Source organism: Amblyraja radiata, chromosome 4 (genome assembly GCF_010909765.2).
Source record: "Amblyraja radiata isolate CabotCenter1 chromosome 4, sAmbRad1.1.pri, whole genome shotgun sequence".
In the NCBI taxonomy this organism is placed as follows: domain Eukaryota; kingdom Metazoa; phylum Chordata; class Chondrichthyes; order Rajiformes; family Rajidae; genus Amblyraja; species Amblyraja radiata.
The window spans coordinates 40,189-112,277 of NC_045959.1; the positions used below are offsets into that span (position 1 = coordinate 40,189).

General features: G+C 45.4%; 1 protein-coding gene across 3 annotated transcripts; it reads right to left on the bottom strand.

The window, feature by feature from the left end:
* Positions 1 to 15,598: 15,598 nt before the first annotated feature.
* LOC116971780 (gastrula zinc finger protein XlCGF8.2DB-like) lies at positions 15,599 to 40,876 on the bottom strand. Of its 3 annotated transcripts, none has more exons than XM_033018887.1 (3): positions 40,800 to 40,876; positions 16,445 to 16,894; positions 15,599 to 16,276 (listed from the first exon to the last, which is right to left on the bottom strand). In XM_033018887.1, exons 2-3 carry the CDS (start codon positions 16,758 to 16,760, stop codon positions 15,654 to 15,656), a joined length of 939 nt encoding a protein of 312 aa, XP_032874778.1. In that variant the 5' UTR covers positions 16,761 to 16,894; positions 40,800 to 40,876; the 3' UTR covers positions 15,599 to 15,653. The 3 variants fall into 3 exon arrangements, with proteins under 3 accessions (XP_032874778.1, XP_032874777.1, XP_032874776.1); XM_033018886.1 differs by having other exon boundaries at positions 15,639 to 16,276; positions 16,361 to 16,894; positions 40,800 to 40,870; XM_033018885.1 differs by having other exon boundaries at positions 15,639 to 16,894; positions 40,800 to 40,860.
* Between the last annotated feature and the right edge of the window lie 31,213 nt (positions 40,877 to 72,089).

The window sequence follows — 72,089 nt, forward strand, 5'->3', positions numbered from 1 at the left end:
ATAAAGTGGATAAGTCTCCAGGTCCTGACAGGATATTCCCTAGGACATTGAGGGAAGTTAGTGTAGAAATAGCAGGGGCTATGACAGAAATATGTCAAATGTCATTAGAAACGGGAATGGTGCCGGAGGATTGGCGTATTGCGCATGTTGTTCCATTGTTTAAAAAGGGTTCTAAGAGTAAACCTAGCAATTATAGACCTGTTAGTTTGACGTCAGTGGTGGACAAATTAATGGAAAGGATACTTAGATATAATATATATAATCATCTGGATAAACAGGGTCTGATTAGGAACAGTCAACATGGATTTGTGCCTGGAAGGTCATGTTTGACTAATCTTCTTGAATTTTTTGAAGAGGTTACTCGGGAAATTGATGAGGGTAAAGCAGTGGATGTTGTATATATGGACTTCAGTAAGGCCTTTGACAAGGTTCCTCATGGAAGGTTGGTTAAGAAGGTTAAATGGTTGGGTATTAATGGTGGAGTAGCAAGATGGATTCAACAGTGGCTGAATGGGAGATGCCAGAGAGTAATGGTGAATGGTTGTTTGTCAGGTTGGAGGCCAGTGACTAGTGGGGTGCCACAGGGATCTGTGTTGGGTCCACTGTTGTTTGTCATGTACATCAATGATCTGGATGATTGTGTGGTAAATTGGATTAGTAAGTATGCAGATGATACTAAGATAGGTGGGGTTGTGGATAATGAAGTAGATTTTCAAAGTCTACAGAGAGATTTATGCCAGTTGGAAGAGTGGACTGAAAGATGGCAGATGGAGTTTAATGCTGATAAGTGTGAGGTGCTACATCTTGGCAGGACAAATCAAAATAGGACGTACATGGTAAATGGTAGGGAATTGAAGAATGCAGGTGAACAGAGGGATCTGGGAATAACTGTGCACAGCTCCCTGAAAGTGGAATCTCATGTCGATAGGGTGGTAAAGAAAACTTTTGGTGTGCTGGCCTTTATAAATCAGAGCATTGAGTATAGAAGTTGGGATGTAATGTTAAAATTGTACAAGGCATTGGTGAGGCCAATTCTGGAGTATGGGGTACAATTTTGGTCGCCTAAATATAGGAAGGATGGGATAGACAGAGGGATAGACAGAGTTGACGTGGATAAGCTTTTCCCACTGAGAGTAGGGAAGCTTCAAACAAGGGGACATGACTTGAGAATTAAGGGACAGATGTTTAGGGGTAACATGAGGGGGAACTTCTTTACTCAGAGAGTGGTGGCTGTGTGGAATGAGCTTCCAGGGAAGGTGGTGGAGGCAGGTTCGTTTTTATCATTTAAAAATAAATTGGATAGTTATATGGACGGGAAAGGAATGGAGGGTTATGGTCTGAGCGCAGGTATATGGGACTAGGGGAGAATACGTGTTCGGCACGGACTAGAAGGGTCGAGATGGCCTGTTTCCGTGCTGTAATTGTTATATGGTTATATTGGGTATAATGTTTAATGCAAATACATGGATTGGTGAGGTTTTGGGTCGGGACCCTTCTTCAGCCTGATTGTAGTTGGGGAAGGAAGCTGGAAAGGAGGTGAAGGTGGGACAAAGCTTCACTTGCACCTCCTCCAACCTCATCCACTGTATGCATTGTTCAAGATGTGGACTCTTATACATCGGCGAGACTAAACACAGACTAGACGATCGTTGCGGGGAACAAACTTCACTCAGCCCACCTGAACCAACCTGATGTCCCGGTTGCTGCACACTTTAATTCTCCTTCCCATTCCCACACCTTTCTGTCCTCAGTCTCCTCCACTGTCAGAGTGAGGCTAAACGCAAATTGGAGGAACAGCATCTCATATTTCGCTTAGGCAACTTACAGGCCAGTGGTATGAATATTGATTTCTCTGTCACTTCAGGAGCCCCGGCATTGCCTCTCTCTCTATCCCTCCCCCACCCAAGTCGAACTAGCTTCTCGTTTTCACCCAACAAACAGCTAACTCGAGCCTGTTTCCTTTATCATTGTCACTTTTTAGAATTCATCTTCCATTCATTGCTCTTTATCTCTCCACTTCACTGTCTATTTCTCTCCTTTCCCTTATCCCTAACCAGTCTGAAGAAAGGTCTCAACCCGAAATGTCACACATTCCTTCTCTCCAGAGATGCTGCCTGCTGGTCCCGCTGAGTTACTCCAGCATTTGTGTCCATCTTTAAGTAATAGAGGGGGAGCGGGATGATTGGCAGATGGGTGGACAAAGGCCAGAGATGGGAAGAACAGGAAAGGTTGAGAGAGATGATGAGCAGAATGTGAAGGCAGAGAAAGGGATATTGGTGAAAGTGAAGGGGAAAAGGGGGAAACGGGTATCGTTCAGGCACAGGGAAGAGAGAGGGATAAAAAGGGGAGAGACACAAAAAGCTAGAATGTCAGCAAGTCAGACAGCATCTCTGGAGAAAAGGAATGGGTGATGTTTTGGGTCGAGGCCCTTCTGCAGATGTGGGTTCATACACAAAAAGTCACAAAGTGCAGGAGGCAGCATCTGTGGAGAATGTGGATAAGTGACGTTTCACAGTGCTGCAGTAACTCAGCGAGTCAGGCAGCATCTCTAGTCAACATGGATAGGCGATGTTTCAGGTCTGAAGAAGTCATGACCCAAAAAATGTTTCCCCCCCCCCCCCTTCTCTCCCCTCCCCCCCACCCTTCTATCCCCCTTGTCAGAACCAAGGAAAACCGACCGGTAATGTTAAATGCCTGGTAAACTTCACAGCTCTGTATCTCTGGCTTATTCAAAGTTGTTTGGCTTCATAAAAGGGTCCTCCAAAATATTCCAACTGGAATTTAAGATGGAGGTGGTGAAGGGAGGGAGCAAGCCAGAAAGGGTATAAAGAACACACACTATAGAATTTAACATAAAACATCCCCACACAGCAGAATCAAAGTTTCCCACTGTGTGGGAAGGCACCAAAGTCAGTCTCTTCCTCCACTGTTCCTCGTGGTCAGGGCCTCCCCAAGCCCTCCGCAATTGCAGCTACGGGCGGCCCGATGTCCAGGACCACTCGCCGGGGTGATACAAGTCAGACGTCGGGGCTGCGGGACGTCCTCAGAGGCGTGGACACCAGAGTCGGCCCCCTCCTACCGGAGTCGGCGGCTTCCAAAGTTCGCAGGCCGCGCCGGGTGGAGACTGCTGCTGGAGACCCTCTTCAAGGCGCCCCAGGACTCCACCCCCAATACCATGTGCTCTAATTTTAGTCACCAGTCTCCCATGCGGGACCTTGTCAAAGGCTTTCTGAAAGTCTAGATACACTACTTCCACTGGCACCCTTTAATCCATTTTACTTGTCACATCCTCAAAAAATTCCAGAAGATTAGTCAAGCATGATTTTTCTTTCTATGTTTCTATGTAAGTGATAGGAGCAGAGACGGACTTCCGGTGGCGCTATGGAGCGTTAGGACACGCGTGTAACACCTCCGCACCGTTTCGATGAAAACTACTGGAAAAAAGGAACAAAACGGATCGTTAAACATACTCACCGGTAGAGGCTCAGCAGACCGATCGGTAACCATATGTGGTCGCGTTGTTTCTAAAATCAGAGCACATTGCAAACAGGAAGTGGTCAAGATGAGACTATTAATTATATAGACAGTCAGAATTTTCAGCTCACACCTGGTAAGGTAGGCCAAGTCCAAGGTATTCCAGACTCAGAAAAAGATGATGCCAAAACATAGATCTACTGTAACAGACGTTAGTTTGTGGCCAGAATTATCACAAGAGAACGTATCCTATTGGGTACAAAGGGGCCCCTCTAAAGTTCAGCATCATTGTGGACCATTTTCAAATTCTAATCAGTCTACGTTTTGCACCAAAACTCTTTTTTATTCAACTAAGGTCAATGGAGAAACAATATAGCCGAGAGTGGCTTGTGTATTCTCCCTCAAAAGGCCGGATGTATTGCTTTGTTTGTAAACTCTTTCCAAACATTGCATCTTCTGCTACATATTTAGCTTCTGAAGGGTTTGATGATTGGAAAAACCCCTGTCTTATCCAAACTCATGAAAACTCAGAGAAGCACAGGAATGCCATGTTGACTTACTTAACAAGAAAGCGAGGGCAAACGTTAATGTCAAAGCTGCAGGAACAAATAAAAGCAGAACAGCAGTGCTGGCAGCATGTCATGGACAGAATTATTGCTGTAATATGCACTCTTGTAGAACGAGGCTTACCATTCAGAGAAGACAATGAACAATTTGGATCTCCAAATAACGACAATTATCTTTGCCTTTCAGAGCTAGTTGCAAAATTTGATCAATTTTTACTGGGTCTGATTAGGAACAGTCAACATGGATTTGTGCCTGGGAGGTCATGTTTGACTAATCTTCTTGAATTTTTTGAAGAGGTTACTAGGGAAATTGACGAGGGTAAAGCAGTGGATGTTGTCTATATGGACTTTAGTAAGGCCTTTGACAAGGTTCCTCATAGAAGGTTGGTTAAGAAGGTTTAACTGTTGGGTATAAATGCAGGAATAGCAAGATGGATTCAACAGTGGCTGAATGGGAGAAGCCAGAGGGTAATGGTGGATGGCTGTTTGTCGGGTTGGAGGCAGGTGACTAGTGGGGTGCCTCAGGGATCTGTGTTGGGTCCTTTGTTGTTTGTCATGTACATCAATGATCTGGATGAAGGGGTGGTAAATTGGATTAGTAAGTATGCAGATGATACCAAGATAGGGGGTGTTGTGGATAATGAAGAGGATTTCCAAAGTCTACAGAGTGATTTAGGCCATTTGGAAAAATGGGCTGAAAGATGGCAGATGGAGTTTAATGCTGATAAATGTGAGGTGCTACACCTTGGCAGGACAAATCAAAATAGGACGTACATGGTAAATGGTAGGGAATTGAAGAATACAGTTGAACAGAGGGATCTGGGAATAACCGTGCATAGTTCCTTGAAGGTGGAATTTCATATAGATAGGGTGGTAAAGAAAGCTTTTGGTATGCTAGCCTTTATAAATCAGAGCATTGAGTATAGAAGCTGGGATGTAATGTTAAAATTGTACAAGGCATTGGTGAGACCAAATCTGGAGTATGGTGTACAATTTTGGTCGCCTAATTATAGGAAGGATGCCAACAAAATAGAGAGAGTACAGAGGAGATTTACTAGAATGTTGCCTGGGTTTCAACAACTAAGTTACAGAGAAAGGTTGAATAAGTTAGGTCTTTATTCTCTGGAGCGCAGAAGGTTAAGGGGGGACTTGATAGAGGTCTTTAAAATGATGAGAGGGATAGACAGAGTTGATGTGGACAAGCTTTTCCCTTTGAGAATAGGGAAGATTCAAACAAGAGGACATGACTTCAGAATTAAGGGACAGAAGTTGAGGGGTAACATGAGGGGGAACTTCTTTACTCAGAGAGTGGTAGCGGTGTGGAATGAGCTTCCAGTGGAAGTGGTGGCGGCAGGTTCGTTGGTATCATTTAAAAATAAATTGGATAGGCATATGGATGAGAAGGGAATGGAGGGTTATGGTATGAGTGCAGGCAGGTGGGACTAAGGGAAAAAAGTTGTTCGGCACGGACTTGTAGGGCCGAGATGGCCTGTTTCCGTGCTGTAATAGTTATATGGTTATATGGTTATATGGTTATATGAGGAAATAATTCAACTCATGGCAAAAAAAGTTAAGGATGCAATTCTGGCTGACTTGAAAAAGGCTGGATATTTCAGCTTGTCAGTGGATTCCACCCAACATTTCACATAATGATCAGTTGACTTTAATTATCAGATATGTATCACCTGAAGACGGTTTACCAAGTGAGAGATTTTTAACATTCCTTGAGCTAAAAGACCACTCAGGAGAAAGCATGGCTGATTTTGTGTTTAACTATCTCACCACTGAGTTTGAAATTGACTAGAAAATGCCGAGGGCAGTCTTATGACAATGCTGCCAACATGGCTGGTAGGTACAAGGGTATGCAGCAAAAAATCATCGAAGAAAACCAATTTGCAAGATTTATTCCATGTGCTGCTCACTCATTAAATTTGGTGGGCCGTTCGGCTGTTGATTGCTGCCTTGATGCAGTGAAGTGTTTTGGAATTATCGATGAAATTTATACCTTCTTTTCATCCTCCACATAGTTCTAAAATCATTTTTGCAACCTCAGTCAAAAGTGCCTCAATATTTGTCAGACACTAGGTGGGAGGCACATGCAAAAGCCACAGAAGCTATTTTGGAAAGTTATAGCGCTATCATTGATGCCCTCGGTCACTTGTACTCTGATGTTAATGTGAAGGGTGATACCAGGCTTCAAGCTAACAATCTTTTGCAGAAAATGGAAGAATTAGAATTTGTGTTTATGCTGCATTTTTGGACCCGTCTGCTAGGTCATTTCCACAAGGTCAACAAAGCCATTCAGAAATCCAAACTGTTATTGAGTACTTGTGTAAGTTTGTACAGTTCACTTCAGGATTTTTTATGCAAAATTAGAAAAGATTTTGATGAGCTTGAGCACCAAGCAAAGGCCACCTTGCCAGATGTTAACTACAGAACTGTCACAGGGAGACAAAAGTAAAGAAACGGCATGGAAATGATGGAAGTGCACCTGGTCCTGATGCTTTAGATAAACTCTCTTCAAGAGATAAGTTTAGGATAAAATTCTTTATTCCTATACCAGATGCACTTGAAACCAATTTAAAAAGAAGAGCTGCTGTGTACAGTGAAGTTGCACAAATGTTTTCCTTTCTTGCTAATCTGACCGCATCTAAGCAAGAAATTCAGCAAGGTGTTGAACTGTTGATGGAAGCATACCCAGAAGATGTTGACCTGAAACTTACTGATGAACTTTTGCACTTTCACTCGTACGAGAGACAAAGCCGTAGGCATACAGATACTATAACTTTCCAAAATAGCTTCTGTGGCTTTTATACAGACCTTTATCAAATAATATACAAGGAAACAATTCAGATGGCCTTCCCTAATGTGGAAGCAATCTAGCGGCTCTTTCTTAGCTTAATGAGAGAGAGAGGTATTTTTCAAGTCAAAAAAATTAAAAATGAATTAAGGGCCACAATGTCTCAAGAGAGGTTGTCTGCACCGAGAATTCTGTGCATTATCTATCTATCTATCTATCTATCTATCTATCTATCTATCTATCTATCTATCTATCTATCTATCTATCTATCTATCTATCTATCTATCTTTATATAAAACTCTCGCCCCATCCGTCCGACATCCATCCGGCTGCCTTTCTGCCTTTCGATTCGTTCCCGCCGTGCGATGTCACAATGCCCGATGCTCGCAGATGTCCAATCGCAATGCCCGACGCTCGCAGACGTCCAATCGGAATGGATTCATTTACATGTACGGCTTCCGGCCGCATTTCTTCCTTTGATTCCCTGCAACTCCGAAACCAGACGCAGATTCGCCGACTTCTTTTCCATTTCGGTAGAGATTTCACTTTTCTTTCTAAGTATCCGCTCATCATTACATTTCGTCGTGTTTAAGTACACGTTTTAAATCAAATCCTTCCCCCCCCCCCAAAATTTCAAAACTAAACTGGCTTCTCACCCACAGAAGCTGCACCAGCCCCAGCCCCTGCTGAACGTTCCATCATGTGATGTCACAATGCCCAATGTTCACATATGTCCAATCGGAATGGAATCATTTACATATGCCTATGCAGGAGCACCAGCCAATGGTGAACGTTCCATTGTGTGATGTCACAATTCCCAATGTTCAAATACATCGTTGCCATAGAGGGAGTACAGAGAAGGTTCACCAGACGGATTCCTGGGATGTCAGGACTTTCATATGACGGAAGACTGGATAGACTCGGCTTGTACATGCTAGAATTTAGAAGATTGAGGGGGTATCTTATAGAAACGTACAAAATTCTTAAGGGGTTGGACAGGCTAGATGCAGGAACATTGTTCCAGATGTTGGAGAAGTCCAGAACAAGGGGTCACAGTTTAAGGATAAGGGGTAAATCTTTTAGGACCGAGATGAGAAAAACATTTTTCACACAGAGAGTGGTGAATCTCTGGAATTCACTGGCACAGAAGGTAGTTGAGGCCTGTTCATTGGCTGTATTTAAGAGGGAGTTAGATGTGGCCCTTGTGGCTAAAGGGATCAGGGGGTATGGAGAGAAGGCAGGTACAGGATACTGAGTTGGATGATCAGCCACGATCATATTGAATGGTGGTGCAGGCTCGAAGGGCCGAATGGCCTACTCCTGCACTTAATTTCAATGGTTCTATGTTTCCCTCTCCTCACCCCTCTCCCCCACCCCCCTTCCCTCTCTACACCACCCCCTTCCCTCTCTCCACCCGCCCCCTTCCTCCTACCCCTCTGTCCCTCTTCCATCACTCCCCCTACCCCTCTCCACCTCCCTCCCCACTCTTCCACCTCTCCCCCTTCCCCCTCCACTCTCCCTCTCCACTCTTTCCCATCTCTCCCCACCCCTCTCCCCCTCCGGCCCTCCTCCCCATCCTCCCCCTCCCCCACGTCTCTCTCCCCATCCCCCTCTCTCACCCCCTACCCCGCTCTCCTTTCCCTCCCAAATCTGTCCCATTTCCTCCACCTCCTCTCCCCTCCCTCCCCTCTTCACATCCCCCCACCTGTGTGTTTGGGGGGTGGTTAATGTGAGTTTGATGTCGCAGCCCCCCCCCCCCCCCCCCCCCCGCAAAACGCCATTGGGGAAACAGACCCAACGGGTCTACACTTGGTCTAGTTAATATATAAAACTCTCGCCCCATCCATCCGACATCCGTCCGGCTGCCTTTCTGCCTTTCGATTCGTTCCCGCCGTACGATGTCACAATGCCCGATGCTCGCAGACGTCCAATCGCAATGCCCGACGCTAGCAGACGTCCAATCGGAATGGATCCATTTACATGTACGGCTTCCGGCCGCATTTCTTCCTTTGATTCCCTGCAACTCCGAAACCAGACGCAGAATCGCCGACATCTTTTCCATTTCGGTAGAGATTTCACTTTTCTTTCTAAGTATCCGCACCTCATTACATTCCGTCGTGTTTAAGTACACGTTTTTAATCAAATCCTTCACCCCCCCCCCCCCCAATATTTCAAAACTAAACTGGCTTCTCACCCAAAGAATCAGCGCCAGCCCCAGCCCCTGCTGAACGTTCCATCGTGTGATGTCACAATGCCCAATGCTCAAATACATCGTTGCCATAGAGAGGGAGTACAGAGAAGGTTCACCAGACTGATTCCTGGGATGTCAGGACTTTCATATGAAGAAAGACTGGATAGACTCGGCTTGTACTCGCTAGATTTTAGAAGATTAAGGGGGTATCTTATAGAAACGTACAACATTCTTAAGGGGTTGGACGGGCTAGATGCAGGAAGATTGTTCCAGATGTTGGGGAAGTCCAGAACAAGGGATCACAGTTTAAGGATAAGGGGGAAATCTTTTAGAACCAAGATGAGAAAAACATTTTTCACACAGAGAGTGGTGAATCTCTGGAATTCACTGGCACAGAAGGTGGTTGAGGCCTGTTCATTGGCTGTATTTAAGAGGGAGTTAGATGTGGCCCTTGTGGCTAAAGGGATCAGGGGGTATGGAGAGAAGGCAGGTACAGGATACTGAGTTGGATGATCAGCCATGATCATATTGAATGGTGGTGCAGGCTAGAAGGGCCGAATGGCCTACTCCTGCACTTAATTTCTATGTTTCCCTCTTCTCACCCCTCTCCCTCTCCCACCCATTCCTCTCTCCCCCACCCCCTTCCCTCTCTACCACCACCCCCTTACCCCTCTGTCCCTCTTCCACCACTCCCGCTACCTCTACCCCTCCCTCCCTCCCCACTCTTCCACTTCTCTCCTCCCCCTCTCCTCACCCCTCTCCAATCCCTCTCTCCCCCACCCCCTTCCCTCTACCCCACCCCCTTACCTCTCTCCCCCGCCCCCCTCCCCTCTGTCCCTCTTCCACCACTCCCCCTACCCCTCCCTCTTCCACTTCTCTCCCCTTACCCCAACCCTCTCCCTCCGCCACCCATCTCCCCCTCCCTTCCTCTCTCTCCCCCATCCCTTCCCCTAACCCTCTGTCCCTCTTCCACCACTCCTGCTACCCCTCTCCCCGTTCCTCCCTCCCTCCCTCCCCACTCTTCCACTTCTCTCCCCCATTCCCCCCCCCCCCACACTCTTTCCCCTCTCTCCCACCACCCCTCTCCCCCTCCCATCCCACTCTCCCCCTCCCTCCACACCCTTCCCCCTCTCCCTCCTCATTCCCTTACCGTGCACAGTCTCTGTCTTTAAGAAGGAACTACAGATGCTGGAAAATCGAAGGTAGACATAAAAAAAGCTGGATAAACTCAGCGGGTGCGGCAGCATCTATGGAGCAAAGGGAAAGGTCAACGTTTTGGGCCGAAACCCGGAAGAAGGGTTTCGGCCAAAGACGTTGCCCTTTTCCTTCGGTCCACAGATGCTGCTGCACCCGCTGAGTTTATCCAGCTTTTTTGTTGTTGTACCAGCCTCTCTCTCTCTCTCTCTGCCCTTCTCTCTTCTCTCGACTCATGCACGCCCGCTCCAACCCCTCCCCCCCCCCTTAACCTCTCTCCCCTATCCTCTCCTCCACCCCCACCCCCCCCTCTCCCCCTCTATCCTCCTCCTCCCCTTCCTCACACAATATTTTTTGTGGGGGCGGGTCCACAGTGTGTGTGACTGTTTGTGGAGGCGGCCACGTGCTCTCCATTCAAGAAGATGCTCATCTGTTTGTGGAGGCGCGTGCTTAGTGTGTGACCAAAGATCTTATAGCGGAGCTCTCCGCCACAAGATCTTTGTGTGTGACGACACACGCTCCCCCCCCCCCCCTTTTGGTGCAGGATGCACGCGCAGCATCTGAACGCTCAGCCATTATTCGAATTCTTCACTAACCGTCATTCTGACTTTGCTTGTGAAGAGAAAAGTCCTGAATTGCATTTTCTGACGATAATAATCAGCTTTATTTTTATTGGATTGAATTTATTTGTTTCTCATTTACCTGATCATTATAAGATTATTTTTTTTAAATTAACATTTTATTGCATTTCATTGTTAATTTCTTTATTTTTAATACATTGAATTTTCTCATTTAACTGTTCATTATAAATCTTCAAGAGTGCATTTCATTTTTAACATTAACATTTTATTGTTAAATTCTTTATTTGTTTTTCATTGAATTGAATTATTTCTCACTTAACATTACTTTTTAACACTAATAATTTCAACTCCCCTCCCTCCCTCTCTCCCCCTTCCTCTCCCCATCTTCCTCCCCCCCCTCTCAAAAAACTTTTTTCTAACGCTAAATTTTCCCCGTTTGTTACATCTTTACCATTTTGACATTTCTAAATTCTAAACGATTGTCTTTGTTAACGAAAATCATTGTTATTTCACTTTGTCATCGTTGACTTTTTTTTTAAGGATAAATTGTGGGGTCGGGTGCTTAGTGTCTGTCACGGTTTGTGAAGACCCTCTGATCTGTTTGTGGGGGCGCGTGCTTAGTGAAGAGTGCATTTCATATAAAAGATTAATTTTTTAACATTAACATTTGATTGCATTTCATTTTTAAATTCTTTATTTGTTTTTCATTGAATGATTTATTACTCACTTAATATTACTACTTTTTAACACAAACTTTAAATTTCCAATACTGTTTAAAAAAAAAAAAATTTGCTGTCTTTTCATTGACAACTTAGATTCAAAATCATTGTTTTTTCACTTTGTCATCGTTGACTTTTTTAGTTTTTTAAAAAAAGGATAGATTAAAATAAACTTTTTTTAAACGTTTAATTTTCCCCATTTGTTAAATCTTAAACATTTTGAAATTTCTAAATTCTTATCTATTTTTGAAATGAAATGTTGTCTTTAAGAATTAAAGAAAACATTTCATTTCAAAAACAGCCTTTTTTTGATTTTTGATTGACGTTTAAATACCGTTTTTTAAAATAAATTTTCTGTCTTTTCATTGACAGCTTAAACTCTAAATCATTGCTTTTTCACTTTGTCAACGTTTAATTTTTTTTGATTTTTTAAATATATAGTTTTTAAAAAACTGTTCTCTAACATTAAATTCTCCCCATTTGTTACATCTTTACAATTTTGTGATTTCTAAATTCTTAACGATTGTCTTTAATTCTTAAAGACATTTCATTTCATAGACGGGGAGAGGGGGTGTAGGGGAAGGGGTCACAGGGCTGTAAGGTCGTCCCCTCCCACATCGCTCCATCGGACCATTCCAGAGAGGGGAGGAGGTCACCTCTCACGCAACTGACCCTCGAGGGTGAGGGGGAGATTCCATTCTCTCCCATTGCCAGCCCCTCCCACGCCCTCAGGTCCAGCCCCTCCAGACTTGAGTAATCGCTGAGCGAGTCTCCACCTCCCTCCTCTCCCCCTCCCTCCTTTCCCCCTCCATCTCCTCCCCCTCCTCCCACTCTCCGCCCCTCAGCCTGGTCCCTCCGTCCCCCCCCCTCAGGAACCCCCTCACACCGCGCCACCACCCCTCCACTCCCCTTCCGAGGGTCTAGAGTTCAGTCCAAGCTCCAGCCAAGAGGGGCGCCAAGGTCAGGAAGACTAAGAGGAGCAGGAATGGGGTCACGATGCGGTCGCCGACCCCTGATCCTGCGGTCGCCGACCCCTCGCGGCAGCCATCTTCCTCTGGGGTCATACTCCATCTTTGTCCGGGGTCGCATCCCCCCCGGTGGCTGGGGTCAGAGGGCGGGGCCTGGATTAGGCCGAAGCCCGAGGTGAGAATGAGGAAGGTGAGTGGCCACGAAACTCGGACAAACAACATTGTCCGCTACCTGGGGAGAACAGGGTCAGTGGAGGTACACCTCACGCTGCCTCAGCAAGGCCAACAGCATAATCGAGGACCAGTCTCACCCAGTCACTCCCTCTTCTCCCCTCTCCCAAGAGGCATAGAAGTGTGAAAACGAAGGCACACCTCCAGATTCAGGGACAGTTTCTTCCCCGCTGTTATCAGGCAACTGAACCGTCCTCTCACCAACTAGAGAGCGGTCCTGACCTCCCATCTACCTCATTGGAGACCCTCGCACTATCTTTAATTGGACTTTACCTTGTACTAAACGTTATTCCCTTTATCCTGTATCTGTACACTGTGGACGGGTCGATTGTATTAATGTAGTCTTTCTGCTGACTGGATAGCATGCAACAAAAACGTTTTACACTGTACCTCGGTACACGGGACAATAAACAAAACTCCCCCTCTCTCTGAAAGCAAGCTCAATGCTAGCATTTCTATCAAGAGGGCTTGCATACAAACACAGGGATGTAACACTGAGGCTTGATAAGGCGCTGGTCAGGCCGCATTTGGAATATTGTGAGCAGATTTGGGCCCCGTATCTGAGGAAGAATGTGCAGGCTCTGGAGAGGGTCCAGAGGAGGTGTACAAGAATGATCCCTGGAATGAGTAGGTTAATGTACAATGAGCGTTTGTCGGCACTGGGCCTGTACTCGCTGGAGTTTAGAAGGATGAGTGGGGACCTCATTGAAACTTCCCGAATAGTGAAAGGCTTGGATCGACTGGATGTGGAGAGGATGTTTCCACCAGTGGGAGAGTCTAGGACCAGAGGCCACAGCCTCCAGAATTAAAGGACGTTCCTTTCTGTTTCATTAGGAAGGAGATGAGGAGGAATTTTTTAGCCAGAGGGTGGTGAATCTGTGGGATTCATTGCCACAGACGGCGGTGGAGGCCAAGTCGGTGGATATATTTAAGGCAGAGATTGTTGATTAGTACGGGTGTCAGGGGTTATGGGGAGAAGGCAGGAGAATGGTGTTAGGAGGGAGAGATAGATCAGCCATGATAAAATGGTGGAGTAGACTCGATGGGCCGAATGGCCTAATTCTGTTCCTATCACTGATGGCCTTCTGGTGTGTCCGGAATTCACAATGCAGCTTTATAGGACTTCAGGCAGCATTTGAAGCATTACGGGCAGTTCTGGTCGCCCCCATTACAGGATGTGGAGGCTTTGGAGACGGTGCAAAGTAGCCTCGATGGGCGGAATGGCCTAGTTCTGCTCCTGTGTTTATTGAAGGTCTACATTCTACAACAAGGTGTTAAACGGCCAGACAGAGAGCGCAGCGCGGTCAATGAGAAATAACTTGTTCTGTATGAGTGTGAATGAGAGAGAGAGAGATGGAGAGAGAGAGAGAGATGGAGAGAGAGAGAGTGAGGGAGGGAGAGAGGGATAGAGATGGAGTGGGGGAGAAAGAGAGGGAGGGATAGGTCAGAGAGGGAGGGAGAGGGGAGACGGAGGAGGAGAGAGGGAGAGAGATACACAGAGACAGAGAAACTCGATGGGAATGAGTGTGTGTGAGCAGGGACAGGATGTGGTCAGTACAGATTAGAGGGGAGAGAGATTTTGTGAGAAGCTTTGCAACTGCAGAGGGAGAGAGAGAGGAGGGGAGAGAGTCAAAGTATCCTTTATTGTCATTCAGACCTTTCAGTCTGAACGAAATCTCGTGCCTTGCAGTCATAACATAGAATAAAATAACAAAACACACAATACAGATTTAACATCCACCACAGTGAGTCTACCAGGCACCTCCTCACTGTGATGGAAGGCAAAAGTCTTAAAGTCCTTGTCTCTCCCTCCTCTTTCTCCCTCTGCGTTGAGACGATCCAGGCTTTCGATGTTGAAGCTCCCGCCGGGTGATGGTAAGTCCCGCGGCCGAATCCAAGCTCCGCGAACGGGCCGGTTCAAACTCCGCGGCCCGGGGCGGACGAAGCTGCCACTCTCCAGTCCAGCGGACGAAGCTGTTGCCGCGGGAGCTCCGGAGCACCGGTCACCAACCTGGGACCTGCGAGCTCCCGATGTTGTCGTCCTCTGGGCCCGCGGCCGAGCCACCGAAGTCGGGTCACCGCCGCCGCAGCCCCGAAGTCGGCCAGCCCCGCATTGGGGGGGGGGGGGGGGGGAGACAGGGGGGGGGGGGGGGAGAAGACAGAGACAGAGAGAGACAGAGAGATAGAGAGAGAGACAGACAGACAGACAGACAGAAACAGAAACGCAGAGTGTGGAGTTTCTTCCCTGCTGTTATCAGGCAACTGAACCATCCTCTCACCAACTAGAGAGCAGTCCTGACCTCCCATTTACGAAACTGAATGAGTCAGTCACCCAGCATGGAAACAGGTCCTTCCTTCAACCCAACCTGCCCACACCGGCCAACATGCCCCATCTGCACTAGTCACCCGGCACAGAAACAGGCCCTTTAACCCAACTTACATCGAAGGAATGGGCATCGTGACTGAAGAGGGTCTCGACCCGAAACATTACCCATCCCATCCAACATTTTGTGTCTACCTAAACAGTGCCTATCTATCCATGTTGCGATGTGCCAACGGGCTGGAGGAGCGGGCAAAGGCCTTGCCACAGGGCGGGCAGGTGAAGGGGCACTGGCCGGTTTGGACTCGCCGGTGCTCCAGCAGGTGGTCAAGGTGGGTAATGCCCTTACCACAGGATGGGCAGAGGAAGGGACACTCACCGCTGTGGGTACGCGGGTGCTGCCACAGCCTTGCCACACTCAGCACACACTAAGGGTCTCTCTCCGGTGTGTATCCGCTGGTTCTCCCGCAGCCTCCATGCTCTCTTGAAACGCTTGCCGCAGTGGGAGTAGCTGCTCGCCGTCGTGGGCCCGCCAGTGCTGCAGCAACCCCCGCGTGCTGTCTCACCGCCGTACGGGCAGTCGTAGGGCTGGCCACTGGTGTGCACACGCTAGTGAGACAGGGCGTGGGAGACCATGGCAAAGCGCTCTCCACACACCGGGCTCGGGACGGGACTGTCGCCGGCGTGCACCCGCTGGTGGGACAGCAGCTTGGTGGAGCTGGTGAAGCCCTTACCGCACTGGGCACAGGTGTGTGGGCGTTCGGTGGTGTGGGTGCGTTTGTGCTGCAGCAGCCTGGTGGAGCGGGTGAAGCCCTTGCCGCAGTCGCTACAGGTGAAGGGCCGCTCCCCGGTGTGCACGTGCCTGTGTATCTTCAGGTACTTTAATGACTTGAAGCCTTTGCCGCAGTCGGAGCAGCCAAAGGGCTTCTCATCGGTGTGGGTGTGCTGGTGCATCAGCAGGGTGCTGCAGTGGGTGAAGCCTTTGCCGCACTGGGTGCAGATGAAGGGGCGCTCGCCGGTGTGGGTGCGCTGGTGGGACAGCAGGTTGCAGGACTGGGTGAAGCCCTTGCCGCAGTCGCTGCAGGTGAAGGGGCGCTCCCCGCTGTGGGTGCGCTGGTGCTGCAGCAGGTGGCTGGACTGGGTGTAGCTTTTACTGCACTGGGCGCAAGAGAAGGGGCGCTCGTCGGTGTGGGTGCGCTGGTGCTGCAGCAGGTGGCTGGACTGGGTGTAGCCTTTGCCGCAATGGGCGCAGGTGAAGGGGCGCTCGTCGGTGTGGCTGCGCTGGTGCAGCAGCAGGTGGTTGGAGTGGGTGAAGCCCTTGCCGCAGTCGCTGCAGGTGAAGGGGCGCTCCCCGGTGTGCAGGCGCCTGTGCCTCTTCAGGTCCGTGGACCACTTGTAGCCTTTGCCGCAGTCGGAGCAGGTGAAGGGCCGCTCACTGCTGTGCACCCGCCGGTGATACAGCAGCCCCGATAACCGTGCAAAGCTCTTGCCACAGGTGAAGCAGCCATAGGGCTTCTCGCCAGTGTGCACCTGCCGGTGCGACTTCAGGTCCTTTGCCGTCTTGAAGAGCTTGCTGCAGTCGGAGCTGTCAAAGGGGCGTTCTCCCGTGTGAACCCACCGGTGGATCTCCAGCTCGTTCGGGCACTGCCAGGCCTTGCCACACACATCGCACTCATAATGCTTCTCCTTGTTGTGCCCCGTCATGTGGTCCTCCATCGAAGCTCAGCCCCTCAAAGCTCAGCCCGCACACCGAGCAGATGGGGGGGGGGGGGGGGGGGGTGTTCACCCTAGCCACCCTCAATGGCTGCTCACGTCCCCGTCTCTCTGTCCCCAGCAACAGCTCCTAAACCCTGTAAAAGGGGAACACAGAGGGTCAAAAAGATGGCAAACAAGACATTACTAACACGTGAACATTACTAGTGTTTGGGGATCAGGACAGAAGCCTCCTCGTGGCGATCCCTGGAAGCGACAATGCAATGCACTCTGTGACGCATCGGGTGACAATTCTGTCAACATGTTGGACGATGACAGAAGCCAACAGCGAGCTCCATCGTCTGACACAAGATCAAATTAGTGCTTGGTGGGGAAGCGGGTGAGGGGATCATGGGGAGGTGAGGGAGGAGGGGATGGAGTGAGGGGGAAAAAAATCACCCGTTCACATGCGGCCACTAGAGCAAACAGTGTACATACGGTGATGACAAACGCAACAAATGCAATATCCAGTGCAGAGCAGTGCAAGATTGTGTTGCAGAAAGTCCGGGGTAGCACGGACGAAAAGGGCCAAAGGGCCTGCTTCCGAGAAGAATGACCGACGCTGACTGTGTGGAGCTTGCACGATCCCCTCACGTGGTGTAGAGCCGACCGCATCATGGCAATGTGCTGCTCCGATTGGCGGAGAGCGGTGTCTGCCCGAGGGGCGGGGTTACGTATCAACCAATGAACCAGAGACACTGCAACCATGCTGCAGCGTCTCTGGTCCTCCAAGTGCAGTGCCACCCTGGCAGCGGGAGGCCACTGTGCAGCGCCCCCCCCACTCACCCCTCTTTCACGCACTAGTAATGTCCTGTTTGCCAGCTTGTTGACCCTCTGTGTTCCCCTCCTGCAGGGTTTTGGAGCAGTTGCTGTGGATGGGGAGACGGGAATGTGAGTGGCCATTGAGGGCCGCAAGGGTGCCGGTGAGCCCCCCCCCCCCCACCCCATCAGCTCGGTGTGCGGGCTGAGCTTCGAGGGGCTGAGATTCGGTGGAGGACCACATGACAGGGCACAAGGAGAAGCGTTATGAGTGCGACGTGTGTGGCAAGGCCTGGCAGCACCTGAGCGAGCTGGAGTCCCACCGGCGGGTTCACACGAGCGAGAAGCCCTATGACTGCTCCTCCTGCAGCAAGAGCTTTACCCGGTTGTCGAGGCTGCTGTATCACCGGCAGGTGCACAGCGGTGAGCGGCCCTTCACCTGCTCCGAACTGCGGAAAAGGCTTCAAGTCGTCACGCACACCGGGGAGCGGCCATTCACCTGTAGCAACTGTGGCAAGTGCTTCACCCTCTCCACCAGCCTGCAGGAGCACCAGCGCATTCCACACCGGCGAGCGCCCCTACACCTGCGCCCAGTGCGGCAACGGCTTCACTCGCTCCACCTATCTGCTGCCCCACCAGCGGGTTCACACCGGCGACCGTCCCTTCCCCAGCTCCGGTGTGTGGAGAGCGCTTTGCCATGGCGGGTACACACCGGAGAGAGACCCTTTGTGTGCGCTCAGTGTGGCAAGGGTTTCACCCGCATGTCCAGCCTGTGGCAGCACCGGTGTACCCACAGCGGTGAGCGTCCCATCCCCTGCCCGTCCTGTAATAAGGGCTTCACCCGCCATGACCACCTGCTGGAGCACCGGCGAGTTCACACCGGCCATCGCCCCTTCACATACCCACTCTGTGGCAAGGCCTTTGGCCACTCCTCCAGCCTGTTGGCACACCACAGCATGGATAGGCACTGTTCACGTAGACACAAAATGCTGGAAGGAATAGGTAACATTTCAGGTCGAGACCCTCTTCAGCCTCGACCTGAAACGTCACCATTTCTTCTCTCCAGAGATGTTGCCTGTCCTGCTGAGTTTGTCCAGGTACACTTCATCCACCGGCTCTCCCTTGTCCATTTTCCTAGTTACTTCCTCAAAAAAATCCAGATTAATCAAACATGATTTTCCCTTCGCAAATCTTCCTGATATAGTAGTGGCCAGAGGATCTGGGGTGATGAAGGAACTGAAGGAAATCCACATTAGGCAGGAAATGGTGTTGGATAGACTGATGGGACTGAAGGCTCTAGAAATCGTGGATGCATTGGTGATAATGTTGCAATGTTCTATAGACTCAGGATCAGTTCCTGTGGATTGGAGGGTAGCTAATGTTATCCCACTTTTTAAGAAAGGCGGGAGAGAGAAACAAGGAATTATAGACCAGTTAGCCTAACATCGGTGGTGGGGAAGATGCTGGTCAATTATAAAAGGATCGGTCCGAGTCAACATGGATTTACGAAGGGGAAATCATGTTTGACTAATCTTCTGGAATTTTTTAAAGATAGACAATAGACAATAGGTGCAGGAGTATTCCATTCAGCCCTTTGAGCCGGCACCCCCATTCAATGTGATCATGGCTGATCATCCCCAATCAGTACCCCGTTCCTGCCTTCTCCCCACATCCCCTGACTCCGCTATTATTAATAGCCCTATTTAGCTCTCTCTGTAAAGCATCCAGGGATCCCGCTCAACTGCCCTCTGAGGCAGAGAATTCCACAGACTCATCCCTCTCTGTGAGAAAAAGTGTTTCCCCGTTTCCGTTCTAAATGGCTTACTCCTTATTCTTAAACTGTGGCCCCTGGTTCTGGACTCCCCCAACATCGGGAACATGTTTCCTGCCTCTGATGTAACTAGGAAGATGGACTTTAGATGTAACTAGGAAAATGGACAAGGGAGAGCCAGTGGATGTCGTGCACCTGGGCTTTCAGAAAGCGTTTGATAAGGTCCCACATAGGAGATTAGTGGGCAAAATTAGGGCACATGGTATTGGGGGTAGAGTGCTGACATGGATAGAGAATTAGTTGGCAGGCAGGAAACAAAGAGTAGGGATTAATGGGTCCCTTTCTGAATGGCAGGCAGTGACTAGTGGGGTACCGCAAGGCTCGGTGCTGGGACCGCAGCTATTTACAATATACGTCAATGATGAAGGGATTCAAAGTAACATTAGCAAATTTGCAGATGACACAAAGCTGGGTGGCAACGTGAACTGTGAGGAGGATGCTATGAGAACTGACACTTTTGAATAATATAAAAGCGGATAAGTCTCCAGGTCCTGACAGGATACTCCCTAGGACATTGAGGGAAGTTAGTGTAGAAATAGCAGGGGCTACGACAGAAATATTTCAAATGTCATTAGAAACGGGAATGGTGTCCGGTGGCATCATGAGAGGCGCAGCATTCAGCTCCGCTCTCGCTAATGCACTAAATCGTTAAAAAAGACGTGCTGGAAGACGGGACCGATCCAAAAATACTTACCGGAGATGCCTGCCGTCGCGTAAGTGACGTCATCAGAAATTGCTGCTAAATAATGGGGAATAACGGTACTTTTAAATGCAAAAGAGGAATCTTCCCCATAGACCTACTACAAGACCACATACAAGACAACGTGTTAAAGAGCTGGGTAAAACTCTACAAACAACATCAGAAAGTTATGAAGAAGAAACTGAAGCTCAAAGATTAGCTACTGAAATGGCTACAAAGGAAAAAGCAATGGAACAATCTATAAAAGCTTCGGTAATGAAAGACTTTGCTGATATGCTACATGAGGAGATTTCTGCACTGGATACAAGCCTGAGTAAAAATATGAAACTTGGGAATCGAGAAATCATTGACGAAATCGGTACTCTGAGGAAACGTATTGAGGAGGTTGAGACCGATTTAAGTGCAGAAATCGGACGGGTGGGACTGCAACGAAAAGCTGGAACATGTTCTCCATACCACGAAAACATACAGCAATGCTATGAAAGAAATGGAAACTGCGATGAATGAAATGTCTGAAGAAATGAAGAGAATGAGAAAAGACCAAGAGAGTGTCTCGGGGCAACTGGCCAAAATGACTGATAAATGCCTGGATTTGGAAGCCAGATCAAAAGGATAGTTGGAGTGAGAGAGGGAAAGGAGACCGGAATGGATTCCTGGGAATTCACTGCCAACTTACTTAAAAAAGTATTCAAGCTGCCTGATAAACCGAAAATAGATGTTGCACACCGGGTTCAAAGAGCTCAATCGAGGCCAAGACAGATCATAGTGAAATTTCACGACATTTCTGTTCTGGAAGACATTATGAAAAAAATTCTACACGGAACGAATCTGATGTTTGAAGATGAAATTGTTAGATTTTTCAGAGATTACCCAGCAGAAGTGGCTAAGAAACGTGACCTGTTTACAAAGACAAGACTGATCCTGAAAGGAATTAAGGACCTAAGATTTGGTATAATGTACCCTGCAAAAATGAGGATTACTTATAAGAATTCAGAACGTGTCTTTATTGATCCAGAAGAAGCATACAAATATGCACAAGAACTAACAAAGGAGAATCAATGGATAAGTAAAACAACACGGCTATCAGGAGGTTGTTTTGTCATAAATATCGGGAGAGGGGAACCTGAGAAAAATATGACTTCTTAAATAACTGAAACTATATACCTCGTTAAGATGGCGGAATACTACACGAGGCAGTCTAGACACTTTATCTACTCTGGAATGTTAACCCAAGGTCGAACTCGCTCTTTGAATGAAAGACTCAAAAACAAAAGGGAGTCGCGGAACATGAAAAAAATTAAATTAAAGGGAGTTGAAAGTAACAATTTACAAAAAAAAAACTTTCATGATCGTATACTAACACATAAATAACTGAACTAACCTAGTTATATCAATCTAAAATGAATTAGTATAACCGAACAAGGATTCACTCCTCCGGAGAGGGGGGGTTTATCTTAATTTATCAATGAATTTGTGGATCACTGATGGTGTGTTAAATACATTGGTATATGTTAATACCATACTAATATACTAAAACATGTGTAACCGATTTGGGAATGTAAATCCTCGTTACGTTTAATATAACCTAAGAATTAAATTAGCGGGAAGGGAAGCGATTTGAACAACTGGCAATTGGCCAACAGTTAAGAGTGTAATTTTGGTTAACCCCTTCCAACCAGCAAGTTATTATTTTAAGACACTGGGTTATGATCGTGAAGTTTAATACTATAACTTTCATTATATAGTAAATATATGTTTATTGGAAGACTTAAGTAGATCTATATGTTTGATGTTTCTCTATATACCATCTGGTCTCGAACTGACCCTTCTTCCTTCCTATAATATTCGTTCAGGGGAGCGGCGCTTAATGTGAATTAACATCGACGCAAGTTCACAAAACATCGACGGAAGTTCAAAATGTGATAATCGGGGGAGACTTCAATTGCGTCCTGGATCATTATCTGGATAAATCAGCACAACAAAAGAGGCTACATATAAAATCAAAATCCAATGAACTTTTAAATACATACATCAAAAACACAAATATAACAGACGTATGGAAGATTGCAAACCCAGCTGGAAGGGAATATTCCATCTACTCAATGGTACATAAAACCTACTTAAGCATTGATTATTTCCTAGTGGACACGAATTCCATTTACAACCAATCCTAAATACCACAATAGTATAATCTCGGATCACGGTTAACTTTTTTTTTTTAACTAGATGCCCAATAAAAAATCGTTCTGGAGGTTCAACCCTCAAATTTTAAACAACCCGCAGGGTTGTACATGTCTAAAACAACAGATGGAATTTTTCTTTGAGACTAATGATACCCCAGGTATATCACCCTCTTTACTATGGGAATCGTTTAATGCATTTATTAGAGGATCGATAATTTCATATCAAGCTTTTCAAAATAAAAAGGATAAGACTGAACAATTGCAATTAGAACAAATTAGACAATTGGATTTAGACAATGCGAAAGACCCAACTATAGACAAACACAATAAGATAACAATACTGAAATTTAAACTGAACAGAATTTTATCCGCAAGAGTTATCAGACTATTTCAAATCACAAAACAGGAAAACTTCGAATTCGGGAATAAACCACATAAACTCTTGGCACGACAATTGAAAAAACGGGAAAAGGATCATACGATTCCAAAAATTAAATCAGATAAAGAGGAATTGATAATGTCACCTAAAGATATTGATAAAAGATTCACTCAATTTTATCAAAAGTTATATACATCCAAAACATCAACAGACAGCATTAAACTCACAAATTATTTGGATAACTGCAACCTCCCAAAACTCAATTTGCAGGAACAAGAGGAATTAGGAGCTCAAGTTTCAATTAAAGAAATAGAAGAGACAATAAACTCATTGAAGAATGGTAAAACACCAGGACCGGATGGATTTAGTAATGAATTCTATAAAAGATTTTGTGAAATAATCTCACCACGTTCACACAAACTTTACACATACGCGTTCAAAGAACAGACATTACCAGAAACATTAGCGGAATCAACTATTACATTTATACCTAAAAAGGATAAACATTTAGAAGATCCTGGTTCATATAGAGCTATTGCACTGTTAAATACAGATCAGAAAATACTAGCGAAAACTTTAGCAAGAAGATTAAGCAAATATGTTAGTAAATTAATAAATCCGGATCAAACTGGATTTATACCCATGAGACACTCATTCAATAATCTGAGACGTCTTTTTAATATAATGCATTTGAGGGAATGAGGAAATATTATATAAATAGAACTGCTCGGATAGTGACTTTTATATAAATTAGCTAGGTAATTTGAGAAAGAAAAGCTTAAGGTTTTCCTGAACCGAAATAAAGTGCAAACAGACACGTACACACCGGCAAAGATGAATCAAAACATGGAGGCCTGAACCTGAACCTGCTTAGCTGAGTTTATTGATTTGAGGCAATTATAGCACTGGAGGAAATTGTATTTGGTATGATTGTGTTGGAGAATGAATAACTGAATAGGGGCCTCTTCTTAGGCCAGAGGTCGCTTGCTCTTTTGTTTATGGACATTCTTAAGTTGGGAGGTTTGTGCTGAGTTTGAGATATAGTTCAGGGCTGAGAGATAATAGGCCGTGTAGTTAGCCTTGGCTATGTTGAATTAGGATGTATGTGAAGAGGAGTAGTTGCTTGGAGAAGAAGGTAATTTATAATATTTGTAAAAGGCCTTGTAGAGAGATTGGAAATACAGCTCCCAGAGATAGCAGGAAAAGATGAGGCTGTAAGTTAAGAATGAAGCTGTATCCTGGAACCAAACACTTATTAACTAAGTTGACAGATTTACGACCATGTATGCTTGGATGGGCAATGGACGTTTTGAGCTTAGAAACTTTAATTCAGCACTTATATAATTAATGCTTTTAAGACCTAGGTAAAAGTATTTCAAACTGTGAAATTGTAGTAAAACAAATTATGAAATGTATTGTCTTAGTAGGAAGGTAAACTTTAGACTTATAGAAATTGTTTAGATTTATAGAAATATCTTTCTTCTTGGTATGGCAAGTGTGTATGACTTGTGTCATTATTGTATTATATATATGTATTTTATATTTTGAGGAATGGTCTTTGATAATTGGGCCGACTGTGGTTTTGCTGTGTTGAAATAAAATAAGCAAAGTTATACCACAGGCAAACGAAGGCTGTAAAGAGGCCAAAGTAGGGGGATCATGTGACTGATGTTGTAAATCACCATAATGACTCAGATGATTGGTTACTAGCTTGTCATACCCTCTGTCTGAAATGTCTAATACTTATATAAATGCCATGAGTTTGTATCAAAGTTACTCCTCTCTGGACCCGCCCCAGAGCATCAACTCTGTGTTGGAAGGTTCAAGAGACTTGTCTCAGCTGAATAAAGAATTGATTTCAACAGCAACAAGTGTTTGAGTCAAGTTGACTTTAGATTGACAGAAGAACTCAGTTTAACACATTCCCATAAAATAGAAGATTTATCAATTATTTCATTGGATGCAGAAAAAGCATTCGACCAAGTGGAATGGGAATACCTCTTTAAAGTATTGCAAAAATTTCAAATGGGAGAGAATTTTATCTCATGGATAAAATTATTATATGACAAGCCTACGGCTAGAATATTAACTAATATCATACTGTCTCCGAAATTTCAACTATCTAGGGGCAATAGACAGGGTTGTGCTTTATCACCCTGCTATTTGCTCTGGTGATAGAGCCCCAAGCAGAAAATATAAAAATGCATCCGAATATCCACGGTTATAACACTAAACACTCTAATAATAAAATATCATTATACGCAGATTATGTAGTATTATACATTACAAATTCGCAAATTAGATTACCAAACTTATTAAACTTAATAGAGGAATTCGGTTCATTCTCAGTATATAAAATAAACTGGAAAAAAAGCGAAATAATGACGATAAAACCTCAAGAGCCGACACACCTTTTAAAATTGCCACTGAAAAATTTAAATATCTGGGTATTCAAATTACTAGAAAGTACAACTCTTTATTTAATGCAAATTATTTGCCTTTACTTACCAAATTACACGCTCTGACCCAATTTTGGAAAACACTTCCGATGTCTTTAATAGGCAGAATAAATGGCATAAAAATGATTTTTCTTCCACAAATTCTGTACTTATTTCAATCAATACCAATATACCTACCTAAATTTAAATTTTTTTTTAAACTTGATTCACAAATTACAAATTTTATATATCCCATAGAATCCAAAGACGACATCTATGCAAACCCAAAGAATCCGGTGGACTTTCACACCCTATTTTTTGTATTTCTATTGGGCAGTGAATATCAAAAATGTAATTCACTGGTTGGACAACCCAACACAACAGGCAGAATGGATAGTAATGGAGAGAGAGGATTGTTCTCCTTTTAGAAACATAGAAAATAGGTGCAGGAGTAGGCTATTCGGCCCTTCGAGCCTGCACCACCATTCAATATGATCATGGCTGATCATCCAACTCAGTATCCTGTACCTGCCTTCTCTCCATACCACCCTGATCCCTTCAGCCACAAGGGCCACATCTAACTCCCTCTTAAATATAGCCAATGAACTGGCCTCAACTACCTTCTGTGGCAGAGAGTTCCAGAGATTCACCACTCTCTGTGTGAAAAATGTTTTTCTCATCTCGGTCCTAAAGGATTTCCCCTATATCCTTAAACTGTGACCCCTTGTCCTGGACTTCCCCAACATCAGGAATAATCTTCCTGCATCTATACTGTCCAACCCCTTAAGAATTTTGTAAGTTTCTATAAGATCCCCCCTCAATCATCTAAATTCTAGCGAGTACAAGCCGAGTCTATCCAGTCTTTTTTCATATGAAAGACCTGACATCCCAGGAATCAGTCTGGTGAACCTTCTCTGTACTCCCTCTATGGCAAGAATGTATTTCCTCAGATTTGGAGACCAAAACTGTACGCAATACTCCAGATGTGGTCACACCAATACCCTGTACAACTGCAGTTTTAACATAGGAGCGATCCTTCTCTCCCCAATAAAACTGAATAATACAATATACAAGAGAAATCTGATTATCCATAGCACAATACGAATTTGGAGAGAAATTAAATTTACTCTCAAATTAAGAAACCTATCGCTTCTCTTGCCTAAAGCTAATAATCCGTCGTTTAAACCATCTGTTATCAACAAAACGTTTACTCACTGGGAAAGAATAGGAATTAAAACGTTTGGAGATATGTATGAAATGGGAAACCTTTTATCATTCCAAGAATTACAACTTAAATACAATTTGCAAAGTAATCAATATATTAGATGACTGCAAATTCGAGATTACCTGAAAAAACATACACAAGAATACCAAACTCTGACGTCAGATCTACTAGATGAAGACATGAATAGAAAGGCGGAAGTAAATCATTTAATATCATACTTGTATAATATTATTCTAAATATAGAGATACCTTCGTCAGATGTTATAAGAGTGGGAACAAGAACCATCTATGAAAATTTCTAAAGACAGATGGGATAAATATTTGCTATCTATATTACTAAAGTCTGATCTTGACCACTTTTGGCCCACTGTGCTGCGATTTCCGCGAGAACGCCGTCACCTACGGCCGTTGTTTTTGGCCACCTCGCTCAGAACCCCCCTCCGCCTTCCGGGACTGGAGGGTTTTTCCCATCGATAAAAAATCAGAGAGATATTAATGTTTTTTTTTAAAATGCCCATTCTCTCTGCTGCTCCCGCTGGCGGCAGGGGGGAAGGGAGGGACTATAAAACCCGGCAGTGTCGTGCCTCACTCAGTCTCTGCCAGACCCAGGAAGCGAGAGGGTCATGGCTGTCTGAGCTGTGAATAACACTGAACGCACTTCGACTCCACGGTGAGTCCCCTCGATGTGGCTGCTGCCAAATTGTTTGCCTTTTTATTTAAAGTTTGTGTTCAGAAAATTAATTTTGGTTGTCAGGTGGCTGCTGCCCAATTGTTTGCCTCACCTTTTTAAAAACAGTTTGTGTTCACAAAATTAATTTTGGTTGTCAGGTGGCTGCTACCCAATTGTTTGCCTCGCCTTTTTAAAAAACGTTTGTGTTCACAAAGTGAATTTTGGTTTTCAGGTGGCTGCTGCCCAATTGTTTGCCTCGCCTTTTTTAAAAAGTTTGTGTTCACAATATGAATTTTGGTTGTCAGGTGGCTGCTGCCCAATTGCTTGCCTCGCCTTTTTAAAAAACGTTTGTCTTCACAATATGAATTTTGGTTGTTGGGTGGCTGCTGTCCAATTGTTTGCCTCACCTTTTTAAAAACCCATACTAGCGCAACAGAAAGCCGCTCTCCCCCCCCCCCCCCCCCCCTCCAATGGCGAGCAATATTGGAATTGGTGGAGAGGTGGAATATTGCGTTGGTGACCAGCCCTCCCGTGTGATGCTGGGACCCAACAGGTCCCACTTAGTCTAGTATGTACATAAATGCTCGATTAATGTTAGACACATCCTAAACCAATTTAAAATCTTACATAGACTATATTACTCGAAAACCAAACTGAATAAAATGTTTCCAAATGTCTCCCCCATCTGTGATAAATATCTATCTCACGAAGCAACCACAGCACACTCCTTCGTATCTTGTATAAAACTCCATACATTTTGGAAATAAATATTTGAAATCTTCTCAAAACTATTTAAAATGAAATTGGACCCCAACACATAATTGATTATTTTTGGAACAATGGAAGCCTACTCTGAGCTAACTTCATTTGAAAAATATTTCCTTAACTATGGTTTGATGACGTTAAAAAAAGCGTATACTCAAATTTTGGAAAAATGCACTGACCCCAACGCTTAAAATGCGGATCACAAACATGTCTGAAATGTTACATCTTGAAGATATGAGATTCGTTCTAGCAAGAAAATCCGAACAATTCTTAAAGATATGGTCTCCTTTCATCGTTTTATTACAAGTATAGTATGGTGTAACATAACTCTGGTAATGAACCGTTTCAGAACTAGGTGTGGGGTGTGGAAAGACATGAAGTAGGTATATCCCTTTTCTTTTCTGTTCTGTTGTCTCTCTTCCTTTCTTTTTCTCTTCTTTTCTCCTTTTTTTAATTTTTATATATTTCTTTTTTTTGCTCTTCCTTTCTGGGCTTCTCTTTATTTCTACATCTCTATGGGCTCTTTCTCTCTATCTATCCACATATTACCAATTGTTAACTTTTGGTGCCTACACATCACTACTTTCCTTAATCTCTTCTTCTTTCCTTGCGTCGATGTTTTTATATCGTTAAATTTAAAACAAGAAGTTGTACACAAAATGTGTTATGTTATATACCATGGTTTATACGACTGTACATAGCTTCTAATAAAAATAAAATTAAAAAAAAAGAAAAAAGAAACAGGAATAGTGCCGGAGGATTGGCGTACTGCGCATGTTGTTCCATTGTTTAAAAAAGGGTTCTAAGAGTAAACCTAGCAATTATAGACCTGTTAGTTTGATGTCAGTGGTGGGCAAATTAATGGAAAGGATACTTAGAGATAATATATATATGCATCTGGATAAACAGGGTCTGATTAGGAACAGTCAACATGGATTTGTGCCTAGAAGGTTATGTTTGGCTAATCTTCTTGAATTTTTTGAAGAGGTTACTTGGGAAATTGATGAGGGTAAAGTGGTGGATGTTGTCTATATGGACTTCAGTAAGGCCTTTGACAAGGTTCCACATGGAAGGTTGGTTAAGAAGGTTCAATTGTTGGGTATTAGTGGTGGAGTCGCAAGATGGATTCACCAGTGGCTGAATGGGAGATGCCAGAGAGTAATGGTGGATGGCTGTTTGCCAGGTTGGAGGCCGGTGACTAGTGGGGTGCCTCAGGGATCTGTGTTGGGTCCACTGTTGTTTGTCATATACATCAATGATCTGGATGATGGTGTGGTAAATTGGATTAGTAAGTATGCAGACAATACTAAGATAGGTGGGGTTGTGGATAATGAAGTAGATTTTCAAAGTCAACAGAGAGATTTAGGCCATTTGGAAGAGTGGGCTGAAAGATGGCAGATGGAGTTTAATACTGATAAGTGTGAGGTGCTACATCTTGGCGGGACAAATCAAAATAGGACGTACATGGTAAATGGTAGCAAATTGAGGAATGCAGTTGAACAGAGGGATCTAGGAATAACTGTGCATAGTTCCCTGAAGGCGGAATCTCATGTAGATAGGGTGGTAAAGAAAGCTTTTGGTGTGCTGGCCTTTATAAATCAAAGCATTGAGTATAGAAGTTGGGATGTAATGTTAAAATTGTACAAGGCATTGGTGAGGCCAATTCTGGAGTATGGTGTACAATTTTGGTCGCCAAATTATAGGAAAGATGTCAACAAAATAGGAGCGAATACAGAGGATTTACTAGAATGTTGCCTGGGTTTCAGCACCTAAGTTACAGAGAAAGGTTGAACAAGTTAGGTCTTTATTCTTTGGAGCACAGAAGGTTAAGGGGGGACTTGATAGGTCTTTAAAATGATGAGAGGGATAGACAGAGTTGACGTGGATAAGCTTTTTCCATTGAGAGTAGGGAAGTTTCAAACAAGAGGACATGATTTGAGAATTAAGGGACAGAAATTTAGGGGTAACATGAGGGGGAACTTCTTTACGCAGAGTGGTAGCTGTGTGGAATGAGCTTCCAGTGGAAGTGGTGAAGGCAGGTTCGATTTTATCATTTAAAAATAAATTGGATGGGTATATGGATGGGAAAGGAATGGAGGTTATGGTCCGAGTGCAGGTAGATGGGACTAGGTGAGAATAAGTGTTCGGCACGGACTAGAAGGGCCGAAGTGGCCTGTTTCCGTGCTGTAATTGTTATATGGTTATATAGAATGCAGGGTGACTTGGACAGGTTGGGGGAGTGGACAGATGCATGGCAGATGAAGTTTAATGCGGATAAATGTGAGGTTATCCACTTTGGTAGCAAACACAGGAAGGCAGATTACTATCTAAATGGCATCAAGTTGGGAAAAGGGGAAGTACAATGGGATCTGGGGGTCCTTATTCATCAGTCAATGAAAGTAAGCATGCAGGTACAGCAGGCAGTGAAGAAAGCAAATGGCATGTTGGCCGTTATAACAAGAGGAATGGAATATAGGAACAAAGAGGTCCTTCTGCAGTTGTACAGAGCCCTAGTGAGACCACACCTGGAGTATTGCGTGCAGTTTTGGTCCCCTAATTTGAGGAAAGGCATTCTTGCTATTGAGGGAGTGCAGCGTAGGTTTACAAGATTAATTCCCGGGATGGCGGGACTGTCATATTCTGAGAGAATGGAGTAGCTGGGCTTGTACACTCTGGAGTTCAGAAGGATGAGAGGGTATCTCATTGAAACATACAAGTTGTTATGGGTTTGGACACGTTAGAGGCAGGAAACATGTTCCTGATGTTGGGGGAGTCCATAACCAGGGGCCACAGTTTAAGAATAAGGAGCAAGCCATTTAGAACGGAGTTGAGGAAACGTTTTCTCACAGAGAGTTGTGAGTCTGTGGAATTCTCTGCCTCAAAGGGCGGTGGAGGCAGGTTCTCTGGATGCTTTCAAGAGAGAGCTAGATAGGGCTCTTAAAAATAGCAGAGTCAGGGGATATGGGAAGAAGGCAAGAATGGGGTACTGATTGGGGATGATCAGCCATGATTACATTGAATGGCAGTGCTGGCTCGAAGGGTCGAAGGGCCTACTCCTGCACCTATTGTCTAAATCCATCCTGTCACTGCTATCCAAATGTGCTGCTAATTCATCTTTTATAATTGACTCCAGCAACTTCCCCACCACTGATGTCAGGCTAACTGGTCTATAATTCCGTTTCCACTCTCCCTCCTTTCTTAAAAAGTGGGATAACGTTAGCTACCCTCCAATCCACAGGAACTGATCCCGAATCTATAGAACATTGGAAAATGATCACCACGATTTCTAGAGCCACTTCCTTAAGTACCCTGGGATGTAGACCATCAGGCACTGGGGATTTATCAGCCTTCAGTCCCATCAGTCTAGCCAACACCATTTCCTGCCTAATGTGAATTTCCTTCAGTTCCTCTGTCACCCCAGATCCTCTGGCTACTAGTATATCTGGGAGATTGTTTGTGTTTTTCTTAGTGAAGACAGATCCAAAGTACCTGTTCAACTCATCTGCCATTTCTTTGTTCCCCATAATAAATTCAACTATTTCTGTCTTCAATGGACCCACATTTGTCTTAACCAATATTTTCCTCTTCACATACCTAAAGAAGCTTTTACTATCCTGCTTTATATTCTTAGTTAGCTTACCTTCGTACCTCATATTTTCTTCCCGTATTGCCTATTTAGTTATTTTCCGTTGCTCTTTTAACATTGCCCAATCCTCTTGTTTCCCGCTCATCTTTGCTACATTGTAGGTACACAAAAATGCTGGAGAAACTCAGCGGGTGCAGCAGCATCTATGGAGCGAAGGAGATTGGCAACGTTTTGGGTCGAAACCCTACGTTGTACATCTTCACTTTAATTTTTATACTGTCCCTGACTTCCCTTGTTAGATTAGATTAGATTAGATCCTTTATTTGTCATTCAGACCTTACGGTCTGAACAAAATGTCGTTAGCCATGGTCGCCCCTTACTCCCCTTGGAATCTTTCTTCCTCCTAGGAATGAACTGATCCTGCACCTTCTGTATTATTCCCAGAAATACCTGCCATTGTTGTTCCACTGTCATCCCTGCTGGTGTATCTTTCCAGTAAACTTTAGCCAGCTCCTCCCTCATGGCCCCATAGTCCCCTATATTCAACTGTAATACTGACACCTCCGATCTACTCTTGTCCCTCTCCAATTGTAGATTCAACCTGACCATGTTATGGTCACTACCTCCTAATGGCTCATTAACCTCAAGGTCCTTTATCAAATCCGGTTCATTACACAACACTAAATCCAGAATTGCCTTCTCCCTGGTCGGCTCCAATACAAGCTGTTCTAAGAATCCATCACAAAGGCACTTGACAAAGTCCCTTTCTTGTAGTCCAGGACCAACCTGATTTTCCCAGTCTACCTGCATGTTGAAATCTCTCACAACAACCACAGCATTATTTTTACTACATGCCAATTTTAACTCCCGATTCAACGCGCCCTATGTCCAGGCTACTGTTTGGGGGCCTGTAGGTTACATAGAAACATAGAAATTAGATGCAGGAGTAGGCCATTCGGTCCTTCGAGCCTGCACCGCCATTCAATATGATCATGGCTGATCATCCAACTCAGTATCCCGTACCTGCCTTCTCTCCATACCCTCTGATCCCTTTAGCCACAAGGGCCACATCTAACTCCCTCTTAAATATAGCCAATGAACTGGCCTCAACTACCTTCTGTGGCAGAGAGTTCCAGAGATTCACCACTCTCTGTGTGAAAAATGTTTTCTCATCTCGGTACTAAAGGATTTCCCCTCTATCCTCAAACTGTGACCCCTTGTCCTATACTTCCCCAACATCGGGAACAATCTTCCTGCATCTAGCCTGTCCAACCCCTTAAGAATTTTGTAAGTTTCTATGATCCCCTCTCAATCTCCTAAATTCTAGAGTATAAACTAAGTCTATCCAGCCTTTCTTCATACGACAGTCCTGACATCCCAGGAATCAGTCTGGTGAACCTTCTCTGCACTCCCTCTATGGCAATAATGTCCTTCCTCAGATTTGGAGACCAAAACTGTACGCAATACTCCAGGTGTGGTCTCGCCAAGACCCTGTACAACTGCAGTAGAACCTCCCTGCTCCTATACTCAAATCCTTTTGCTATGAAAGCTAACATACCATTCGCTTTCTTCACTGCCTGCTGCACCTGCATGCCTACTTTCAATGACTGGTGTACCATGACACCCAGGTCTCGCTGCATCTCCCCTTTTCCTAATCGGCCACCATTTAGATAATAATCTGCTTTCCTGTTTTTGCCACCAAAATGGATAACCTCACATTTATCCACATTATACTGCATCTGCCAAACATTTGACCACTCACCCAGCCTATCCAAGTCACCTTGCAGTCTCCTAGCATCCTCCTCACAGCTAACACTGCCCCCCAGCTTAGTGTCATCCGCAAACCTGGAGATATTGCCTTCACTTTCCTCATCCAGATCATTAATATATATTGTAAATAGCTGGGGTCCCAGCACTGAGCCTTGCGGTGCTCCACTACTCACTGCCCGCCATTGTGAAAAGGACCCGTTTTCTCCTACTCTTTGCTTCCTGCCAGCCAGCCAGTTCTCTATCCACATAGAAACATAGAAATTAGGTGCAGGAGTAGGCCATTCGGCCCTTCGAGCCTGCACTGCCATTCAATATGATCATGGCTGATCATCCAACTCAGTATCCCGTACCTGCCTTCTCTCCATACCCTCTGATCCCCTTAGCCACAAGGGCCACATCTAACTCCCTCTTAAATATAGCCAATGAACTGGCCTCGACTACCCTCTGTGGCAGAGAGTTCCAGAGATTCACCACTCTCTGTGTGAAAAAAGTTCTTCTCATCTCGGTTTTAAAGGATTTCCCCCTTATCCTTAAGCTGTGACCCCTTGTCCTGGACTTCCCCAACATCGGGAGCAATCTTCCTGCATCTAGCCTGTCCAACCCCTTAAGAATTTTGTAAGTTTCTATAAGATCCCCTCTCAATCTCCTAAATTCTAGAGAGTATAAACCAAGTCTATCCAGTCTTTCTTCATAAGACAGTCCTGACATCCCAGGAATCAGTCTGGTGAACCTTCTCTGCACTCCCTCTATGGCAATAATGTCCTTCCTCAGATTTGGAGACCAAAACTGTACGCAATACTCCAGGTGTGGTCTCACCAAGACCCTGTACAACTGCAGTAGAACCTCCCTGCTCCTATACTCAAATCCTTTTGCTATGAAAGCTAACATACCATTCGCTTTCTTCACTGCCTGCTGCACCTGCATGCCCACTTTCAATGACTGGTGTACCATGACACCCAGGTCTCGCTGCATCTCCCCTTTTCCTAGTCGGCCACCATTTAGATAAGTCTGCTTTCCTGTTATTGCCACCAAAATGGATAACCTCACATTTATCCACATTATACTGCATCTGCCAAACATTTGCCCACTCACCCAGCCTATCCAAGTCACCTTGCAGTCTCCTAGCATCCTCCTCACAGCTAACACTGCCCCCCAGCTTAGTGTCATCCGCAAACTTGGAGATATTGCCTTCAATTCCCTCATCCAGATCATTAATATATATTGTAAATAGCTGGGGTCCCAGCACTGAGCCTTGCGGTACCCCACTAGTCACTGCCTGCCATTGTGAAAAGGACCCGTTTACTCCTACTCTTTGCTTCCTGTTTGCCAGCCAGTTCTCTATTCACATCAATACTGAACCCCCAATGCCATGTGCTTTAAGTTTGTGTATTAATCTCTTATGTGGGACCTTGTCGAAAGCATTCTGGAAGTCCAGATACACCACATCCACTGGTTCTCCCCTATCCACGCTACTAGTTACATCCTCGAAAAATTCTATAAGATTCGTCAGACATGATTTACCTTTTGTAAATCCATGCTGACTTTGTCCAATGATTTCACCACTTACCAAATGTGCTGCTATCCCATCTTTAATAACGGACTCTAGCAGTTTCCCCACTACCGATGTTAGACTAACTGGTCTGTAATTCCCCGTTTTCTCTCTCCCTCCCTTCTTAAAAAGTGGGGTTACGTTTGCTACCCGCCAATCCTCAGGAACTACTCCAGAATCTAAAGAGTTTTGAAAGATTATTACTAATGCATCCACTATTTCTGGAGATACTTCCTTAAGTACTCTGGGATGCAGCCTATCTGGCCCTGGGGATTTATCGGCCTTTAATCCATTCAATTTACCCAACACCACTTCCCGGCTAACCTGGATTCCACTCAATTCCTCCAACTCCTTTGACCAGCGGTCCCCTGCTATTTCCGGCAGATTATTTATGTCTTCCTTAGTGAAGACGGAACCAAAGTAGTTATTCAATTGGTCCGCCATATCCTTGTTCCCCATGATCAACTCACCTGTTTCTGACTGCAAGGGACCTACATTTGTTTTAACTAATCTCTTTCTTTTCACATATCTATAAAAACTTTTGCAGTCAGTTTTTATGTTCCCTGCCAGTTTCCTTTCATAATCTATTTTTCCTTTCCTAATTAAGCCCTTTGTCCTCCTCTGCTGGTCTCTAAATTTCTCCCAGTCCTCCGGTATGCTGCTTTTTCTGGCTAATTTGTACGCATCATCCTTCGCTTTGATACTATCCCTGATTTCCCTTGTTATCCACGGATGCACTACCTTCCCTGATTTATTCTTTTGCCAAACTGGGATGAACAATTTTTGTAGTTCATCCATGCAGTCTTTAAATGTCTTCCATTGCATATCCACCGTCAACCCTTTTAGAATTAATTGCCAGTGAATCTTGGCCAATTCACGTCTCATACCCTCAAAGTTACCTTTCGTTAAGTTCAGAACCATTGTTTCTGAATTAACAATGTCACTCTCCATCCTAATGAAGAACTCAACCATATTATGGTCACTCTTGCCCAAGGGGGCACGTACAAGACTGCTAACTAACCCTTCCTCATTACTCAATACCCAGTCTAAAATAGCCTGCTCTCTCGTTGGTTCCTCTACATGTTGATTTAGATAACTATCCCGCACACATTCCAAAAAATCCTCTTCCTCAGCACCCCTGCCAATTTGATTCACCCAATCTATATGTAGATTGAAGTCACCCATTATAACGGTTTTGCCTTTGTCGCACGCATTTCTAATTTCCTGTTTGATACCATCTCCAACATCACTACTACTGTTAGGTGGCCTGTACACAACACCCACCAGCGTTTTCTGCCCCTTAGTGTTTCGCAGCTCTACCCATACCGATTCCTCATCCTGCAAACTAACGTCCTTCCTTTCCATTGCATTAATCTCCTCTCTAATCAGCAACGCTACCCCACCTCCTTTTCCTTTCTCTCTATCCCTCCTGAATATTGAATATCCCTGGATGTTCAGCTCCCAGTCTTGGTCACCCTGGAGCCATGTCTCCGTGATCCCAACTATATCATAGTCATTAATAGCTATCTGCACATTCAACTCATCCACCTTATTACGAATGCTCCTTGCATTGAGACACAAAGCATTCAGGCTTGTTTTTACAACACTCTTACCCCTTATACAATTATGTTGAAAAGTGACCCTTTTTTATTTTTGCCCTGGATTTTCCGGCCTGCCACTTTTACTTTTTACCTTGCTACCTATTGCTTCTACCCTCATTTTACACCCCTCTGTCTCTACGCTCACACATTTAAGAAACCCTTTCCCTTTAACTCCATCCTCCACTATCCCATTCGACACCCCACCCCCCTTATTCAGTTTAAAACCACCCGTGTAGCAGCACATCAATACTGAACCCCCAATGCCGTGTGCTTTAAGTTTGTATACTAATCTCTTATGTGGGACCTTGTCGAAAGCCTTCTGGAAGTCCAGATACACCACATCCACTGGTTCTCCCCTATCCATGCTACCAGTTACATCCTCGAAAACGTCTATAAGATTCGTCAGACATGATTTACCTTTCGTAAATCCATGCTGACTTTGTCCAATGATTTCACCACTTTCCAAATGTGCTGCTATCCCATCTTTAATAACTGACTCTAGCAGTTTCCCCACTACCGATGTTAGACTAACTGGTCTGTAATTCCCCGTTTTCTCTCTCCCTCCCTTCTTAAAAAGTGGGGTTACGTTTGCTACCCACCAATCCTCAGGAACTACTCCAGAATCTAAAGAGTTTTGAAAGATTATTACTAATGCATCCACTATTTCTGGAGCTACTTCCTTAAGTGCTCTGGGATGCAGCCTATCTGGCCCTGGGGATTTATCGGCCTTTAATCCATTCAATTTACCCAACACCACTTCCCGACTAACCTGGATTTCACTCAATTCCTCCAACTCCTTTGACCCCTGCTATTTCCGGCAGATTATTTATTTCTTCCTTAGTGAAGACGGAACCAAAGTAGTTATTCAATTGGTCCGCCATATCCTTGTTCCCCATGATCAACCCACCTGTTTCTGACTGCGAGGGACCTACATTTGTTTTAACCAATCACTTTCCAGGCACTGAGCCTTGCGGTACCCCACTAGTCACTGCCCGCCATTAGGGTCTTTATACCCTTACAATTCCTTAGTTCTATCCATACTGACTCCACATTTCAATGTCACCCCTTGCAAGGGACTGAATTTCATTCACCATCATTCCCCACCCCCTCTGCCCACCTGTCTGTCTTTTCGATAGGAGATATACCCATTACTCCTTACCTTTCACATTCATTCCTATTTCACTTGGCCATACCCTCGTATCCCTTCCTCAGCTTTCTGCCCCTTTAATTCTGGTGTTTTTCTTAACTTTTCCTGTAATCTCTTTCCCTTTAACCCCATCCTTGTATCCTTGCACCGCGGCCTCCCGCCGCCAGGTGACGCTACAGTCGGAGGACCAGAGGGCGCCCAGACCAAAGATCTTATAGCGGAGCAAAATGGCCTACTCCTACGCAAAACACGTAGTATGGTCATGGGCAGATTCATGGGCGATTATAGGGCCCATTTTAGCAACCAGCCTCCGCCATCTTGTTTCCGGCCAAAGATCGGATCTTTGCTTCCGCCTCCGCTCTGGAATCTAAAGAATCTTCTCTTTGTCCATGGCGGTGTCCACATCTACTAGTCCTGCATTCTGCTCTGCTGTAAGTTGCTCCAATCGGCAATGTAGGCGACCCAACGTCTTTCTCCGGGTTCCCCGTTAAGGAGGAAAGGTAAGAAAACATTTATTATTCTGTGGCATATTGAAAATTTTATTTAGTCTGTTCAATCTCTCACTGTAGTTCAGATATTTGAGCTCAGATAGTCGAGTCCGTATGGCAACATCCTTGTAAAAATCTTCCCCTCAAGAGCATTTTCTTTCTACCACCGTGTTATTTAATGCAGAATATGAACATATTGACTCTGTTTTGTACTGAGAATTTTATTAAGTCTGCCCGAACTCTCACTATAGTTCAGATCTTAGAGCTGAGTGCTCTCCTTTGTCTCAGGTACAGTCGAGGCCTCAATAGACAATAGGTGCAGGAGTAGGCCATTCGGCCCTTCGAGCCAGCATGGCTAATCATCGACAATCAGTACCCCGTTCCTGCCTTCTCCCCATATCCCCTGACTCCGCTAATTTTAAGAGCCCTATCTAGATCTCTTGAAAGCATCCAGAGAACCTGCCTCCACTGCCCTTTGGTGCAGAGAATTCCAGACTCACCACTGTGAGAAAAAGTGTTTCCTCGTCTCCGTTCTAAATGTCTTACTCCTTATTCTTAAACTGTAGCCCCTGTTTCTGGACTCCCCCAACATCAGGAACATGTTTCCTGCCTCTAGCGTGTGCAAGCCTTAACAATCTTATATGTTTTAATAAGATCCCCTCATCCTTCTTATAGAAACGTACAAAATTCTTAAGGGGTTGGACAGGTTAGATGCAGGAAGATTGTTCCCGATGTTGGGGAAGTTCAGGACAAGGGGTCACAATTTAAGGATAAATGGGAAATCCTTTAGGACCGAGATGAGAAAAACATTTTTCACACAGAGAGTGGTGAATCTCTGGAACTCTCTGCCACTGAAGGTAGTTGGGTCCAGTTCATTGGCTATATTTAAGAGGGAGTTAGATGTGGCCCTTGTGGCTAAAGGGATCAGGGGGTATGGTGAGAAGGCAGGTACAGGATACTGAGTTGGATGGTCAGCCATGATCATATTGAATGGCGGTGCAGGCTCGAAGGACCGAATGGCCTACTCCTGCACCTATTTTCTATGTTTCTAAACTCCAGAGTGTACAAGCCCAGCTGCTCCATTACCTGCATGCTTACTTTCATAGACTGATGTACAACAAACCCCAGATCCTGTTGTACTACCCCTTTTGCCAACTTGACGCCATTTAGATAGTGCTGGAATAGGTGCAGGAGTACAAGTTGCCTCATGGCAACATCCTTGTAAAAATCTTCCCAAGAGCATTTTCTTTCTATCTCTCTGTTATTTAATGCAGAATAAGAACATATTGACTGCATATTTTCTGTAATTTCAGATGTCGACAGTGTGTCCAGAATACTCGCTGACATGATCTCCTACACTGAACTGCAGAGTATTTGTCAAATAACTGCCATCTTATGTACATTGTGTGAAATTGTGATTTGTTAGCTGCGCAAAACAATGCAAATGGCGATTTATTTATTATTGTATCTACGTTGGACGTTTGCTCTTTGGTGTAAGCAGGGGTGGGGCTATCATTGTGTTACATACGTTGAATTGTACATCACTTTCACTGGTTAGCTGATATGCTGATCACTGCAACCCTGTGTATCTCGTGCACAGAATAATGTGAATTATGTTAGACATATGTAAATCTATGCAAATTATGTAAATCTTACTATGCATGTCAGAAATAAAGTGTTAACCATGAGTCTATTATGAATTATTTAAAATTGAGTGGGTTGGTGCAATATTTGGTGCCATATGCTGCTAATGTGTCGTTATCAGATATTCAGTGTGAAAAAGATTCAGTGTTATAAAAGCGAAAAGATGTTCCTTCCACAGCGTGCGGGGAGTCTAGCCTGGATCAGCACGGCCGAGGCACCAAAGTGAAGTTGCGGGGAGGTTTACAATGTTTTTTATTTAATGTTGTCCCTTGTCTAGTCTGAAATAAAGTTCATCATTGGATATAAAAATCGGAAGAAATGTAAAAGTGTGTGTTATATTATTATGTACATCTATATCACATTCATGTATGTGTGTTCTTTCCAGCACAATCGAATCAGTTGTATGCTCGCTGAATAAAACCATCCTTAAGTTATACATCATTTGTAAATCTTGCTTAAACAAATTTTGTGAAATACTTAATTTAGATAACCCCACCATTTACAGACAGATCTCATTCCACTCTCTGGCTATTGGGAAGACCAGATCCATGTTATTGTTGAGAAACAACTCCATAGACACAAAAACATTAAAGTAACATTCCAGGGCTAGAGCAACTGGAATCTTCATATTGCTATTATTTTCCCAAATACTGCAGCTGTGAAGTGTGTGATTAGATGAATAAATTACAGAGTGCAAGTGTAATACAAATCAACTCAAACACAGCATATGAGCCATTTAAAAATAAATTATTTAAGAAACATTAAAAAAGAAAGTTACCAGTCAAAATTTATAAACATTTTATTCTTTAAAAAGAACTAACACAATGATTAATCTAACCCTATAATCACATACACACACAAACTGTTCCCCCGCAACGTTGATTACACTGCGAGTCGGATCGGGAAGGTTCCGGTTACTAGAATGGACCCAGGATCCTACAGCGTCAGCCCATTGCGTGTCGCAGTAGCGGCCGATCCTGCTCCGCTATAGGATCTTTGGCCCAGACCAACCTCCCTCCCTCCCTCCCTGCGCGCCCGCTCACCTCACTCACCTCGGGCTCCGGCTCCAGGAGTCGCGGGCCGCAGGATCGTCATCGGGAGGGAAGGAAGGGAGGAGGGGGGAGGAGGGAGGGGGGAGGGGGGGAGGAGGGGAGGGGGGGAGGGGGTAGTGACAGGACGCGGGGCCGAGCGGCGGCTGACGACTGACGGTGGTTATTCCCAAAGATCTTATAGCAGAGCTCCGCTATAAGATCTTTGGTTATTCCCACCTGAGCTCGCGGCGCTGCTTTGCTGCGCGTGGCCTCCTCCCTCCATCCATCCGTCCCGCCGCCTCACGTGACCAGCGACCAGGTGCCGCTCCCTCCACTGACGGGCAGCGCCAGCGACCAATGGGAGAGAGTCCCGCCTCCCCGGCCCACGTCATAAACGACAAGGTTCCGCCCCCTCCTTGAGTCAACCAATCACAGCCGCGTCCCCGCCGCAGGGGGGGGGGGGGGATCGCGTCTTTTAGGTCAATCCGTAGCCCCGCCCCTCGGACAGACAGCGTTCTCCGCCAATCGGAGCCCCCCATTGCCATGGCGCTGCCGGCCCCGCCCCCGCGGCTCCTGCACCACGTGGGGGGGGAGGAAATAATCACAGCAGCTGCAGAGGCTGCAAACGGGAGGGGGAGGGGGAGGGGGAGGGGGAGGGGGAGGGGGAGGGGGAGGGGGAGGGGGAGGGGGAGGGGGAGGGGGAGGGGGAGGGGGAGGGGGAGGGGGAGGGGGAGGGGGAGGGGGAGGGGGCCAGGCTACAAAATACTGTAGTAACTCAGCGGGACGGACGGTATCTCTGGAGAAAAGCAATGGGTGATGATTTGAGGTTGAGACCCTTCCTCAGACTGAGAGTTGCGGGAGAGATGTAGAGTGAAAAGCTTCTGCATAGAAACTTAGTAAATAGGTGCAGGAGCAGGCCATTCGGCCCTACCAGCCAGCACCGTCATTCAATATGATCATGGCTGATCATCCCCAATCAGTACTCCATTCCTGCCTTCTTGCCATATCCCCTGACTCCACTATCTTTAAGAGCCCTATCTAGCTCTCTCTTGAAAACATCCAGAGAACCTGCCTCCACTGCCCTCTGAGGCAGTGAATTCCACAGACTCACAACTCTCTGTGTGAAAGAGTGTTTCCTCGTCTCCGTTCTAAATGGCTTACCCCTTATTCTTAAACTGTGGCCCCCGGTTCTGGACTCCCCCAACATCGGGAACATGTTTCCTGCCTCTAGTGGATCCAAACCTTTAATAATCTTACATGGTACAATAAGATTTCCTCTCATCCTTCCAAATTCCATAGTACACAAGCCCAGCCGCTCCATTCTATCACCATAAGACAGTACCGCCATCCCGGGAATTAACCTGCACTCCCTCAATAGCAAGAATGTCCTTCCTCAAATTAGGGGACCAAAACTGCACACAATACTCCAGGTGTGGTCTCACTAGGGATCCATGCAACTGCAGAAGAAGCTATTTGCTCCTATATTCAACTCTTGTTATGAAGGCCAACATGCCATTCGCTTTCTTCACTGCCTGCTCTACCTGCATGCATACTTTCAGTTACTGGTGAACAAGGACCCCCAGAGCCTGTTGTACTACCCCTTTTCCCAACTTGACACCATTTAGATAATAATGGCTTCATCCACTGGCTCTCCCTTGTCCATTTTCCTAGTTACATCCTCAAAAAATTCCAGAAAATTAGTCAAGCATGATTTCCCAATCGTAAATCCATGCTGACTCATACTGACCCTGTACTGCTATCCAAATGTGCCGCTATTTCATCTTTATAATTGATTCCAGCATCTTCCCCCACCACCGATGTCAGGCTAACTGGTCTATATTTCCCTGTTTTCTCTCTCCCGCCTTTCTTAAAAAGTGGGATAACATTAGCTACCCTCCAATCCACAGGAACTGATCCCTAGTCTATAGAACAACTGATCCTGATCTATAGAACACTGGAAAATGATTACCACCCCATTCCTGCTTTCTCCACATGTCCCTTGATTCCATTAGCCCGTAGGGCTATATCTAACTTTCTTGAAAATGTCCAGTGAATTGGCCTCCACTGCCTTCTGTGGTAAAGAATTCCACAGATTCACAACTCTCTGGGTGAAAAGGTTTTTCCTCATCTCAGTCCTAAATGGCCTATCCATTAAGGGCCTGTCCCACTTTGGCGACTTTTCAGCGGACTGCCTGCGACCTTCAAGGCACTCGCCTGAAAAACCACGAACTGGAACGGCGACCGTCAGAGCTGAACACACACACACACACACACACACACACACACACACACACGGCAAAGGCAGGGGCCTGGGAAAGCGGGGGAGTGCAGCCTGACAGTGCAAAGCCAAGGTGATACAGATGCACGCCCCGATGAACAGGAAGGTTAAAGACGGCTAGCTCTGTGTATGGCAAGTCTTTTAAAAGAGCGGGGGGGGGGGGGGGGGGTAGAATGGGGGGAGATGGACGGGGAGAAGGAGGGGGAGAGGGGGGGATTAGAGAAGGGGGTTAGAGAAGGGGGGGAGGGGGCGCTGCACTGCAGCAGCCTCTACCTACAGCCAGTCTGTATTTCAATCTTTTTTTATTTTTAGTAAGTCTAAAGTTTTGTGTTGGGGGAAACTTTAACTTTTCTATGTGGGGGAGGGGGGCAGGGTAAGGGGGAACCCGTTTCCCAGTCGCTTCCTGGCGGGGACGCGACTATTTCTCCGAGTAGCGTCCTCGCCCCCCACCTCGCGGCCTACCAGCTGGATCGGAGCGGCCTTTCCTGCCGGGGACCGGGAACCGGACCAGGGCTGCTACAGCGGCGGCGCAGCGCTGGAGTCACCACGGAGCAGGCAATGCCTACCTGGGTCGCCGTTTGGAGCTCCGGAGCGTTGCCGCTGCCCCAACATCGTGGAGCTCTGGTGCTGAGAGCTTCCAACGCGGGCGGCGCTGATCGTCATCGTGGAGTCCTGGGGCGCCTTGCAGAGGGTCGCCAGCATCAGTCACCACCCGGCGCGGCCTACGAACTTTGGAAGCCGCCGACTCCGGTAGGAGGGGGCCGACTCTGGTGTCCACGCCGCTGAGGACGTCCCGCAGCCCCGACGTCGGACTTGTATCTCCCCGGCGAGCGGTCCTGGACATCGGGCCGCCCGTAGCTGCAACTGCGGAGGGCTTGGGGAGGCCCTGACCATGAGGAACAGTGGAGGAAGAGACTGACTTTGGTGCCTTCCCACACAGTGGGAAACTTTGATTCTGCTGTGTGGGGATGTTTTATGTTAAATTCTATAGTGTGTGTTCTTTATACCCTTTCTGGCTTAATCCCTCCCTTCACCACCTCCATCTTAAATTCCAGTTGGAATATTTTGGAGGACCCTTTTAAGAAGCCAAACAACTTTGAATAAGCCAGAGATACAGAGCTGTGAAGTTTACCGGGCATTTAACATTACCGGTCGGTTTTCCTTGGTTCTGACAAGGGGGATAGAAGGGTGGGGGGGAGGGGAGAGAAGGGGGGGGGGAGAAACATTTTTTGGGTCATGACTTCTTCAGACCTGAAACATCGCCTATCCATGTTGACTAGAGATGCTGCCTGACTCGCTGAGTTACTGCAGCACTGTGAAACGTCACTTATCCACATTCTCCACAGATGATGCCTCCTGCATTTTGTGACTTTTTGTGTATGAACCCACATCTGCAGAAGGGCCTCGACCCAAAACATCACCCATTCCTTTTCTCCAGAGATGCTGTCTGACTTGCTGACATTCTAGCTTTTTGTGTCTCTCCCCTTTTTATCCCTCTCTCTTCCATGTGCCTGAACGATACCCGTTTCCCCCTTTTCCCCTTCACTTTCACCAATATCCCTTTCTCTGCCTGCACATTCTGCTCATCATCTCTCTCAACCTTTCCTGTTCTTCCCATCTCTGGCCTTTGTCCACCCATCTGCCAATCACCCCGCTCCCCCTCTATTACTTAAAGATGGACACAAAATGCTGGAGTAACTCAGCGGGACCAGCAGGCAGCATCTCTGGAGAGAAGGAATGTGTGACATTTCGGGTTGAGACCTTTCTCTGGTTAGGGATAAGGGAAAGGAGAGAAATAGACAGTGAAGTGGAGAGATAAAGAGCAATGAATGGAAGATGAATGCTAAAAAGTGACAATGATAAAGGAAACAGGCTCGAGTTAGCTGTTTGTTGGGTGAAAACGAGAAGCAAGTTCGACTTGGGTGGGGGAGGGATAGAGAGAGAGGCAATGCCGGGGCTCCTGAAGTGACAGAGAAATCAATATTCATACCACTGGCCTGTAAGTTGCCTATGCGAAATATGAGATGCTGTTCCTCCAATTTGCGTTTAGCCTCACTCTGACAGTGGAGGAGACTGAGGACAGAAAGGTGTGGGAATGGGAAGGAGAATTAAAGTGTGCAGCAACCGGGACATCAGGTTGGTTCAGGTGGGCTGAGTGAAGTTTGTTCCCCGCAACAAGCGTCTAGTCTGTGTTTAGTCTCGCCGATGTATAAGAGTCCACATCTTGAACAATGCATACAGTGGATGAGGTTGGAGGAGGTGCAAGTGAAGCTTTGTCCCACCCTCACCTCCTTTCCAGCTTCCTTCCCCAACTACAATCAGACTGAAGAAGGGTCCCGACCCAAAACCTCACCAATCCATGTACTTGCATTAAACATTATACCCAATATAACCATATAACAATTACAGCACGGAAACAGGCCATCTCGACCCTTCTAGTCCGTGCCGAACACGTATTCTCCCCTAGTCCCATATACCTGCGCTCAGACCATAACCCTCCATTCCTTTCCCGTCCATATAACTATCCAATTTATTTTTAAATTATAAAAACTAACCTGCCTCCACCACCTTCCCTGGAAGCTCATTCCACACAGCCACCACTCTCTGAGTAAAGAAGTTCCCCCTCATGTTACCCCTAAACTTCTGTCCCTTAATTCTCAAGTCATGTCCCTTGTTTGAAGCTTCCCTACTCTCAGTGGGAAAAGCTTATCCACGTCAACTCTGTCTATACCTCTCATCATTTTAAAGACCTCTATCAAGTCCCCCCTTAACCTTCTGCGCTCCAAAGAATAAAGCCCTAACTTGTTCAACCTTTCTCTGTAACTTAGTTGCTGAAACCCAGGCAACATTCTAGTAAATCTCCTCTGTACTCTCTCTATTTTGTTGGCATCCTTCCTATAATTAGGCGACCAAAATTGTACCCCATACTCCAGAATTGGCCTCACCAATGCCTTGTACAATTTTAACATTACATCCCAACTTCTATACTCAATGCTCTGATTTATAAAGGCCAGCACACCAAAAGTTTTCTTTACCACCCTATCTACATGAGATTCCACTTTCAGGGAACTGTGCACAGTTATTCCCAGATCCCTCTGTTCACCTGCATTCTTCAATTCCCTACCATTTACCATGTACGTCCTATTTTGATTTGTCCTGCCAAGATGTAGCACCTCACACTTATCAGCATTAAACTCCATCTGCCATCTTTCAGTCCACTCTTCCAACTGGCATAAATCTCTCTGTAGACCTTGAAAATCTACTTCATTATCCACAGCCCCACCTATCTTAGTATCATCTGCATACTTACTAATCCAATTTACCACACCATCATCCAGATCATTGATGTACATGACAAACAACAGTGGACCCAACACAGATCCCTGTGGCACCCCACTAGTCACTGGCCTCCAACCTGACAAACAACGATCCACCATTACTCTCTGGCATCTCCCATTCAGCCACTGTTGAATCCATCTTGCTACTCCACTATTAATACCCAACCATTGAACCTTCTTAACCAACCTTCCACGAGGAACCTTGTCAAAGGCCTTACTGAAGTCCATATATACAACATCCACTGCTTTACCCTCATCAATTTCCCAAGTAACCTCTTCAAAAAATTCAAGAAGATTAGTCAAACATGACCTTCCAGGCACAAATCCATGTTGACTGTTCCAAATCAGACCCTGTTTATCCAGATGCTTATATATATTATCTCTAAGTATCCTTTCCATTAATTTGCCCACCACTGACGTCAAACTAACAGGTCTATAATTGCTAGGTTTACTCTTAGACCCCTTTTTAAACAATGGAACAACATGCGCAGTACGGCAATCCTCCGGCACTATTCCCGTTTCTAATGACATTTGAAATATTTCTGTCATAGCCCCTGCTATTTCTACACTAACTTCCCTCAATGTCCTAGGGAATATCCTGTCCGGACCTGGAGACTTATCCACTTTTATATTTCTCAAAAGTGTCAGTACTTCCTCTTCTTTGAATCTCATAGTTTCCATAGCTACTCTACTTGTTTCCCTTACCTCACATAATTCAATATCCTTCTCCTTGGTGAATACCGAAGAAAAGAAATTGTTCAATATCTCCCCCATCTCTTTTGGCTCTGCAGATAGCTGTCCACTCTGACTCTCTAATGGACCAATTTTATCCCTCGTTATCCTTTTGCTATTAATATAGCTGTAGAAACCCTTTGGGCTTACTTTCACCTTACTTGCCAAAGCAACTTCATATCTTCTTTTAGCTTTTCTAATTTCTTTCTTAAGATTCCTTTTACATTCTTTATACTCCTCAAGCACCTCATTTACTCCATGCTGCCTATAATTATTGTAGATCTCCCTCTTTTTCCGAACCAAGTGTCCAATTTCCCTTGAAAACCATGGCTCTTTCCGATTTTTACTATTTCCTTTCAACCGAACAGGGACATAAAGATTCTGTACTCTTAAAATGTCACCTTTAAATGTACTCCATTTCTCTTCCACATCTTTCCCATAAAACAAAATGTCCCAATTTACTCCTTTTAAATCCTTTCACATCTCCTCAAAGTTAGCCTTTCTCCAATCAAAAATCACAACGCTAGGTCCGGTTCTGACCCTCTCCATAATTATATTGAAACTAATGGTATTGTGATCACTGGTCCCGAACTGTTCCCCAACGCATACCTCTGCCACCTGACCCGTCTCATTTCCTAACAGGAGGTCCAGCACCGCTCCTTCTCTAGTAGGTACTTCTATGTATTGTTGCAAAAAACTATCCTGCACACATTTTACAAACTCCAACCCATCCAGCCCATTTACAGAATGTGTTTCCCAGTCTATGTGTGGAAAATTGAAATCTCCCACAATCACTACCTTGTGCTTACTACTAATTTCTGCAATCTCCTTACATATTTGCTCTTCCAATTCTCGCTCCCCATTTGGCGGTCTATAATACACCCCTATAAGTGTTGCTACCCCTTTCCCATTTCTCAGTTCCACCCAAATAGCCTCCCTAGACGAGCCCTCTAATCTATCCTGCCAAAGCACTGCTGTAATATCTTCCCTGATAAGCAATGCAACACCTCCACCTCTTGCCCCTCCAATTCTATCACACCTGAAGCAACGAAATCCTGGAATATTTAGTTTCCAATCACAGCCCTCCTGCAACCATGTTTCACTGATCGCCACAACATCATACTTCCAGGTGTCAATCCAGGCTCTGAGTTCATCCACCTTTCTTACAATGCTCCTAGCATTAAAATATACACATTTAAGAAACCCACCCTCTCTTATTCCCTGTTTATTGTCTTTTTCTTCTCTCTCCCCTACATTTTGGGTCGGAGTGCCACCATTTTCTGCCTCCTGCCTCACACACTGACTGCTAGCTTTCCCAATTTGAGTCCCTCCCCCCAACCATACTAGTTTAAAGTCTCCCCAGTAGCCTTTGCAAATCACCCCACCAGGATATTGGTCCCCCTCGAGTTCAAGTGCAACCCGTCCTTTCTGTACAGGTCACACCTTCCCCAAAAGAGGTCCCAATGATCCAGAAACTTGAATCCATACCCACTGCACCAGTCCCTCATCCAATCATTTATCCTCCACCTCACTCCATTCCTACTCTCACTGTCGCGTGGTACAGGCAGTAATCCTGAGATTGTTACCTTTGCAGTCCTTCTCCTTAACTCTCTACCTAACTCCCTAATATCATGTATCTGTACACTGTGGACGGCTCGATTGTATGACCCCCACACCTTTCCCTGTCTGTCTCACACTCTGTAACAAGCTAAAAGTTTCTATCAGCAGAGTTAAGCAATGTTCATCATTCAAGGCTGAAATGGTTTCAAATAGTGAGGATTGGTGAAGAATAGCCTGGAACAAAATGTAACATTGTTTGCGATCAAAAAAGTATGTTATGCACAGTGTGTATAATAGTTGCCCTTTTTCTTCTGCAACATCAGTGACGGCTGCATTGGGAAAAGGTAAGAGTGTTCACTGGGATTTGACCACAATTGAATCAATGGGTCTTATTTTGTACAGCTAATCCATTATTTGTCAGTCATACCTTGCAGTACAAATCGTCACTCTGTTCATAAAGGCAAGATTGGGCATGTTGCTATACAAACTCCTCAGAGGAAAGACCCTTGTAAGAAAGGAAACATTTCCTAATCTAATCAAATCCATTAAACAAATAAAATACAACAGCGACCAAACGATATTACCAGCTGCAGGAACTATCCTTGAAGTAGTGGGGAGGTGTCTGATAGCCCTACGGCTACACATATGCATGGAGACGAGAATAATTTCTAATCATTTCTGGAGATGGTTGGTATTTTCTTTCATTATTGATAGTACAACATGAATTCTGCAGACACCATGTCAGCACTCTACCCCCATACCATGTGCCCTAATTCTGCCCACTAATCTCCTTTGTGGGACCTTATCAAATGCTGTCGGCTGTGAGCAGTCGGCTGTGTGCAGCTTGGCTCACTTTTGCATTTTCACTTGGGTACAGTATGAATGGGAAGATGTTGATTGTCTGCTCCTCGACAGGGCCAAGGAGGGCTTACATTAGGAATACTTTGCCCTCCGTTTCCCACCACGGATGGCTGACCATGCTGAGTTCTACCGGCACTTTGGAGGGGAATGGAGAATAGACAATAGACTTGGATCATTGTGGCCAAATGGCCTCCATGTGCTGCAAATTCTGTGTGGGAAAAACTGCAAATCTGACTGCACCTGAAAACACATGTTTGAAATACATAAATTGGAGTAAATAGTGTTTTTTGAGGACTACTCGGGTGCTTGCAGTAGGTGGTCCATGGCTCTGCTCCATAAACAGGGTGGGGAGGACCACGGCTTTCCTGAGTCTGGCGTAGGCTCCACTGGCACAACTCAGGTGATTTGTACCTATTTGACATCAGCTTTTCCTGTTTATAATGTCACCAGGTTTAAATGGATTTTTATTTGAGGAAGTACTTCAAACCTTTCTAAGACACTGGATAAGAATGTAATTGAAAATTAAAAGAATAATTTCCAGCCTCTTTAATGATGCATCCAGAGTTTTCGTATTTGATTGCAGGTTTCAGCCTGTATGTTGTGGAATACGAATTTGGAACTGGGTGGTGTGAGTGCTTTAATAATAATAATAATAATGGATGGGATTTATATAGCGCCTTTCTAATACTCAAGGCGCTTTACATCGCATTATTCATTCACTCCTCAGTCACACTCGGTGGTGGTAAGCTACTTCTGTAGCCACAGCTGCCCTGGGGCAGACTGACGGAAGCGTGGCTGCCAATCTGCGCCTACGGCCCCTCCGACCACCACCAATCCCTCACACACATTCACACACATTCACACACAGGCAAAGGTGGGTGAAGTGTCTTGCCCAAGGACACAACGACAGTATGCACTCCAAGCGGGATTCGAACCGGCTACCTTCCGGTTGCCAGCCGAACACTTAGCCCATTGTGCCATCTGTCATCCTGGTTGCCAGCCGAACACTTAGCCCATTGTGCCATCTGTCGTCCCTTTAGAGCAGTTGTTGGTGTTTTCTTCATTTAATACAGAATTAGATTTTTGTTTTTTTTAAATATTACTGTAAACTACTCAGTTACCATTCAATTGAGTTTACTTGTACTGCACATTGGTAAATTTTACTTCAAGCATTTGACAACACAAAATAGGGCATCCTGATTCTAATTATTTATAATTGTAATGGAAACAGATTTGTTCTTGGTTGCATGCATCATCATTGGCGGTCAATAGACAATAGGTGCAGGAGTAAGCCATTCGACCCTTCGAGCCACGCCGCCGTTCAATGATCATTGCTGATCATCCCCAATCAGTGCCCCATTCCTGCCTTCTCACCATATCCCCTGCAGGGCCGGCCTTAAGCCGATTGGACCGATTGCTCCCAATTGGGCCCCGCGACTAAGGGTAACCCTCACCCTCACCCTTACCCTCACCCTCACCCTCACCCTCACCCTAACACTAACGTCTAATGTAGCGGTACATATCTCGCAAGACTTGTTTACTATTTCACAGGAAAACCAGATCGAGCTGCCCCGCACTGCTTGGGCGACCACCCGTCCCGACCCCGTCCAGAGCGCTCCCCGCGGCCGCGCCAGCCACAGCTCTGCTCCCACCAGCCCCGACATAACCCCCCCCACCACCCCGGTGCGTCCACCCATCAGCCCCCAGATTGTGGTGTTGCGACCCCAGCAACTGGCCCAGGCCCAACTGGTCCGCCCGGTAAACAATCCCCTGACCCACTTCCGGTCCGCGGCCGAGACCAGGTCCGAGGACTGGACACTGCCCCCGCGCTCCGATTCCTCTAGCACATCCTCCCTCATCTACCGGAGCCTCTCCTCACGCCAGGGCACCCACGGCCCTCTCCCCCAGAGACCACGGGCCGAGCGCAGACCCTCCCGGGGGGGAGACCGAACCGACCATGGAGTCCGCCGGAAGGGACGTCACGACCGCGGTGCCACAGGTAAACATGTCCGGTACTGCTACCCCTTCCCTCGCACCAACCCTTTCCACTCTAACACACGGGGTCCCAGCCAGGAGGGTCAGAGCAGCACGTAGGGCCTGCACGCAGCACCAGAGGACTTTGGACACAGATAGTAATTCACAGGACGACTTTCAGCAGCACACTCGGAGGGGTACAGGGAAGAGACTGGCAGAAGTGCTGAACAGAGGCCTCATCTTCGTCCCTACTCCCAAAACCCACAAGGAACAAGTGCAGGGTGACCTCCACTGATTCTATCGATCCATTAAGTTAATACACCACTTCAGTGACGCAGAGCCTGCCGAAATTACACCCTTCAGGCCACTCACAGGATGGACCCCAAATGTCGAGGATGTCCCTAGAGAGATAACAGAATTTATAACCGAGACAGCATCAGCCATTGAGGATATGTTCAATGTGCCACTATAGATTCCTAGATGACATTTGGGGAGTGTGGACCTACTCAGAAGGGGAATTCGAGGAGTTTATTGACATACTCAATGCCCACCACCCTTCCATCAAGGTAAAGGCCATGACTATCCAGGAGAGGGAGAACTTCCTTGACACTACTGTCTTTAAACTACCATCAGATAACCAAGACCACAAACTAGCTAGCAAAGTATTTTTCAAACCCACCGACACCCACACCCTCCTACACACCACGTGCCACCACCCAAAACACACCTTCAGGGGTATCGTTAAGTCACAACTGAGCCGCTTCCACCGTATATGTACTAGGGAGGAGGATTTCAACCAGGCCACAAGCACCCTCTTCACCGCCCTCAGACAGAGGGGCTACTGCAAACGGAAATTAAGACACATTAAGTCAGATTTTCTAAAAAGCAAACAAGCGCCCAGACCTAGGCTGGGGACGACATTGAACTTGCCACTAATAACAAGATATGGCAACATGGCTGTCCAGGCCCACAAAATAGTCAAGGGCCGTTTTGAACAATTCCAAAGGGGATTTGCCACACTAAAGGGGTACAAGGTAATGTCAGCATACAAGAGGGGTAAAAATCTGAAGGACATCCTGGTCAGTACAAGTCTACACACAGCCCCAGATTGTGGGCAGAGACAGTGTGGAGCCTGCACCCACATAGCCAAAAATATAGAGAACAGGGTAACAGGGAAGAGAGGCCAGATAACACAGAGGATAACCACCTGTGAGCAAATGAATGTGGTGTATGCAATTAGATGTAAAGAGTGCAACTTACTGTACATAGGTGAAACAGGTAACAGCATCAGAGTCAGACTGACAGGACACCTCAGCAACATCACAAGGGGGGACCAATACCCATTAGCAGACACTTCCAGCAACATGGGATCCAGTCCCTAGAGATCATGGACCTGGAAACAAACATAAATTGGACAACAGGGAGACGGAAGAGAGCAGAGAGGCTATGGATAGAAGCGCTACAGACGAAAGAGCCCAATGGCCTTAACCTTGCATAAGCTTAAACCTAGGGTGGATCCTGACTGACTCCCACAAATCTATGGAAGAGCAAGTGTAAGGCAAACAGATTTGGACAAGGGTGATGAAACCGTGGGGCAAATACCAAGTGACAGTACATAGTGAAAAGGAATCCCCAGGGGGAGATCAATAAGCACCAGAGGGCATGTTTCCCACTGTCCGATAAATCACAACCTAACCCTAACATAAATTATGTTAGACATAAATAATCTGCCGGAAATAGCAGGGGACCGCGGGTCAAATGAGATGGAGGAACTGGGTGAAATCCAGGTTAGCTGGGAAGTGGTGTTAGGTAAATTGAATGGGTTAAAGGCCGATAAATCCCCAGGGCCGGGTAGGCTGCATCCCAGAGTACTTAAGGAAGTAGCCCCAGAAATAGTGGATGCATTAGTGATAATTTTTCAAAACTCTTTAGATTCTGGAGTAGTTCCTGAGGATTGGAGGGTAGCTAATGTAACCCCACTTTTTATAAAGGGAGGGAGAGAAAAAACGGGGAATTACAGACCAGTTAGTCTAACATCGGTAGTGGGGAAACTGCTAGAGTCAGTTATTAACGATGGGATAGCAGCGCATTTGGAAAGTGGTGAAATCATTGGACAAAGTCAGCATGGATTTACGAAAGGTAAATCATGTCTGACGAATCTTATAGAATTTTTCAAGGATGTAACTAGTAGAGTGGATAAGGGAAAACCAGTGGATGTGATATATCTGGACTTTCAGAAGGCTTTTGACAAGGTTCCACATAAGAGATTAGTGTACAAACTTAAAGCACATGGTATTGGGGGTTCAGTATTGATGTGGATAGAGAACTGGCTAGCAAACAGGAAGCAAAGAGTAGGAGTAAACGGGCCCTTTTCAGAATGGCAGGCAGTGACTAGTGGGGTACCGCAAGGCTCAGTGCTGGGACCCCAGCTATTTACAATATATATTAATGATTTTGATGAGGGAATTGAATGCAACATCTCCAAGTTTGCGGATGACACAAAGCTGGGGCGCAGTGTTAGCTGTGAGGAGGATGCTAGGAGGCTGCAAGGTGAATTGGATAGGCTGGGTGAGTGGGCAAATGCATGGCAGATGCAGTATAATGTGGATAAATGTGAGGTTATCCACTTTGGTGGCAAAAACAGGAAAGTAGACTATTACCTAAATGGTGACCGATTAGGAAAAGGGGTGATGCAACGAGACCTGCGTGTCATGGTACACCTGTCATTGACAGTAGGCATGCAGGTGCAGCAGGCAGTGAAGAAAGCGAATGGTATGTTAGCATTCATAGCAAAAGGATTTGAGTATAGGAGCAGGGAGGTTCTACTGCAGTTGTACAGGGTCTTGGTGAGACCACACCTGGAGTATTGCGTACAGTTTTGGTCTCCAAATCTGAGGAAAGACATTCTTGCCATAGAGGGAGTACAGAGAAGGTTCACCAGACTGACTCCTGGGATGTCAGAACTTCCATATGAAGAAAGACTGGATAGACTCGGCTTGTACTCGCTAGAATTTAGGAGATTGAGGGGGGATCTTATAGAAACTTACAAAATTCTTAAGGGGTTGTACAGGCTAGATGTAGGAAGATTGTTCCCGATGTTGGGGAAGTCCAGGACAAGGGGTCACAGTTTGAGGATAGAGGGGAAATCCTTTAGTACCGAGATGAGAAAAACATTTTTCACACAGAGAGTGGTGAATCTCTGGAACTCTCTGCCACAGAAGGTAGTTGAGGCCAGTTCATTGGCTACATTTAAGAGGGAGTTAGATGTGGCCCTTGTGGCTAAAGGGATCAGGGGGTATGGAGAGAAGGCAGGTACAGGATACTGAGTTGGATGATCAGCCCTGAACATATTGAATGGCGGTGCAGGCTCGAAGGGCCAAATGGCCTACTCCTGCACCTATTTTCTATGTTTCTATGTTCGCTTTGACCAAGGTGTCTGACCCTTGGTCTGCCAGACTACAACGGCACCTCGCCTACATTTCCGAATTCACGTCTGATATTTGGCATGTGGCAGGGAAGCTGAACGTTGTGGCTGACGCGTTGTCCCGTCCAGCGCTGCCCGAAGTCTCAGCGTTTAGCCTCGGCGTTGATTGTGAGGAGCTGGCCGCTGCCCAACAGGCATGGAGGTTTACCGCAATGCTGAATCAGGACTCAAGCTGGTTAAAGTGCCATGTGGCACCTCCGCCATACAGGTCCTTTGCGATATCTCCACAGGCAAAGCCCGTCCCATTGTCCCGGTCGCTTGGCGACGTCGGATTTTCGACACCATCCACAGCCTGGCGCACCCGTCCATTCCTGGATACCCCCGCTGAAGGATGCGCGAGGGTCATTGTCTCCAATTGGATCGCTCGTTTCAGAGTCCCCTCAGATATTACTACCGATCGCGAGGCCCAGTTCACGTCCTCCCTGTGGTGTGGTATGGCGCAGCTGTATGGCGCGAAGCTGCATCAGACCACCGCGTATCACCCAGAGTCCAACGGGTTGGTTGAGCAGTTCCACAGGCACCTCAAGTCGGCGTTAAAAGCGCGACTCACCGGCCCTAATTGAGTCGACCAGTTACCTTGGGTCCTCCTCGGCATCAGAACAACGCCTAAGGAGGACCTCGAAGCCTCCTCGGCCGAGTTGGTTTATGGCTCGGTTTTGCGAGTACCAGGGGATTTCTTGCCTGTCCCCCGGGACCAGGAGATTACAACCTCACAGTTGTTGGCAGACCTCTGCTAGCGGGCACGTGCTTTGGTCCCGGTTCCCACTTCCCGGCATGGTTCGTGTTCGGTACATATGCCTACTGTGTTATGGGATTGTGCTTATGTTTTTCTCCATAGAGACACTCATCGCTCGCCATTACAGCGGGTGTACGAGGGTCCGTACAAGGTGCTCAGTACTGGTGTCTCGACGTTCATGTTGGACATGGGTGGCAAAGAGGAGTTCGTCTCCGTGAGCCGCCTTAAGCCTGCACACGTCGATGAGGATAGCCCAGTGACAGTGGCTACTCCACGGTGTAGAGGATGTCCACCTGCTGTTTTGCCGCCCTCTGCACCTGTTACCCCCGGTCGCGTTTCTCCGGCCCCCTTTGTTACGCCCGTCCCTCATTCACGTTTTTCGCATCCCTCCGGTCCTGTTTTACCGGTCCCAAATGTCACGCTCGCCCCTCGACCTCGGACCACGCGTTCCAGTCACACCGTCCGTTTACCCGTGTGTTTCCGTACTGCGGATTCTGGGGGGGCCCATGTAGCGGCGCCTACTGGCGCACGCAGATATCGAACCCGCCGTTCAGAAGCTGTGGTCACGTGACTCGGGAGGGGCCGCTTGTTTCGCGCAGTTTTTCACCTGCGCGCGTTAGTTCAGCGCTGACCACCGTTGTGGGCAGACGTGTCTGGAGAACCTGCATACTGGAAATCGAACTTTTGAATAAAGATCTGTTGAAAACTCCAGTAGTTGTTTCTCAGAGAACTAAAGGGTCTTTGTCCCAAACATTATGGAGGGTACTGTATACTGTGGATAACCACTTTGGTTTCTCAAGGTGCTGTATTCTCTCTCTCTAGCTACTCTCTTTATAGTAATTATTAAATCCCTTTGGATTCTCCTTCGTCTTATCTGCCAGAGCTATACCATGCTTTTTTTTTTGCCATCTTTATTTCCTCCTTACCTCCTCAATCTCCTATTCTCCACCAGGGATACATTTGTAGAACAGAGGAACCATGGAATAAAGGTATATGGTTCCCTGAAAATGGCACTGCGGGTAAACTGGGTGGTGAATTGGGCTGTTGACATACTGGCCTTCATCAGTAAGGGCAATGAGTAAAGAATTTGGGATGTTATGTTGCAGTTGTACATTGGTGAGGCAGCACTTGGAGGATTGTAGTCAGTTTTGGCCACCCTGTTGTAGGAAAGATGCCATTAAGCAGGAAAGAAGAAGGGTCTCGACCCAAAACGTCAGTCTGAAGAAGGGTCTCTACCGGAAACGTCATCCATTCCTTCTCTCCAGAGATGCTGCCTGTCCTGCTGGGTCACTCCAGCATTTTGTGTCTATCTTCGGTTTAAACCAGCATCTGCAGTTTCTTCTTGCACAAGAATGCAGTGAAGATTTATGAAGAAGTTGCCAGGACCAGAGTGACATGAGTTTTCGGGAGAGTTTGGGCAGGCTAAGGATTTATTTCTTGCAGTGCGAGAGACTGAGGTACAGAGATATATGGAGATATAAAAATCATGAGAATAGAGAGGGAGAATGCACAGTTGTCTTTTTCCCAGGTCTGGGAATCAAGAACCCCAGAGGACATAAGTTTAAGATGAGAGGGGAATTTTTAAATAAAAACCTGAGGTGCAACCAAAACCAGTGGGTGCTGGGTCTATGGAATGAGCTGCCAGAAGAAATAGTTTTAACAACATTTAAAAGTTAAGACACAAATGCTGCAGTAACTCAGTGGGTTAGGCCCTGGAGAACATGGATATTGTTATGTTCAGGATCGGGACCTTTAAGTCGGCTTTCATCAGAAATTTGCCGGAAAATCTGCTTTTCTGACTCTGACGACAGTTTAGAGGTTGGGAGTACACTCTACAAATGTTCATTAGGCAAACCTATTTAATGATCTTTCCAACATATTCCTTCTCACAATTGTGATTGTATCTGAACAATCTTGCCATTTACCCTATTTTATACATCGATTAATTGTGTAACCTAACATTTTGTTGCCATTTCTGTCGCTCTTTTATTCACTTTTACATAATTTCTAACATATCGTACTCAAATCAAATTATCAAACCAGTTAGGTTTAGCATTTGCCATACGTTCTAATTTTCTGCCTTTTATTTCCATTTCTGCTTTTGCTTTACTGAATCTTGCTGATGTTCTTATTGCCCTGCCAAGTAAATTTAAACCCTCTTCAGGAGTACCAACAAACCTGCCTCTTCCTGGCCTGGTCGAGGTGCAGCCTATTTGGCCTGCAAAGGTCCCACCCTCTCCCAAAAATGGTCCAATCCCACAAAAAATCTTCCCTCCTGCAGCATTTCTCTACCATGCATTATTTTGTCCTATCCTATTTCCATGCACACTGATTTGATTCTATTGCTAACATGAGCTTGCAGAAAGGCATAGACATAGCTCTGACCATCATGCACACCGACCTCCCTCCAATTGACTCCATCTACATTTCACGCTGCCTCAGCAAGGTAGCAAGCATAATCAAGGACCAGTCTCACCCTGGCCACTCCCTCATCTCTCCTGCCCATCAGACGAAGAGGTACAGACATTTGAAGATGCATACATCTAGGTTGAGGGACAGTTTCTTTTCAGCTCTTATCAGGCAACTGAACAGTCTTCTCATCAACTAGAGTGCGGTCCTGACCTCCCATCTACCTAATTGCAGATGTTTGAACTATCTTTAATCTGACTTTATTAGACTTGACCTTGCAGTAAATGTTGTACTTTTTGTCTGTGCATTGTGGATGGCTAGATTGTAATCCTGTATAGTCTTCTTTGACAGGATACCACACAAACAAAAGCTTTTCATGTGCCGTGATACACGTGACAATATTGAACTTAACTAAAGGAAGAGAAGATGAGCAAAGAGAGATCCTTACGTGCCATTGAAGGTTTAGTTTAGTTTAGAGATACAACCCAGAAACAGGCGCTTCGGCCCACCGAGTCTGTGCCGACCAGTGACCACTATGAACATATGAACACTATCCTACACTATCCCACTAGTGACAATCTTTAAATTTACCAAGCCAATTTGCCTACATACCTGTACGTCTTTGAAGTGTGGAAGGAAACCAAAGATCTCTGAGAAACCCACACGGTCACGGGGAGAACGCACAAACTCTGCACAGACAGCACCCGTAGTCAGTATCGAACCCGGGTCTCCAGCGCTGCAAACGCTGTAAGGCAGCGACTCTACTGCTGTGCCACCGTGAAGGTGATGCATAAGCATGAAAAGTTGTTACCTATGTGCACTTGTGATTTTTGGATAAGTATGCACCATGGTGGTCTCATTGACTGGAAAAGTCTGGAAGATTATTGTGTACGAAACAGTAAAACAACCAAAAGCAGAAAAAGCTGGAAACACTCAGCACACCAGTTCCGTGTAATGATATCCATATTTAATGTTAACTAAGTTTTCTCTCTACACAGATAGTGCCTACTTTTATTGACAATAGACAATAGATAACAGACAATATGTGCAGGAGTAGGCCATTTGGCCCTTCGAGCCGTTCAATGTGATCATGGCTGATCATCCACAATCAGTACCCCGTTCCTGCCTTCTCCCCATATCCCCAGCGCTATTTTTAAGAGCCCTATCTAGCTCTCTCTTCAAAGCATTCAGAGAACCGGCCTTCTGAGGCAGAGAATTCCACAGACTCACAGACTGTGAGAAAAGGTGTTTCCTCGTCTCCGTTCTAAATGGCTTGCTCCTTATTCTTAAGCCGGTTCTGGACTTCCCCAACATTGGGAACATGTTTCCTGCCTCTAGCGTGTCCAAGCCCTTAACAATCTTATATGTTTCAATGAGATAGCCTCTCATCCTTCTAAACTCCACAGAGTGTACAAGCCCAGCTGCTCCATTCTCTCAGAATATGATAGTCCCACCATCCCGGGAAATAACCTTGTAAACCTACGCTGCACTGGCTCAATAGCAAGAATGTCCTTCCTCAAATTAGGGGACCAAAACTGCACACAATACTCCAGGTGTGTTCTCACTAGGGCTCTGTGCAACTGCAGAAGGGCCTCTTTGCTCCTATATTCGATTCCTCTTGTTATAAAGGCCAACATGCCACTCGCTTTCTTCACTGCCTGCTGTACCTGCATGCTTACTTTCATAGACTGATGAATAAGGACCCCCCAGATCCCGTTGTACTTCCCCTTTTCCCAACTTTTGTGAGAAGAATTTTCTCGGCAATTCTCAGCCTTCTCCTTTGGTTTTGCTTTTCTACAACAGATGTTACCTGTAACAAATTAAACTTGTCCAAAGAAGGCTCAGGACCAAAAACATTGCCTTTACATTTCCTTCAGAGGTGTTGCCTAACCGCTGTGTTACTCCAGCATTTTGTGTTTTCCAGATCTGAGATTCCTGGAGTTTCTAACCTGTATTTCACAGCTAATATTTCCTTTTGTTTTCTCCCTGAATGCAGTTTCCTCACTAAACTATCAACTGGGGAGCTCTGTAATATTGGTGTTGCCTCCAGAACCTGACCTCACCTTTTCAGGGATATTCTGTTTGTCCTGTCTAATCCTCATGAAACTAACTTGATCTTTCGCACTCTCAGTTCTGAAAGAAGAATTGTGGAGTGAAACATTGAATCTGTTTCCCTTTCCACGGATGTTGCACAATCTGCTTTGTGTTTTGATCATTTTTCACATTTATTTCACATTTCCAGTATGTACAGTGCTTATTGCTTTTCCAGTATAACAAAAAAGATAGTGACTATTTAGGCTTCTAGGGAACCGCTTAGTATTTTGAATTGCAGAGAAAATGAGGAAAATCTGAATTTAATGGTAAACCTCATTGACTGTGAGTAGAAAAATAATTCGAAAACCTTTTTGCAAAGGCATTATATATTTGATGACATCATTGTGCTTTATGTTTGTACACAAATAACATAACCAGTTTTAAAGATTTCAGTAACCCTCTTAATAATAATATATTATATGGTTATATGGTTAATAGTAAAATGAAAACAAAGCTGTGATTTCCTTAAAGTTTTAGCATTTCCTTCATAGCCGATTAAGACATTTGTGAACCAAGATACAAAGTAAATGCTCAAACCTCCTGAGGAACAGTGCAGGTGAAAGAGGTGTAATCAATCTAACAGATATTAAACAGGTGAATCTAAGGAGAGCAAAACAGACAAACAGCTTTCTTTAACACAATTTTAATATTGTTTGTGGGGTAAGAAATTGCACATTTTAGCAAGCCTGCACAAAACTGTCATGGAGGAGGGGCAATAACTATGCTGTGGATTTTCGTTGTACAGGTGCACAACCTTTTATCCGAAAGCCTTGGGACCAGACACTTCTCGGATTTCGGAATTTTTTGTATTTCGGAATGGAAGATTTTTAGCGTAGATTAGGTAGCTAGCGCGGGCGGCTTGAAAAGTCTGGAGCGTCTACCTCCTCCCCGGAGACCGGGGAATCATTGTAAATCATTGCTTAAATGTTAGTCAGTTAGTTTGGAGGGATTTTATGTGGTGGGGGGGGTGAAGGGGGAAACTTTAATTCTTAGTCCCCTACCTGGTCGGAGAGGCGGGGAGCGGGCAATGCCTTACCGGGTCGCCGTGTAGTAAGCTCCGGAGCGCTGTGGCCGCCGACTCCCAACATCGCGGAGCTGGGGCTGCGGGCGTCCGGCCGCGGGCCGCGCTGGATTTGGAGCGCCGCGCAGCCAGGGGTAGAGTTGCCGGGGTCGGAGCTACAACCGGCGCCGCCCGCGGCCGGACGCCTGCAGCCCCAGCTCCGCGATGTTGGGAGTCGGCGGCCACAGCGCTCCGGAGCTTACTGTACGGCGACCCGGTAAGGCATTGCCCGCTCCCCGCCTCTCCGACCAGGTAGGGGACTAAGAATTAAAGTTTCCCCCTTCACCCCCCCCACCCCCCTTCACATAAAAGCCCTCCAAACTAACTGACTAACATTTAAGCAATGATTTACAGATGTTTAAGTGTCTCCCCGGTCTCCGGGGAGGAGGCAGCCGCTACAGTAGTACAGACCTGGGTTGACCGTGGGTCGTTTCAGGTCAAGTTTGGCGCCAAACGCGAGCTTTGGTGTGCAGACGACATCTTGGAAAAAATGTGCGGTTTTCTGAGCTTTTCGGTTTCCGGAACTCCAGATAAAAGGTTGTGCACCTGTATTAATATTTTTCACCAAATGAACACCCTTGACATTACCAATTATGTTCTGGTCTTTAGAAATACTTGCTGAGCAATTTAGCCCACCTTAGTACAGCTGTGGAAGAACACTTCTTTATCAATGAGAGCATCTTCCATGTCAGGTATGTGAATTATTAACCATTGATTTTAAATGCTGAAGTAACAAAATCTGATGTGTGTGGTGAGACTTCAATAGAGTGTCATTTAACAATAGTTCCTTTCCATTGATGGGACATACGTTGATGAAAATGTTACTTTTAAGAACAGTGTACTAATATTGTAACAGGGATTTACTAATACAATATAGTTGGTGTGTCCCTTCAATGTCACAGGCTTTATTGTCTGTTAACATGCAGTTGCTGAGGTCAGTGAGAGTATATGCTTTTATATTTGTTGTCAGATATGTATAAGTACTATGCTCCCTCAAGAAAAGAAACCCCAAGAAGAAATAACATCTTTCTATTGACAGATGTAACTGTAACATCCAAAGAGTGATTAGCTACCCCTCAGGAGAGTTGCATTAACAAACTCAGCTAATGTACAACTTATAGTTAGTTGAGCAATGTACTTACATAACAGCAGAGCAGTTTGCCACATTGTATTCTGAAATTGTGAAATTAAGTTGTGTTTAACGTAGCCCACATGTGTTACACATCACGAGTCACTTTGAGATGGCGTGGAGAACATCTAATAAGCAAGGGATTGCTTCCTGCTTTGTTCTTTCCAAACCTGAAATTGGAAATGTGATATGGGACCATTTAGGATACTGGTCTTAGATAATGTTGTTATAGCACATACCCGGTGATGTTTACAAAGTTATTGTTCTGCCATGACTCATATTTTAAACTAAGCAAATGAAATATTGATCAGTCTGACAAAGGATCCTGAGACAAAATATTGTCGGACCCTTTCCCTCCACAAATTGATTAGTATGGGTGTCAGAGGTTATGGAGAGAAGGCAGGAGAATGGGGTTAGGAGGGAGAGATAGATCAGCCATGATTGAATGGCAGAGTAGACTTGATGAGCCGAATGGCCTACTACTCCTATGGCATGATCTTTAACCCCCACTGGGCCTCCAATGGCATAATCTTCCTCATCCCCTACAATCCTCCAACTCAGGCCACATTTGTTCTTCCCACTCAAACTCTTCCAATGCTTTCCCTGGCAGCTTTTATTTGTATTTGAGCATATATAGAGTAGGCTACAAAAAGGAAATCCTTCCTCTCTGTTTAAGAAGGAACTGCAGATGCTGGGGGAATCACCAGCTCTCACCACGTCTCTTCCATACCCCATGCTCTCACCAGGGTCTCTTCTATACCCCGTGACTCTGCTCTCACTCCCCATCCCCCCCACTCGTAACAAGGGCAGAGTCCCCCTTGTCCTCACCTTCCACCCTACCAGCCGTCACATACAACAAATAATCCTCTGACATTTTCGCCACCTCCAACGTGATCCCACCACTGGCCACATCTTCCCACCTCCTCCCCTCTCTGCTTTCCGCAGAGACCGCTCCCTCCGTAACCCCCTGGTCAATTCGTCCCTTCGCACCCGAACCACCCCCTCTCCTGGCACTTTCCCTTGCAACCGCAGGAAATGCTACACTTGTCACTTTACCTCCCCCCTTAACTCCATTCAAGGACACAAGCAGTCTTTCAAGGTGCAGCGGAGGTTCACCTGCACCTCCTCCAACCTCATCAATTGCATCCGCTGCTCTAGATGTCAGCTGCTCAACGTCGGTGCGACCAAGCGTGGGCTTGGCGATCGCTTCGCCGAACACCTCCGCTCGATTCGCAATAACCAACCTGATCTCCCGGTGGCTCAACACTTCAACTCTCCCCTCCCATTCCGAATCTGCCCTTTCTGTTCTGGGCCTCTTCCATGGCCAGAGTGAGGACCATCGTAAATTGGAGGAGCAGCACCTCATATTTCTCTTGGGCAGTTTGCACCCCAGCAGTATGAACATTGACTTCTCTAATTTCAAGTAGTTCCTACTTTCTCCTCCCCTTCTCAGCTATCCCTCAGCCCACTGGCTCCTCCTCTTCCTTTCTTCTTCCCGCCACCCCCCCCCCCACCCCACCCTTACATCAGTCTGAAGAAGGGTTTTGACCCGAAATGTTGCCTATTTCCTTCGCTCCATAGATGCTGCCTCACCCGCTGAGTTTCTCCAGCATTTTTATCAATCCTTCCTCTTTTATATTTTTGCACAAAACATTTCATGAAGTGGAAAAGAAACCACAGAACAGAAACATAGAAACATAGAAAATAGGTGCAGGAGTAGGCCATTCGGCCCTTTGAGCCTGCACCGCCATTCCATATGATCATGGCTGATCATCCAACTCAGTATCCTGTACCTGCCTTCTCTCCATACCCCCTGATCCCATTAGCCACAAGGGCCACATCTAACACCCTCTTAAATATAGCCAATGAACTGGCCTCAACTACCCTCTGTGGCAGAGAGTTCCAGAGATTCGCAATACTCCAGGTGTGGTCCAGAGACCACACCTGGAGTATTGCGTACAGTTTTGCACGTGCCCATAACTACACCTTGGATTTGGAGGAAATGGGAGAAGTCAATGAAATGTTGCTAAGGGTAAGGACCAGCTCTGCGAGGCGGAGGAGAGTATCAGTAGACGGAGATTGGTTGGTTCTGTGGTCGAGGAAGAAGCTTTAAGACCCTCCTGGTGGGGGATGGAGTTGTAGAGTGAAACTGCAGGTGTTGGCAGAAACAATCAATCCCCAACTTTTTCTTTTGTTGTTAAAGTAATTATTCTAATTTCAAATTGAATGTCGAAGCGGGGTCCAGTCTCCGTTTTTTCAGTGACCTGCTATGACTATGACAGTCACCGGCAGTCGCACAAAAATAGCCTAAGTGGGACAGGCCCATTACAGTGCTTACAGCGCCAGAGACCCGGGTTCGGTCCTGGCTATGGGTAGTGGTTGGTATGGAATTTGTGTGGTCTCCCTGTGACCTTTGTGGGTTTACTCAGAAAACTTTGGTTTCCTCCCACAATCCAAAGACATGCAGGTTTGTAGGTTAATTGGCTCGGTATAAATGTAAAAATTGTCCATAGTGTAGGATAGCATTAATGTGCAGGGATTGCTGGTCGGTGTGGATTCAATGGGCCGAAGGGCCTGTTTCTGCGCGGTATCTCTAAACTAAACTAAAAAAAACTAAACTAAACTTATGAGGAAGTAGATGACTCTTCTTTGTATTTACACTAAAGTGCTGGGCCTAGGACAGATTATCAGAGGAAATGTGTAAAAAGGAACTGCAGATGCTGGTTTAAACCAAAGATAGACACAAAAAGTTGGAGTAACTCAGTGGAACAGGCAGCATCTCTGGAGAGAAGGAATGGGTGACATTTCGGGTCCAGATCCTTCTTCAGTGTCAATTCAGAGGTAATGTGTTTGGTTTGCAGGTGTTTTCCATGTGTTATAAATTTTAAAAATACCTTTTTTTGTAATGTTTTAGCAATATTTTTCATTTTCTGAACATGAAAAGCAGTCATAAAATTCAATATCTTGATAACACTGGCAGCTGTGAACCTTGGCATGGGACAGTTGTTCTTGGAGCCATTCTGTGATTGGAGCAGGGCAACTTTCTGGGAGCTACACCTTCTGCAGAAATCAATACCCAGAATAACACTGGAAGAAGCAGCATGACCCAAGGGCAGGTGGACAGCAGCTTCAAAGTGATGGTAGATACGATCCATTATGAATGGGAATAAGAGTAGTGAGTTTGGGGATCCATGGAAATTGAGTCCCATTAAAGTTCTTAAATACACAGGAAACTAAAATATATTTCGGTAACGGGAATAATGCCGGAGGATTGGCGTACTGCGCATGTTGTTCCATTGTTTAAAAAGGGGTCTAAGAGTAAACCTAGCAATTATAGACCTGTTAGTTTGACGTCAGTGGTGGGCAAATTAATGGAAAGGATACTTAGAGATAATATATATAAGCATCTGGATAAACAGGGTCTGATTAGGAACAGTCAACATGGATTTGTGCCTGGAAGGTCATGTTTGACTAATCTTCTTGAATTTTTTGAATAGGTTACTCGGGAAATTGATGAGGGTAAAGCAGTGGATGTTGTATATATGGACTTCAGTAAGGCCTTTGACAAGGTTCCTCATGGAAGGTTGGTTAAGAAGGTTCAATGGTTGGGTATTAATGGTGGAGTAGCAAGATGGATTCAACAGTGGCTGAATGGGAGATGCCAGAGAGTAATGGTGGATGGTTGTTTGTCAGGTTGGAGGCCAGTGACTAGTGGGGTGCCACAGGGATCTGTGTTGGGTCCACTGTTGTTTGTCATGTACATCAATGATCTGGATGATGGTGTGGTAAATTGGATTAGTAAGTATGCAGATGATACTAAGATAGGTGGGGTTGTGGATAATGAAGTAGATTTTCAAAGTCTACAGAGAGATTTATGCCAGTTGGAAGAGTGGACTGAAAGATGGCAGATGGAGTTTAATGCTGATAAGTGTGAGGTGCTACATCTTGGCAGGACAAATCAAAATAGGACGTACATGGTAAATGGTAGGGAATTGAAGAATGCAGGTGAACAGAGGGATCTGGGAATAACTGTGCACAGTTCGCTGAAAGTGGAATCTCATGTAGATAGGGTGGTAAAGAAAACTTTTGGAGTGCTGGCCTTTATAAATCAGAGCATTGAGTATAGAAGTTGGGATGTAATGTTAAAATTGTACAAGGCATTGGTGAGGCCAATTCTGGAGTATGGGGTACAATTTTGGTCGCCTAATTATAGGAAGGATGCCAACAAAATAGAGAGAGTACAGAGGAGATTTACTAGAATGTTGGGTATAATGTTTAATGCAAGTACATGGATTGGTGAGGTTTTGGGTCGGGACCCTTCTTCAGTCTGATTGTAGTTGGGGAAGGAAGCTGGAAAGGAGGTGAGGGTGGGACAAAGCTTCACTTGCACCTCCTCCAACCTCATCCACTGTATGCATTGTTCAAGATGTGGACTCTTATACATCGGCGAGACTAAACACAGACTAGACGATCGTTGCGGGGAACAAACTTCACTCAGCTCACCTGAACCAACCTGATGTCCCGGTTGCTGCACACTTTAATTCTCCTTCCCATTCCCACACCTTTCTGTCCTCAGTCTCCTCCACTGTCAGAGTGAGGCTAAACGCAAATTGGAGGAACAGCATCTCATATTTCGCATAGGCAACTTACAGGCCAGTGGTATGAATATTGATTTCTCTGTCACTTAAGGAGCCCCGGCATTGCCTCTCTCTCTATCCCTCCCCCACCCAAGTCGAACTAGCTTCTCGTTTTCACCCAACAAACAGCTAACTCGAGCCTGTTTCCTTTATCATTGTCACTTTTTAGCATTCATCTTCCATTCATTGCTCTTTATCTCTCCACTTCACTGTCTATTTCTCTCCTTTCCCTTATCCCTAACCAGTCTGAAGAAAGGTCTCAACCCGAAATGTCACACATTCCTTCTCTCCAGAGATGCTGCCTGCTGGTCCCGCTGAGTTACTCCAGCATTTTGTGTCCATCTTTAAGTAATAGAGGGTGAGCGGGGTGATTGGCAGATGGGTGGACAAAGGCCAGAGATGGGAAGAACAGGAAAGGTTGAGAGAGATGATGAGCAGAATGTGAAGGCAGAGAAAGGGATATTGGTTTAGGGGTAACATGAGGGGGAACTTCTTTACTCAGAGAGTGGTGGCTGTGTGGAATGAGCTTCCAGCGAAGGTGGTGGAGGCAGGTTCGTTTTTATCATTTAAAAATAAATTGGATAGTTATATGGACTGGAAAGGAATGGAGGGTTATGGTCTGAGCGCAGGTATATGGGACTAGGGGAGAATACGTGTTCGGCACGGACTAGAAGGGTCGAGATGGCCTGTTTCCGTGCTGTAATTGTTATATGGTTATATGTTATATGGTTATATTTGTACAGTTAAAATTATTGCTGATAAATAACATTTCTCACATTTTAATTTTTTAATAAAATAGAGGTCATTCAGTCTATCAACCGATTGCTGGATTTTAGAACACTCACATTTGTCTTATGCCCCAACTTATCTCCTGTAAATCTATTCTCTCTCACATATGTATTAACTCATATCCTGCCCCCCCCCCCCCTCTCCCCTAATGATTCTCCTGTTTCACACCTACGCCAGGGGAAATTTACAGTAGCCATCTATCTCCGCTCTTTGGGATGTCGGAGGAAACTGGGGCACCCAGGGGAATCTCAGGTGGTCTCAGGTAAACTCCACCCAGTAGCTGGAGGTTACTGGTGCCATACACCAGCAGCTCTAATTGCTGTTTAAGGCTAATTCATAAGCAGCTAATCAAACCACGGTAATATCTCCGGTACATAGAGGAAGCGGAAACCACTTTCGACCATTAGGGAGGCTGACAAAAACCTCTGGGAACCTCCGGGAACCGCATGGAAACCTTGGGTGGGGCGCAAAGTCTCTTAAGTGGGACAGGGGCATTATTGCTCATTCAGATATCCTGAAAAAAAATAAAATAAAGAACAATCTTCTGAGATATTCCTTGGCTTACTGATTAATATTGTAAGCATTAGTGGAGAAATATTTCATGAAATGATGGAAAAGAAGCATTGTGTACCGTAGGTTCTGCTGCTTTATTTGGAATCTTCTTTGAAAAGGTGTTGGTTGGTGGTCTCAAAGAATGTGGAAAGTTTAATGAAAATAAGTATAAAACAATCTAAAATTGTATCTTTCCACCCCTAACACCAACATCTCATCAATTTGATAATTTAAAAACTTCATACAAATATATAATGGTTTAAGATAGTATAGACTGAAAAATAGAATACTTTAAATAGGATTTTTAATTAGTGATGCCGATGATGGATTTAAGCCTATATTTGTGGAAGATTTATCTTTTCAGGTCTATAATAGTTCAGCATTACTACATTACAAACCTCACAAAGGGGTTTTGTAGTCTTTAAGAGCAACCCTGAGTTTCCAGTTGCCTGTCATTTTAATTCTCCATCCTTGCCTGTGTCTGACCTCTCTGTGAAAATCAAACTGTGTGGTTTCCCAGTTCTATAACTTATTCCCATGGTAACCCTGGCTTCACAATTCTCTGTTCTATCTATTCCTTCTCCACCCTCTCTACAGCTTAAAACTAATTTATTTTACCACTTTCCCAGTTCTGATTAAGAGTCTATGATCCTAAACGTTAACTCAATTTGTCTTTCCATAGATGCTGCCTGACATGTTTCAAGCATTTTTTTTCTTTTTATTCCTCACCTCTCTGTCTTTGGCTTCTTACACTGTTCCCAGAAGGCCCATTGTAATCTCCAGAAACAACATTTCCGCGACCAACTAGTAATTTTGCACCCCCTGGGACTTAACCAATTTGAGATAACCAGCCTTTCCAGTTTTTGAGAAAGGCTTTCAATCTGTATTGTTAACTCTGACTTTCTCTCTCCATAGTTGCTGCCACCCTCTCTCGGTCAGCAACACCATTATTTTTACCATATAATCTCATCTGGTCTTCATCCCATTGTTCTCCCCACACCTCCCCCTTTTCTGCAATTTATAATATGTTTGATGTCTACCTTTTCTTAGTTCACATGAAAGTCATCAAGCTAAAATAATTTTTTATTTGATTTAAATATGATTCTGTTATGAGGAGATAAGATATCATGTTGCTTGAAATGAAAGCAGAGTGAACATTTGTGGCACCCAAAAACAAATGTTGTAACCTCTATTATGTGATTTGCTCTTGGCCAGAATTTATGTTAGCTCCTGTAAATGAAATGAGAATACATTAAAAAAGTAATTATAAGATTGATAGAGAAGTTGCAGACTTTCCTAACAAGGAAAAGCTAAGGAAAGATTAATTTTGCGCATTTTACACCCGAGTTTTCAAAATTAAGTTTTTCATCCAAGTGAATGAACCCATCCTCAGCTATTCATCAAGAAACCCATTTCAGTTCCTGACTATCAGTCAATTCTACAGATGTAATAGTAGCTATGGTATATGGAGCCCAATGAATGAATATGGTTAGTTATGTATTCATAAAAATCAATTTTCATTTGTAATTCTTTGGCCAGAGGAGGTTCTTTGATATAAGATTCAAGACTGCAAGAACCCAATTTTCTTTATGTTGCACAAGAGATTGAGAAATGCTTCAAAGCTAGAATTATATTGAAGATATAAATATTTGCCAGATGTAATTTAGTTTCAGGCATGCTATCAAGAGCAACTCCTCAAAATAAAGGAAGTAAGAAATAGTGTTTGGTTCTTTAATACTAGAACTGTGTCATCAATGGATTGCATTTTTATTCTACAAAAATCTGCAGTTTTATCATAAATGCAGCTGAAGTTTGAAGTCTTAAATAAAGATACATGGCAACAAGTCAAGTTAGTTCTGAGATCATTTGGATGTTCTAGTGACTTTTCCACAATCTACTCATCAGATATTGTTAATCAGATCCATACCCTTTAATGTCATCATTCCAACTTTTTTGAGGTAATTGCCATCTTCATTTGTACACAGCACCTCAGATGATGTTGTTTGTATTCCAACCAATGCATCTTTCTACTTACATGTTTGAATAATGATTTATCTGCTGAATTTCTGTCCAAGTTAATCATTCATAGATTTGTTTGCTTTATGTGCAGCGTAAGCTATCTTTCTAATACTTTAGCGAATGTCCAGGTCCAGCAGCAGGAAGATAGTGAAATGATAACAGCATTTAGTATATGAAGTTTCATTTATATTGTGGTGTTGCTGTTAGTCTTGATCCTATTCAGTTGCTCTTCTTCAAGTTGTCTAATGGCGGTGGTCAATGCTCGATGTTTCTTTCAGCTCTTTTACTAATAGATCGGGGTTATATCCAAAATAGTTTTAAAATTTGAAATGTTCTATTTTATTTCGAAGTCACGTGAGTGACTATGTGAAGAGCCCGCCAGCCCGCATGCATGTCAATACGTCTAACGCATGGCACACGACAGGCTCGGAGGAGGGTCGGTTCCTCCAGCGGTACGTTTAAAGCCTCACAGGTAAGTGTGCCACTTACTCTGAGGTACTTTGGTGTATGTATTTTTTCTTAACAATAGTCTCTAGTAAATATCCTGGCGGGGAAATTTGCAAAGGCTACTGGGGAGACTTTAAACTAGAATGGTTGGGGCGAGGGACTCAAATAGAGAAAGCTAGTAGACAGATTGGGAGGCAGGAAACAGAAAAGGGAAGCACTCGGACACAAGAGGAGAAAGAAAATAAAGGAAATAAACAGAGAATAAGAGGCGGGGGGTTTCTTAAATGTGCATATTTTAATGCTAGGAGCATTGTAAGAAACGTGGATGAGCTTAGAGTCTGGATAGACACCTGGAAGTATGATGTTGTGGCGATCAGTGAAACATGGTTGCAGGAGGGCTGTGATTGGAAACTAAATATTCCAGGATTTCGTTGCTTCAGGTGTGATAGAATTGGAGGGGCAAGAGGTGGAGGTGTTGCTTTGCTAGTCAGGGAAGATATTACAGCAGTGCTTTGGCAGGATAGATTGGAGAGCTCATCTAGGGAGGCTATTTGGGGGGAACTGAGAAGTGGGAAAGGTGTAGCAACACTTATAGGGGTGTATTATAGACCGCCAAATGGGGATCGAGAATTGGAAGAGCAAATATGTAAGGAGATAGCAGATATTAGTAGTAAGCACGAAGTAGTGATTGTGGGAGATTTCAACTTTCCACACATAGACTGGGAATCAAATACACAGGACAAGATGTTAAGAAGTCCCTTGTGCCAATAGGTGGGGAGCATTTCACGACATTCGTTGATTGTTGAGAGTGGTAGACGCTCAACATCTGTGGGGGGGGGCGGGGGGGGGGGGTGGGGGAGTGGATACGTATATCTTGGCCTGGGTAACCTTCAGGACAGTTGGGCACAGGACACATCATCAGTAGTGTACCCTTGCATCACTGGGTGTTTCGGCCTTTTAACACTATACACCCTCCACAAGGGCGGCCCGCTGCAGGATGATCAGCCCTCAGCGCGTGTCCCGTGTCAAACCGTCCCAAAGATTCACCCTGAAATACTTGGGGCCCAGCATGGGTCTTTCCGCTTGAGCCAAATCCACCGGCTGCTTCTTTCAGCCGCCTCTGAGAGTGATCTTATGGTCTTCCGCAGAGCCTGACCGTGGATTCCAAGCTCCTTCAGCAGTCTGATGGTAGATGACGCAACAAATCCTCTGCATCCCACTTCAACTGGATAGACTTTGGTGTTCCAGCCACGCTGCGTTGCCTCTGCTGCAAGCTCTGCGTAACGCAGCTTCTTACGCTCATAGGCCTCCTCAACAGAGTTCTCCCATGGAACTGTGAGCTCTATGATGTAAGCAGTCTTCTGTGAAGGGGACCAGAACACCAAGTCTGGCCTGAGGTTGGTGGAAGCAATTTCAGGTGGAAAAACT

Coding starts and splice junctions, on each gene's coding strand:
- LOC116971780 (XM_033018885.1), bottom strand. CDS start 16,760: ATGGAGGACCACATGACGGGGCACAACAAGGAGAAGCATTATGAGTGC.